Genomic DNA, 69,697 nt, shown 5'->3' on the forward strand with positions numbered 1-69,697 from the left:
GGAAAAGGCAACAAGTAAACAATATTTTCCTACCTCAAAAATGGGAGCTTAACTGAGGAAACGAACAGGCCATACCCCGATTTTTTTTTTTTAAAGTATGTATGTATATGTCTGCATGTATTTCTTTTCATAAAGCAGCAAACTAACATTTACATGACAATGGCTGGAAATGAAGAGTTTCTAACTAAACGCTTAGTAATGGAATTTATTAATATTGGTTCGCAGAATATGATTTTATAAAAAGCAGAAAACACACCTGTATTTAACGCTTCCTTGGGCACCAGGTATTACATAAAGGGAGGGAATCTCTTAGGGAAATAGGTTTTTCTCGGGAATGGTGCAGTCGATCCTTCCCCGGGGACTTGGAGTTTTCTCTGCGTTTGAGGCTCAGTTGCTGGGGAGACTGAACCACGCGCCAGGTCGTGTTAGGCGGTAAGGAGGGCGTTTACTCCGATTCCTTTTGACCTTCTCAAGATGGCGCCAAACCCTTCACTTCAATCATCACTCCCTGACTTCCTCTACGGCCTCCACTTCCTGTGCAAAGACCCAACATCTGCCCGAAGTTGCGACGGAACACATGCCGTGTTGGGGAGTTCTTATTCTGAGAGAACTTTTACACCTATGTAAGAGCAATACGAAAAGCTTCATACATTGCGAGATGTTCCCGTCATTCGAGGCTCGCAGGTTCTCTTTCGGTAGCAGGGAGAGCGGGGTTTGATCAGGCGCACGCCGCGGGCAGCTTCTACTTCAGCGGGTCTTCGGCGGCCGCGAGAAGACCCGGGAGTCACTGCAAGCGCAAGATGGCGACGGCGGCCGCGGCATCGACTTCAGAAGCGGAGGCCGAGCCCAAGGCCGGGCCCACCGCAGAGGGCGAGGAGGATGACGTTAAGACGGCTCGGACGAGGAGGAAGGTGTTATCGCGGGCCGTGGCCGCTGCGACGTACAAGGCCGTGGAGCCGGGGTGGGACCAGCCGGAGGAAGGTGCGAGTGAGAGCGATGGGGACGAGGAGTACGCCATGGCTTCCTCCGCGGAGAGCTCCCCCGGGGAGTACGAATGGGAGTATGACGAAGAGGAGGAGAAGAACCAGCTGGAAATCGAGCGGCTGGAGGAGCAGGTGCGTCCGGGGCTGGGCGGCGGGCTCTTTCTCTCGGGTTCCCAGGCGCCGGCCCTCCTCCCCGGTCTCCGGCGATAATCAAGCCGCCGAGGCCGCAAACCCGCTATTAATCGCCACGGCTCCCGTCTCTTGAGCGTTACCGCTTGCCGGGTGCTTTGCAGGCGTTATCCCATTGAACGCCCGCGGCGACCCGGTGAAGGAAGTGGAGTATTCCCCGTTTTACGGGAGGAAATTGAGGCTCCTCGTGGAGGGAATTCTGTAGCTTGCTGAAGATTACGCTTCTGCAAGTGGCGAACCAGGCCTTGAACTCAAACGACTCCAGAGCTCCCGTTCTTAACCACACCGTTAAACTGTGGTCAGCAACAGCAATAAAATTGTACTCGTGGGAGAGAGGGTTTTTTTTTTCTTTTTTCTTTTCGGTAGCGATGCCCACAATGATGAACTACGGTGTGATAGACAAAGCAATGACGATGATGATAGAAACGGGACGGTAGAAATTCAGCGTCTGGAGGCTGAGGCCCCGGTTGTAGCTAGTCCATGCTTGTGTGAGCTTAGGCAAATTTCTTATCTTCTCTGAGCCTCCGCTTTCTCACCTGTAAATTGGGAGCAACAATTTCTGCATCGTGTGGTTGTCGTAACAGTAATTAATAGCCCAGTGCCTGGCATGTCTTGGTACCGTGATTTCTAAATTGTAACTCCTGTGTAACCCAGGGTCTCAGCATTAGGATAATTTGAGAGAAGGTTAATAAAGGGACTACTGTGTTTATTGAAGTGTGGTCAGAGAGATCAGGAGGTGCAGTACCTCAGGGCTAGTGACCGCAGGACATTGTGTCCACCTTTAGGCCCAAAGAGATGAGGGGAGAAAGCCGACCAGTTTCTGAATAGTTGTGTGGAGAGGGCACCTGAGAGCAGGTGAGACCTTTAGTCAGGGGCTGCAGCCCTAGCTTCCCATCAGGGATTGGGGTGGGGGAGGAATACCCTGATTTCTCTTCTTCTCTTCAGACTTCTTCTGGTGCCCTTAGTGAGGCAAATCCTGTTGGAAGCAAGAGAGCCAGAGACCCCCACGGATGTGGCCCACACAGGAGGGCACAGAACAGGGAGAAGAGGGGGAAGTAGAATTGGGAGGGCAGGGTCCCTGGATGGTTCAGTCGGTTAAGCGTCTGCCTTTTGCTCAGGTCATGATCCCAGAGTCCTGGGATGGAGTCCTGCCTTGGGTTCCCTGCTCAGCAGGGAGCCTCCTCCCTCTATCCCTCCTCCATGCGCTCTCTCTCTCTCTCTCACTGTCTTGCAAAAATAAATAAAATCTTAAAAAAAAAAAAAAAGAATTGGAAGGGCAAAAAGAAATGGAGCACATTCTCGTTTTAGCGATGAGGAAACAGGCTCAGAACAGATGATGAAATAATTTGCTCAGAGTCACTCACAAGGGGAATTGAATTTATCAGGGTTGTCTGTGGACCAAAAGCCACACTGATATGAAATCACTTAGTGATGTGAAGTTGTTAATCTGCATTACTCACTTAACATTGCTGGATGTGAGATTCCTTATAATGTCATCTTTAGCAGTGATATTTTTGTTGTGAAATAGTGATGATATCTATCGGTATCGTTTGTTTCATTTGTCATCACATTTGAATGTCAAAGGAGCCCAGTTGGGGTAGGGAAGTGGTTACCTTTCCTGTTTTTTAGAAATAAGTACGCCAGTGTTCACTCAGTGTTTTATTCATTCAGAAAATGCAGTGTAATAATAGGGTGCCAGGCAGACTATGTCCCTGTCCGGATGGAAATCTGTGCTTCTGACTTCTAGCCTTGGGCTTCTCCACGAGCCATTAGCTCACTCTTCGGTGAGTCAGGGGAAATAAGGATTAGCTGTTTGAGCGGAAGGGGAAGCTTGGAAGCAGAAAGATTAAGGCCTTGTGAGGGTAACCAGCTAGTGAGAGAGCAGGATGGTGAGAGCAGAGGTCTCCTGGCTACTGGTGTTCTACAGTTGCCTGCCCTGCCTCAGGTCACAGAAGGTGGTTTGGAGCTCAGACAATGATGTGAATTGAAGAGCCTCTGGCTTTATCAAGCTCTTTGTCATGGGGTCTAGAGATTGATTTTTCCAATTTTTTCAAACCTCCCTCCTACCTCATCCTGATCCCATCGCCTAGTTCCTGCTGAAACTGCTCTTACGGTGGAGTGTAATGTTGGAAAACTTTTAGACAGGCCTGTGAAAAACTCAACCTTGTCATATTTGCAGATTGCAGTTCTCTGAGTGTATTTTATGGAAGCTTCAAGTTAGTCTGTCTGTCCATGTAACAAAAGCAAAGATTTCCCATTATTCGTGTTTGTGTCCTGAAACGAAAAGTGGCACCTCATGGTTATTCCAGCTCTCTGAGCCTGCCCTGTCCTAGGTGGTTGAAAGTAGGGTTGTAACAGTGCCTCCCTCACAGGGCTGTTGCGGAGCTTAAGCGACCTGCTGCTTACAAAGCTCCTGGCAGATTTGACACACAGTAGGTGCTATGCCATGGCCCGCTCTGTACTTTCCCCCAGCCTTCCCGTGATTGCAGGGGTGGTGTCTTTTGGACCAGGCCTCTTGTTGTTTCTTCACCACCGCTCCGGGCCTGGGTTGTGCTGTTAGGGGTCAGGAAATCAACACATCATTTTGTGCGTTGGCTGAGCCGCCTCTTTCTTTAAATCTTCCTTTGTTGTTATTGATGTTCTGAGACCAGAATAGACCAGTATATGTGCTCACTTGTTGGTGCTAAGCGAGCTCTGTTGAAATGTCTCTTAAATGCATCTCTGTGCATTTAATACACATGCCTTTGGAGCACCTCTTCTTATGTAGTGTCTTTATTATTTGGGCCTTCTTAGACATCAGAAATTTAGACCAAAAGCCGTCCTGGGAGGCAGTTTCTCTACTTCATTGACTTTTATACCTTTTTATTCTGACCTACAGATGGTATTCATGTAAGGGGCACTTGTATAGATATCAGTACACTAACAGGACTGTCCCACCCCACTTCATGCTCGAAAACCACATTCAGTCCCAGGTGAGTTGAGAGCAGTGGGTGACAGGGAGAGCCTCTGCCTCTTCTTCAAGAAAGTACATTTTGGGCAAACTTCACTTTTTTTTTTTTTTTTGAGAGAGAGAGAGAATGAGAGAGATCACATGAGAGGGGTTAGGGTTAGAGGGAGAAGCAGACTCCCTGCTGGGCAGGGAGCCCGACGCAGGACTCGATCCCGCGGATCATGACCTGAGCTGAAGGCAGTTGCTTAACCAACTGAGCCACCCAGGCGCCCTTTTTTAAAGATTTTATTTATTTATTTGACAGAGAGACACAGTGAGAGAGGGAACACAAGCAGGGGGAGTGGGTGAGGGAGAAGCAGGCTTCGCGCTGAGCAGGGAGCCCGATGCAGAACTCGATCCCAGGACCCTGATATCATGACCTGAGCCGAAGGCAGACGCCTAATGACAGCCATGCAGGCACCCCGTGAATTCATTTTAATAGACACAACCAGTGCCACTCTGTTACATGTCTTCTGTCTGCGGGCCTTTTTCTTTTGTTCTGTTAGTTTGTCAATCCTGTGTCAGTTCCACGGTCTAATTCATTGTTACTGAGACAAATCCTCCTCTGTGTATTTTAATGCAGTAGCTAGTGTCTAGATTATTGAGTACATTGTCAGAGTGTTAGTTGGATAAGGAGAGGGAAATACTTCGTGCTGAAATGTTGTGGCAGATGTTGGAAGAGTAGACACTAGTGTTCATGTATAGACTTAAGGGAACCTTATACCCCAACTCATATGAAAGCTTTTTGAAAAAATTAAATTTTCCAATTTGAGATAGTTGTAGATTTCCTTGGCAGTTGTAAGGAATTCTACAGCGATCCTGTGTATGCTTTACTGGTTTCTCCCAACAGTAATCTCTTGTAAAACTGTAGTGTAATATCACCACCCAGATGCTGACGTTGATATAGTCAACACACAGATCAGTTCTGTCACCACAAGGGTCCTTCTTGTCTTTTTATAGTTACAGTTCCTGACCTCTGGCAACCACTAATCTGTTCTCAATTTCTATAATTTTGTCATTTCAAGGATGTTATGTAAGTGGAATCATATAGTATGTAATCTTTTTTGGATTAGCTTTTCTTATTCAGTATAATTCCCTTAAGATTTATCTGACTTTCGGGGCCCCTGGGTGGCTCAGTTGGTTAAGCCTCTGCCATCAACTCAGGTCATAATCCCGGGGTCCTGGGATCCAGCCCCATGTCAGGCTCTCTGCTCAGCGGGGAGTCTGCTGCTCCCTCTGCCCCTGCTTATGCTCCCTCTCTCTCTCTCTCTCTCTCTCAAATAAATAAATAAAATCTTAAAAAAAAAAGATTAAGTGGGGTACTTGGTTTTCATTTCCTTTTTCTGGCTGAGTAGTATTCCACAGTGTGGGTGCCCCACGGTTACTTTAACCATTCACCATCGAAGGACGTCTGGGTTGTTTCCAGTTTGGGCTACTAGGAATAAAGCTGTTATGAACATTCGCGTACAGGTTTTGTGGGAACATAGGTTTTATTTCTCTGGAAAAATACCCAAGGGTGCACTTGCTGGGTGATGTAATTATGTGTTGAATTTTGTGAGAAACGGCCCAGCTGTTTTCCAGAACTACCATACACATTTTACATTCCCATCAGCAACATCAGCAATGTATGAGTGAGCCGGTTGGGGTTTTTTCCTCCATCTTCTCCAGCATTTGGTATTGTCACTATTTTTTATTTTAGTCATTCTGTTAGATGTGTAATGATACCTCATTGTGGTTTTTTTTTTTCCTCATTGTGGTTTTAACTTGCATTTCCCTGATAGTTAATGATGTTGACTACTATGTGCATTTATTTGCTGTCTGTGTGTCCTCTTTGCATATGCCTGTTGGTTCATGTCTTTTACCCATTTTCTAATTGGATTCTTTGACTGTTGAGTTTGGAGTTGTATCTTTTAGATACTAGTCCTTTGTTGGATATGTGGTTTGTACATATTTTTTTGAAGTCTGTAGCTTGTCTTTGCATCCTCAGTAGAGTCTTTCATAGAGCAAAACGTTTAAATTTTGATAAGGCCCTAACTGGTCTAGAGTTTTTATCATGAATGGTTGTTAGATTTTGTCAAATGCATTTTCTGTATCAATTGATATAATGATTTTTGTTTAGCCTATTGATCTACTGGATTACAGTGATTGATTTTCAAAGACTGAACTATGAACTAGTCTTATGTACCTAGAACAAATTCCATTTAGTCATGGTGTATGATTCTTTTTATACATTGAATTTAGCTCTGTAAGTTTTCCTCTCCATACTGCGTTAGCTGTATCCCTTATTTTGACTTGCTGTATTTTCATTTTCGTTCAGTTCTACATATTTTTAAGTTTTCCTCAAGACTTTTTCTTTGACCCATGGATTCTTTAGAAGTGTATCACTTAATTTCCAAATGTTTAAAGATTTCCCTTACCATTACTGATTTCTAATTCTGTTGTGATCAGAAAACATACTCTGTATGATTTCACTTTTTAAAAATTTGTCAGTTTGTCTTACAGCCCATGATTTGGTCTCAGTAAATCTTCCATGGGCTCTTGAGAAAAAAAAAAAAAAGATGTATTCTGTTACTATCAGATGGAATGTTCTATGTATGTTAATTAGATCCTTTTGGTTGATGATACTGAGTTTCTTCTGTATGCTTGCTGATTATTCGTCTAGTAGTTCTTTTAGTTGCTGAAGTGGAGGATGTTGAAGTCCCTATTGTAAGCGTGTATGTGTCTCTTTTAGCTCGAATAGTCTTGCTTAATCTATTTTGAGGGTCTGTTGTTTGTTGCATGCACATCTAGGATTGCTTTGTCTTCCTGGTGGGTTGACCCTTTCATCATTTTGTAATGCTCCTTTTATCCTTGGTAGTTATATTTTCTCTGAAATCTGCTTTATGTGATATTAATATAGCCACTTCTTTTTTTGGACTAATGTTTACATAGTATATCTTTTTTTATCCTTTTACTTTCAGCCTTCCTGTGTCCTTGAATTTGAAGTGCATTTCTTGTAATCAGCATATGGTTGGGTTGTGTTTTTATCCACTCTGCCATTCTCTGCCTTTTAATTAGTATATATATTTTTAAACATTTATTTATTTATTTTATAGAGAGAGTGTGCGAGGGGAGGGCCAGAGGGAGAGAAGCAGACTCCCCGCTGAACACAGAGCCCCATGTGGGGCTCAGTCCCATGACCCCGAGATCATGACCTGTGCCAAAATTAAGAGTCACATGCCTAACCGACTGAGCTACCCAGGCGCCCCTTAATTAGTATGTTGAGACCATAAACGTTTAAAAGATGTATTTATTTATTTGTCAGAAAGAGAGAGAGAGCTTACAAGCAGGGGGAGTGGCAGGCAGAGGGAGAAGCAGACTCCCCTCTGAGCAAGGAACCTGATGTGGGACTTGATCCCAGGACCCTGGGATCATGACCTGAGCCTAAGGCAGACGCTTAACCGACTGAGCCACCCAGGCGTCCCAAGAGCATAAACATTTAAGATAATTATTGCTATGTTAGGTCTAAAGACTGACATTTTATTATTTTCTATTTGTTTCTTTTGTTTCTTGTTCTTCTGTTTCTCTTTTCTTGCCTTCCTATGAGTTACTTGAACATTTTTTAGGATTCTATCTTGATTTATTTATAGTGACTTTTAGTGTATTGCTTTGTATAGTTTCTTAGTGGTTGCCTTGGGAATAGTTTATTTGACTTACATGATATCTGTGTTCTACCACGGAGTGAAGTGTGGATATCGTCCTTCCATTTAGGTCACTTTAGCATCCTCACTTTTAAATATCATTGTTTTGAGTATCAAGTGGTCTTAAACTTTTTGTGTCAGTATCACATACAACTTAGAAAACTCATGAGAAGGACCATCCAGGGTACTTGTCTGTATTTCATGCTCTTTCAGTTCTTCATTACTGATGCTACAAGATTTCTTTTATCATTTCCTTTCTCTTCCTTTAGCTATCTTTAAGAGAAAGTCTGCTAGTGACAGATTCTTTTAGTTTTCTGTTGTCTCAGATGTCTGATAGCTTTTTAAGCAGTTATTTTAATTTGTTTTAACTTTTAGTTTGAAAAGTTTCAAATATAAAAATAAATCTCTAGTACCTATCACTCAGCTTCAACAGGTGCTGCCATTCTTGTTCCTCCCAGTAGGGGTTTTTGTTTTTATTGTTTTTGTTTGTTTAGTAAAAGAAAAGAGCTCTTAACCTATATAGCTGGCAGGTGCTAAAGCATGTTATTAATCACGTTTTTAAATCCTCACAAGATGATGATGGGTATTAAAGAGGGCACGTACCGAATGGAGCACTGGGTGTTATACGCGAACAATGAATCATGGAACAGTACATCAAAAACTAATGATGTATGTATGGTGATTAACATAACATAATAAAAAAAAAAACTAGTAAAATAAAAAAATAAATAAAATCCTCACAAGAACCTTAAGGACTAGACCCTAGTGGTATCCCCATTTTAGAGATGAGGAAATGGAGGCTTAGCAAAGTTAATGACTTGCCTTAGGTCACACTTGGTGTTTGTTTCATCAGAATGTTTCTGTATTTCAGAGAACAACCCAACTGGGTTCTGATAGGGACTGGAACAGAGTGGAGGCGCTGTGCATTTATTAGAGAAAGCCCCGTTCATTGATTTTTCTTCCTCTTCCTGGGGGTATATTTTGCATTGCTGTTTCAGTGGCTCTCCCAGATAGCCCATCTATTTTGTTTGTAGCGGACACGTGCGTTGTCACCAGTGGTGAAAAATGCTAAGTTATTTTGATGGTGGCATTTTAAATTTCACCTTGTGTTTTTTTCCTCTTAGCTATCTATCAACGTCTATGACTACAACTGCCATGTGGACCTGATCCGACTGCTCCGGTTGGAGGGGGAGCTTACCAAAGTGAGGATGGCTCGCCAGAAGATGAGTGAGATCTTTCCTTTGACTGAAGGTAACGTGTCAGCAGTTGGGCTGCTTTTATAAATACAGAGAACTGAAGAGTATACATTCTGTTTTCAGTGCTGAAACGGGGACGTGTTCCTTAAAGAAGTGTGGAACATATAAATACAGTGGAAAGAAGAAAGCCCATCATCCAGTGTCAGTGTTTTCTAGTTTTTCATCTTTTAGTTTTTTGCAGAACATAGTTGTGATCGTGTAATACTGACTCATGTTTTGGATCCTGATTTTTTTTCTTTATCCTACGTCATGATTAAACTTTTCTTGTATTTTTCTGTTTCCCATTCCGGTGTTCCGTTTTCTCAGCATCAGATAACTGTATCATAATTAAACTTTTATAAACAAATTTTCATGTAAATGTTTAATACCTTGTTTGTTACACAGTAGTTGGGCATTTAGATTATTTATACTTACTTGAAACAGAATTACGCTGTGCCTCTTGTAGATCAGTCTTCATGAATGTTTGTAATTGATCTTTTAGGGAGGAATTGGAAAACACTGGTCTCAGATCCAGCTCTGTCCCCCTCTCCCTGCCCAAAAGCATAACTGCCGAGTATAGAAGCTGAAATCAGATTGCCTAGATTCATTTGACTGTACATCTTACTAGCTGTGAGACCTTAAGCGAATTATGTAAACATTGAGACTCAGTTTTCCCAGCAGTAAAATGGGGCTAACAGCAGTTTCTACCTTATAGTACATGGAGTGGATGAGGTATTCTGTGTACAACACATAATAAATGCCCTAGGATGTTGTAAATGCTTAGATAGATGCCATCATTGTTCATTATTATGACTATCAATTACAGGAGTTTTAAAAAGATTGAATAAGAAATCCATATATGTAAGTACTTAGCAAAAATATAAAATGCCCAACAAGTGTAGGATATTATGATTTTAATTATTTGATCTTATTTGGAAGCATAAACCTGTGTGCTCAGTACAAGTTTGAAGAACTGCTGTATGAGATGGGTGAAACGCTTGTGTGCTCATGACTCGCAGTAAAGTCCCTGCTTCCATCCTGCCCTTTGGTGAAGGAGATGGTGATGCAGGAGGTGCTGTTGTCTTGCAGAGCTCTGGCTGGAGTGGCTGCATGACGAGGTCAGCATGGCTCTGGACGGCCTGGACAGAGAGCACGTGTACGACCTCTTTGAGAAAGCTGTGAAGGACTATATTTGTAAGTTCCCTGTGTGCTTTTTCGAGGGGTCTGTGGATGCATCTGTCTCTGATGCCCTGGGTTGCGTTGTGAGGTGTTGCTCCTCAGAAAGGAGAGTGTTAGTCTGGCAATTAGAAAGATTTGAGTTTACTTATTATTCTCATTGTGGTTTTCTTTTCTTTTCTTTTTTTAAAGATTTTATTTATTTGAGAGAGAGAGATTGAGTGAGAGAGAGCATGAGAGCGGGGTAAGGGGCAGAGGGGGAAGCAGACTCCCTGCTGAGCAGGGAGCCCACTGCAAGACTTGATCCCAGGGCCCCGGGATCATGACCCGAGCTGAAGGGAGACGCTTAACCAACTGAGCCACCCAGGCGCCTCTGTCTGTGGTTTTCATTTGAGGATATCTGGTTCTAAAATACAATTAGAAGAAATGTTTGTAGTAAGGGAGTGAATATATTCACACCCAGCATTGTTTTGGCAGGGAGAATTTACATGGTATTTCCAGACGACTAAAGGTTGCCTTTTACACATTGAAGAATTGGTTTTTAGAAGTTTTGGACAGAACGCTTTTTTTCTTTTTTTTTTTAATATTAAAAAGCTTTTAAAAACTTTTTATTTTAAAATAATTATAGATTTACAGGACAATAGTACAGAGAGGTCCTATGCTTATTTCATCCTGCTTTCCCCAATATCTTGTAACTACTCTACAAAATCAAAACGAGGGAATTGATCTTAGTACAATGTGCGTGTCTCCTTCTGTGACATCTAATCCCATGTGTACATTCTGGTAACCACCACTGCAGATAAAGAACCCTCATCACCACAGAAGTCTGAGTTGTGTGTTGTCTGCTCGTTTTGACATTTTGCCAGTGCATGTGGAGTGTAGACCTCTCTCCCTTTAAATTTCTTTACCTTCCCCTGTTGGTAGTATGATTCTCTAAATATTCTCTTTACCTATGTATAGGACACGTCAGAGAATGTTGTGGACAAAGTATTTTTAAAAATATTTTTAAAAATTTCCTTTTTAAAAATTTTTTATTTTTTAAGATTTTATTTGAGAGAGAATGCACTTGCAAGTGGGGATTGGAGGGTGGGGAGGAGTGGAGGGAGAGGGACAAGCAGGTTCCATGCTCAGCCTGACCTTGAGATCATGACCTGAGCTGAAATCAAGAGTCAGATGCCCAACCACGTGCCCCCCCAAATTTCCTCCTTTTAAATTAAACATCCTTCCATATCTGGTTTTTCCCACTCCCCATTGTGAGCATTTCCCCTTGTGAGAAGCATGGAACTTGAAGATAGACTGCCCTGAGGAAGAGAAATTTTCATGTGCCTTTACCAGCCAATAGAATTGATCAATTTTTAGTTTTTATAATCCAAATACTGCACATTACAGGTGTTTTGTGAATATGAAATTACACTATATGTGCTTTTAGTATTCTTGTGTCTCTGCTCTGATCCACCATGTGGCTTCTTAGAACCTCTTGACGGTTCCAAGGGTGTGAGGCTCCCATGTTTTCTGATGATCCTGTTAACTCCTTTGTGAAGGTCTCAGAGTCATCATTAACAGCACCTCCCGAGACTGTAATGTTTTTCAGTCCTTGATGGTCTGCAGTCACCCTGCTATCGGGCCTCCACTGTCAGTGCTGAGGTCAGCGTGCCTTCCTATCCCCCAGCTGCTTCAGGGCTGCCGGGGGTCTGGAAGCCAGATAACCATGCTTCTTAGATTAGGTCTCTTAAAGTAGTTTTGAATGGGGACCCGTGGGGTTCTTGTGTTAGTTTCAGGAGCTATAGAGCATGGAAATTGTGTCCCTTGTTTTGTGAATGTTCGGAAGCCACTCTGGCCTGCTTCAAGAGTCGCATGCTCTAGCAGTTGAGCCAGCCGGGCGCCCCTCTCTTTTTTTGTTTTTTGGGTTTTTTTTTTAAATTTTTATTTATTTATTGAGAGAGAGAGAGAGAATGATGGAGAGAGCGCATGAGAGGGAGGAGGGTCAGAGGGAGAAGCAGACTCCCTGCCGAGCAGGGAGCCCGATGCGGGACTCGATCCAGGGACTCCAGGATCATGACCTGAGCCGAAGGCAGTCGCTTAACCAACTGAGCCACCCAGGCGCCCCTCTTCTTTTTTTGTTTTGCAGCCCATATGGCAGCTCTGTACTGGTGAGCTAAAACAGAGTAGCTAATAAACTTTGGCTAAGTTGTCTGAAATAAACCCGTTTCAAAGAAAAAACAAGCCCCAGGAAAACATACAGTAATTGTCAAATTGGCTTCTTTATCTCTTAAGTATTTTTATTTTACAAGGTTAATGGTTAGGCCTGTGAAATTATTTTCAGATCTTTGAAAAGTGACTTAATAGGCAAAACGTGTGCAGTGGGAACCACTGCATTCCTAAGGAGTTTAATTCATTAGTCTGCTTTTAAAGCCGCAGGGGTGAGTAAATAAAGTTTAAGAAGAAAGTGACAAAAAACGGGGCAACCAGATCTTTTCTGGTGTTGCTGTTTAAACATCATTACAAAGAGAAACTTAAAATATAGACTCTGGTTATAGGGTTGGTGGTTTCAATTTGTTCTTTGACTTTGACCAGAAAGCTTATTAAAAAGGTTCAAAAGTTAAAAAAAATCTAGGCTTTGAAATCTTTCCGAAAATTGACTCAGATTAGTAACTATTTTTATTGAATTTTCATTGAATTCCTTCCATTTTAATAAATAGGCTTTATAATAATGAGCATATTACATATTACCCGCTGGCCTATTCTGTTTATGCAGTAAAATCTCAATAATTATAACCTAGTAGGGACATTGTTTAAGATACACGTTTTTTTCCAGGTGCAGTATTAGTAATATACTACATACGTTAGGATGCTTGTCGATGTGCTCTTGCCTTTTTGCATGAATGAGTACTGTTTTGGTGGGCATGTTTCTTTTGTGATGCACTGGAACAAAAGTTTTGATTTTTGGGTATTTCATATCCTGAATTAATAGAACGCTTCTCCTTCTTAGGTCCTAACATTTGGCTAGAGTATGGCCAGTACTCAGTCGGTGGAATTGGTCAGAAAGGTGGCCTTGAGAAAGTCCGCTCTGTGTTTGAAAGGGCGCTCTCGTCAGTTGGCTTACATATGACCAAAGGACTCGCCATCTGGGAGGCTTACCGGGAGTTTGAAAGTGCCATTGTGGAAGCTGCCCGGGTGAGTGCCCCGGTCTCTGTGACTGGTGCTTGCCTTTGAGTAGTCGGGGCTATCTTTGTAAGTGGCCTTGGAAGAACACAGTTAACAAAATCATCCTCGCCAGTCCCTTAGTGGGTGGGCAGAAAGTAAAATCAGTAGTCTTTGTGGAACAGCAAAATTGATTTCTTTGACTCAAAGATAACCCTGTAATTTTTCTGATATTTAAAAATACTATTTCAATTACTGGTTCCAGGTGAATATACAAGAATAACTACGTCACTCAAAAAGAATACATACATATGTATATCAGTCATGTCCATTAATAACTGCAAGAGATAAGAGATTTGACCCCATCATGACTGGATTTTTTAAAACTCTGACTCAAGGATTTTACAGTCCCTTCCCAGTGCGCCACTCCCCTCCCCGCCCCGTGTTTGTGTGAGTTACCCTTGGTACCGAGTGGATGGAGCCCTGCAGTAGTAGTTAGATGATTATTAGTAAAGTAGCCCAGGGCCTTGTTGATTACATCCCTATTGAAAAGTCTGCAGTGGTGCCTTCAGCGTATGCCGACAGGCATCGGGGCGAACTCCTTCGGTTGACATTTTTGTGGCCCTCTAGCATCGGACATAACCCTGCCCCCCTCCACAGTCGTGCACTTGCTGGCTTCTGTACTGAATACTGTTCCTTCGACTGGGAGTCCGTTTCCTCCTCTCATGATGTTGGGAGAGCCTGCAGATGTATCCCAAATGCCAGCTCCTGTGGGCATCTTGCCTCATTTCCTCCCTTCGTAACAAAACGCAGCCTTAAAAACCGGCTGAAAGCACGGTCCTTGGCTACTTGTGATCCTTTCTTTCATGATGTTTATATTCTGCTTCATTGTAGTCATCTGTGCATTTATGGTCAATATACACATTTCTTAGGTTCCTATTTGCTTTTCACCCCATCATAAACAGTAGCAGAGGCAATGTTTATTTTTGTGCCTCGTGCAGCATTTGACACAATACCTTATGTATCAGAGGTCATATATATATATATATATTTTTTTTTTTTTTAGTTTGAACTAAAAAATTGGTTGAAATATTTTTTGAAGTAGGAAGGACCACAAAGTTTGTCATTTACTACACATTTGCTTCTTTAGCCCATAGCTGGCTTCCTTTCCCCTTTTGACCGGGAACAAACCTTTGATTCACAGCTGGAGAAAGTCCACAGTCTCTTCCGGCGACAGCTGGCGATCCCACTCTATGGTAAGAGAAACTGACCTGTCGACAGCCGGCCCTGCGTGGTTTTTAAAATGCTTTGGGGTATGTCCTGTCATTAGGTCTTTCCCAGCATCCTGTGAGGCAGATGTTGCTGGTGTTCTTACTCTCACTGGACAGTGTCACTGTGGACAAGGCCCTTGGTAAAAACATACCTTGAATTGTTAATGGTCAAGAGGATTGAGGGTCAGCCAGCAGGACTAGAAGCCAGACTTGCTGACTCTCAGTTTCCTCTTTTAAGACACTGTGTTGGAGAGGTAGAGTTACTAGAAGGAATAGGGAAACTGACTGCCTATATTTTCGGGGGAAACTTTATTGAGTAAGAGTTCCATTGTGAGCATTTTCTCTTTAGCAGTAGCCTCTTCCGTATCAGAATGGGATTTTCCACAGGCTTATATCATTCTGTGGGGGTGATTTGGTTGAGGAGCACTGTTGATTGGAAGTGTTCATATCTGAATTTCTTCTTTAGACGTAGTTATACATTGTACACCCTTAGCTCCTCTGGACAACTGCTTGAGCCCAGACGTAATTTCTCTTTTTACTTTATGGTTTATTTGGATTTGATTTAACAAATTATAAAGTGGCTTTCCAGTTGAATCCTTGGGTGACATGCAGAAAGGCTGGAACTGAGCGGCCTGCAGGTTTCATCTCATGTACCAATGTGACGTGGCATAGTACAGTGAATAGAGCATGTACTTGAGCCAGACTGCCTGGTTCAAGGCCTTGCTCTACTGTGAACTGCAAAAATTGATGTAACCCTCTACTTGTGTTTCCTCAACTGCAAAATGGGGATCAAGTTAGAACCTACTCTGTAGAGTTGGGAGAATCGAATGAGTTAGTGGATGGAAAGTGTTAGAACATAGGAAGCACTAGGTAAGTTTTGCTGTTATTAACTGATTGATTAATTGGTAGGGCTTCCAGGGGAATTGCTTTGAGACAGAATCTAAGGTCAGGCCTGGGCCCAGTGGAAGATTTGAACATAAGAGTTGCTGTGGTCACTGATGCAGGAGGGGCTAGAATCATCCGAGTCTCATGGTTTAATCTCTGGGTTGATAAAACTCAATGGCAAGACCTACGGGGCTGAATCCATCTTTCAATAGATATGGAGGCCACATTTGCAGAGTATGAAGAGTGGTCAGAAGACCCAATACCAGAGTCGGTGATTCAGAACTATAACAAAGCACTACAGCAGTTGGAGAGATACAAACCCTATGAAGAAGCACTGGTAAGTGTTGGCCTCTTTACAGTAAACTTCTTGCTGCAAATTTTTCCCTAATCAGTAGTTGCATCTTTAAAATTTGTTTTGTTGTGAAATCTATAGAGTGTATAAATGTGTGCGTACAGTTTACATACTAATAATAAAGTGAACATCCATGTACCCACCACCCAGGTTAAGAAATAGAACATTGCCAGTACCTTAGAAGTCTCCTATGTGCCCCTCTCCGATTGCCTCCTCTTCCCTCTCCCGAGAGGTAATCACTTTCCTGACTTTTGTGATAATCGTTCCCTTGCTTTTCTTTATAGTTTTACAATCTGTGACCATATCCTTGATTAATATATTGTTTAATTTTGCTTGTCTTTGAGCTTTTATATAATGGAATCATGCTGTGTATTTCACTGAACATGTTCTTGGGTTGTAGTCACGTTGATAAGTATAGTCTGTTTCCGTGGCTGTGAAATTGTATGTGTATGCCACAGTTTATATATCTGTGTTCCTGGCTGGGTCATTTTCCAGTTTGTTGCGAGGAGGAGCAGCATGTTTCTGGCCGTTCTTGTGCGTGTCTCTTGGTGCACATATGAAAAGGGTTTCTCCAGAGTGTATCCCTAGGAGGAATTGCTGGATCATAGGATCGTGCTGAACTGTTTTCTGTGTTACCAATTGACACTCCTGCCCAGGAGTTCTCACTGAACTGAGGGTTCTCCTTGGTCTCGCCAGCTTCGATACTGACATAAATTTTAGCCGCTTTGATGGATCTGAAATTGTAGTTTTAATCTGCATTTCCCTGATTACTAACAAAGTTGAGTGTTTTTTCACATGTGTTGGCCATTCAGATTTCCTTTTTTGTGAGGTGCCTGTTGAAGTCTTTGACTCATTTTTCCTTCATCTGTATTTTTTTCTAATTAATTCATAGGAATCCTGGATCTTAATCCTTATTTTGGTTGTATGTATTGCAGAAGCTTCCCCCAGGTTTGTGGTTTGTCTTTTTAGTTTTTTAGTGGCATCTTTTGATGAGCAGTTCTCAGTCTTATTCTATCATTATTTAACATTCTTTCTCTTATGGTTCCTGCTTTTGTTACACTTAAGAAATCTCTCCAGGTTCCAAACTCATGAATATTCTTAGCTCTGTTTTCTTCTGAAAGTTTATAGCTGTGTATTTCATGTTTAGATCTTCATATGGAATTGATTTTTGTGTATGGCGTGAGGTGGGGTCCAGTTTCATCTTTCCATACAAGAAGCAGTTGTTCCAGCACCGATTCTGATAATTCCATCCTCCCCTCATTGATGTGCCGGCCCACATCTGTCAGAGATTAGCTGTCCATTGGGGTGTGGATCTATTTCTGGGCTTTCTGTTCTGCTCCACTGGCTTATATTACACTGTTCTAATAATGATAGTTTCATAAGTTTTGCTCTTAGGTAACATGAATCCCATCCATGTTGTTCCTCTTCAAGAGTGTCTTCTCTTTCTTTAGCTCTTAATACTTGGATTTGGAGTCAGCTTTTCAGGTTGTATTTAAAAACCTGTTGAATTTTGTATCGGAATTGCATTGATCAGTTTGGGGAAGAATAGACATCTTAGAAATATTGAGTCTTCCAGTCTATGAACGTGGTATAGGCCTTTGCTATTTAGGCCTTATCTTTCTGTAAAGTTTTATAAATTTATAATTTCATCTGGTCCCTTGAACACATTCTTTAGATTTGTTTCTAAGTTATTTTTGATCCTATTGAAAATGCTACCTTTTTAAAAGATTTCCTTTTCTAATTGTCCTTGGCATATAAATTGTAATTTGTTTTTTATACTAATTTTTTTGTCTTTTGGACTTTCTAAATTCTTAATAACGACAAAGAGATTCTTTTGGATTTTCCGTGTTGACCATAATATTTGTTTTTTGACCATAATATTGTTTGTAAGTGGCATTTTTCTACCTCTCTTCGTCTTAGAATACTTTCAACTTCATTTGCCATGCCTCAGAGTTACACTCGTGTTTTCTTGTATTTCTTGCCTTTTTGTTTGACCTGAAAGGCATCGTTGTTATCTTGCATTGTACAGCTCCAATTTGCTTACATTCACTACATGCATTTCCCACTGCCTTTGCTCTTCTTTACTTGCATCCTGGAGCTTTCATCTGGAATCATTTTTATTTTGCTTCAGTTACACCCTTTAGAGTCTCCTGCACTGGGTATTTGCTGGTAACAGATTTTCTCAGTTTTATTTTGGAAAGCTCTTCACTTTGCTCTTCTTAAAAGTTCATTTCTCAGGATGTAGATTCTAGATTGACAGTTATGTCTCCTGTCTTTCTGGCTTCTGTTGTTGCTGTTGAGACGTCAGCTTCTTTGATGGCAATCCTTGTTTTCTCTCTGGCCCATTTTAAAATCTCACTGGTTTTGTTTGATGTCCCATAATTTCAGTACAGTAGGTCCAGGGGTGGATATCTTTGCATTTATCTTTTTCGTGGTTGGTTGGGCTTCTTGGCTCTCTTTTTGGTATCTTGTTTTATAGTAAGAACAGTGACTTTGAGAGCCAGACTGCTTCAAGTTTGGATGTTAGCTCTGCCAGTTTCATCCTTAGCCGCTGTGTGTATCAATCACCTCAGATGTAAGGTGAGGATAATAATGACACCTCACTGTGAAGATCAAATCCTTAATAGATCTTAACACCGGCAAAAGCTTAACCTTCACCTAGATTTTGTCCTTAGTATTTCTTGTGTCTTTGCCAGTTTTCTGATGATTTTCAAGACTTTTTTCGTACTGAATCCAGCAAGTTTTAGTTTTCAGTGGCAGTCTGTCTGGTTAACCAGTTTGTCAGTATAACTAGAAACTGAGACTAAGACGTCATTTTCTGCTCGGAGCATGCATGCTCTCCTGCTGGCCAGCTAGTGCTCCCTCTCCCTTTTCCATGTGAAAATGGTTGGTATGCAGTTGTATTTCTCAAAGCCTCATTAATGAAATCCTCAACTGGTTCATTTTGTTACGACCGTTGGTGAAGTGTGGCTGAAGAGGAAAGTTGAGTAGGGGTTTTTGTCTGAAAAGAATTTTGATTGTAGGTCTTTGGATCAGTAAACATTCAGCCTAGCCTTTTTCATGTTCTGCATGTACCTGTACGCTGGCAGGAGCTGATATTTGGAATGAGAAGCCTTAGAATGAAGGCAGCGAATCACTCCAGTGTGGTTGCATTCACTCCACTAAGTAGGCTGAGAAAGTGACTTCTGTTTTGGAGGGATGGCTGGCCATGGTCACTGGCAAAGGTGTTTCTCTTTCATTCAGTTTCTGATGGATGCTCCCATCAGAAACCCCCTGTGGCCTAAGGAAGGGTTTGGAAAAGGGTTTATGGAGCCTTTGTAACTGTTGCCATGAAGAGGCACTGTGGACTCTTACTCTGCCTGTCATGTTGTAGACCCTGGCATGCCAGAGGTTCTGAGAGTGGGGACTGGGGATTCTTACACATCAGTCTTGCCAGAATTTAATATGAAGATATGTTGTGCTTCCTAACAGTGTCAAGTAGCTCATTTCAACCTCATTATGCTTCCCCTCTGCCTTAGTTGCAAGCAGAGGCACCCAGGCTGGCTGAATATCAAGCGTACATCGATTTTGAGATGAAAATTGGTGACCCTGCTCGCGTGCAGTTGATCTTCGAGCGTGCCCTGGTCGAGAACTGCCTTGTCCCAGACTTGTGGATCCGCTACAGTCAGTACCTAGTAAGACCACTTGACTGTTCTAACTTCTCTCCTTCTTACCAATTGAGAACCTGTTCAAAGAAAATCAGCAGGAGTGCCAGGGGTTAGTTGTGTGCTCTCTCTGCTTCCTCATTTTCCCCTCATCCTCCTTTCCCCTCTGCCAACTCACTCAGGGAGTTCTTCTGGTGTTTCAGGTCATTTCCAACTGATCGCTAACTGTAAAAAAATTTGCCCGGTCTTCTTACTGAGGACTTCGTGACAGATTAATTTTTTTTCTTGTAACTTTTCATTATGGGAAAAAATGTAAGCACTAGCACTAGTAGGGTGAAACCTTGTGGGCCTATCACCCAGCTCCAAAAATTAACTCACGGCACTAGTCTAGTTTCGTCTATATCCTTAACCTTCTTCCTCTTCCATCTGATTTTGAAGCAGATCCAGAAATCACATTTCATTGGTAAATATTTCAGTACATATATGTAAAAGATTTGAATCTGGATCCAGACTAGGTCCATCCATTAGGATTGGCTGATGTTTCATAAGCTGTTTTCATCTGTAGGTTCCCTCTCTGCCTCTCCTCTTCTACCCCAACTCCCCCTTGCAATTTCTTTGTTGAAGAAACCAGTCACGAGAGGCATTTCTAAGGAAATTTCTTTTGTCAGCTGGTTGTGCTGGAAATGTCTCTCGTGGATGGTAAAATCTATAACGGTAGCATTTTATCTCCTAACTCTGGACTTCTTTATCATAGGATCGGCAGCTGAAAGTAAAGGATTTGGTTTTATCTGTACATAATCGTGCTGTTAGAAATTGCCCGTGGACAGTTGCCCTGTGGAGTCGTTACCTCTTGGCCATGGAAAGACATGGAGTTGACCATCGAGTGATTTCTGGTGCGAATGTTTTTGGGGGAAGACTCTTAAGCTTTCTGTCCCAGGCCAGAAACCTAGTGCTGTGACTGACAGTCATTAAATCAGCCTTTCCCTGGGTGTTAGCTTTGGGACATTGGGTGTTAGTGACAGAAAAGGCCCTAAGTGGGAGATAAACTGGTTTTAAGCTTTTAACATGCTAACATTCATTGTGATTTTCTGAGAAGTTGGGGTCTTTTCTCCAAACTTACTGATCTGGAATTCTTTTCGTGCAGGGCATCTTGTGGAACATGCCCTTTCTAGAACACAGTTTGTGCAAATCCTAGAGGAGCTTTTCTTTTGAACATTTCTCTCTAGCTCATTTACTTTGTTGCTTCCTGTCATTAAGTCATATAGTATTTGATAGTCAGTAGAGGTTTTTATAACCATCTTGATAATTTATATTAACTTTCTTTTCAATTGGTAACAAATCCTGGCTTGTTCTTCAATTCCAGTGACCTTTGAGAAAGCTTTGAGTGCTGGCTTCATTCAGGCCACTGATTATGTGGAGATTTGGCAGGCGTACCTTGATTACCTGAGGAGAAGGGTTGATTTCAAACAAGGTATTTAAATTCACATGTCAAATTCAGTTCTGAATTTTTTCCTAACATGTCTTTCAGTGAGATGTCCCACTTGCCCAAATAACATCATGATTAGGCAAATGATGTAGACCAGCCATTGGCAACTGTTTTCCCCCAGAAATTTTCGCTACTTAAATCCTTAAGTCCTGCTGTGAATTGTAAGGGAAGAGACTTAGGGTCCTTATGTTCTATACCGGCTCCTGCCAGCACTGTCCATAATGTGCTGTTTGTTCCAGTGTCTTTCTCTGCAACTGCGTGATGGGGCAGGACTGGCAGTTTTATTTCTGTGTCCCAGGCATGATGCCAGGTGCATAGCAGGCTCCCAGGAGTTTCACTGTAGGATTTAAAAAAAATAAAAAAGACATGGTATGCGGTTTCATGAAGCCGAATCTCTCTTGCAACTTCTAACAGACTCCAGTAAAGAGCTGGAAGAGCTGAGGTCTGCATTCAGTCGCGCCTTGGAGTATCTGAAACAGGAGGTCGAGGAGCGTAAGTGTGGCTTCACCCACTCCTTGATGCACTTGTCTTTCCTCTTCTTGGTGGATGTGCCTTCTCAGTCAGAGGCTCTTTGTCTCTAAATTCTTTTCTAATTTTGATTAATTCTGTTCTTACAGGTTTCAATGAGAGCGGAGATCCAAGCTGTATGATCATGCAGAACTGGGCTAGGATCGAGGTAAGTGTTTTTGACAGACCTGCCAGTGACATCCACCTTTGAAGGACCTGTGTGTAATGGATGTGGCTGATGTTGAGTCAGAATCCTAGGTGATGGTCTAGGGTCTGTAAGGATTTGTGCTCTATATCTAGCTTGATGCACATTCATCTGTATCTTAGAGAAAACACTAGCACGCAGTAAGAAGTTACGCAGCAAATGTCAGAATGCCAGGAGTTCACTCATGGACTTCTGCCCACCTCCCTTTGGTGCCTGGTTCGTGAGAGTAACCCGGGTGTGTACCATCTGCCAGGCATTTTACTGTGTGCCAGGGAAATTAGGTAGACCTGCTTTATGCTCCCAAGTCTTTGATCTCGTGTGGAGACAGAAATTTGACGGATAATTAGGGGATATAATGAGTTGAATGTTATTGTCGGACCAAGGACCTCAAGTGAGTAAGGTATGGAACTTGCCCTTGATCAGCTCACAAAATTGTGAAATTCTAATCCTGTTTTATTTTCTGAGGGGAGTCAGGTCAAAGCACCAATATCTGTCAGGTTCAGAGAGGTTCACTTGCCCAAGTCACTTAATAAATGGCAGAGCGGGGACCTACTTCTAGATCAGTCTTTTCTCCGCATTGTGCCTCAGATTAAACGCTTGTAGTTAAGCTTGATAAAAATAAAAAACAAGTGACTAGCCAGTTCTGTTGTAAGTACCTGTGGGCTCCTGCTGTTTGCACTCCAGTAGCGTAGGCAGACAGCTTGATGCTTGTCACCTCCGAAAGCCTGAAGTGGTTGAGCTGGGCCTGTTGCTGTGGACGGTGGCTGGGAAATGTCCAGGGAGTTAGGGAACATGGATCGTCAGTGGGGGGGTTTTAAGGCATGTCTGTTCGAAGTATGCTTTGTAATGGGTGCCAGTGTCCTAAGGTTTGAGTCTTTCCTAACGGAGCCTGTTAATGCATTTTAGGCTCGACTGTGCAATAATATGCAGAAAGCTCGGGAACTCTGGGACAGCATCATGACCAAAGGGAATGCCAAGTATGCCAACATGTGGCTCGAGTATTACAACCTGGAAAGGTAACCGGCCTGGGGGCGGGGTTGGCAGTGCCTGTTGGGGGTAAGCCATCTTCAGTCGCGCTGACCCCTGCCGGCCTGGGCTTGCTCCTCACCACAGGCCGCCGGCCTCCCGTCCTTCGCTAGTGGCTTTGTGTGTACTAGGAGAGGCTAGGGACTAAGCCTAGTAATTTGTGCCCGGCCTTGTCGCACAGCCATACGTTTCTTTCCATTTGTTATTTTGGTTTGTTTTGATTTTTGGATCTGAGGGTTTTATTTGACTTTTTGGGGAACTATTTATTTTTTGTATTTGTTTTGTATGTAAAAGTGGAAAGTATTAAAAAGTGAAGAGAAAAACCCCAAATTATCTGCAGCGACAGACCTGGAGACATAACCCCTATTAGCTAATGGTTTGGGTATATTCTTTGAGATTTTTCTATGCTTAATTTTTTTTTTTTTTAAAGAAAATGCAATGATATAGTGTACATGTTACAAATCTCTAAAACTGTTTTAAGTAAATATGACCAATAATATTTATAACATGGGGAAGATGCAAAGAATATGACCAGCTTTTCTATTCATTGTATCTTGAACACTGCATCTCAATAAATACATTTTTATATACTTTTTTCTTTTTTGAATGTTTCGGTTTTTTCCCCAATTTAAAAAATAACACTGTGCTCAAATTAAGATAGAACATTTGCCAAACTATGTGGTAGAGAGTGAAAGTTTATTACCATCTCACCCATAGAGATGACCACTATGAAAGCTTCTTGAGGGGGCACCTGGGTGGCTCAGTCAGTTAAGCGTCTACCTTCAACTCAGGTCATGATCCCAGGGTCCTGGGCTCCCTGCTTGGCGGGGAGCCTGCTTCTCCCTCTGCCTGCCGCCCCCCTGCTTATGCTCTCTCTCTCTCTCTCTGTCAAATCAATAAATAAAATCTTTAAAAAAAAATAAAAGCTTCTTGAATATTCCTCTGAGGTCAGCAGTTCTCAAACTTTTTGGTCTCAGGCCCCCTTATACTCTTTAAAGTATGAGAACCCTGAAAAGCTTTTGTTTATGTGAGTTGTATGTATTTAATATTACCATATTAGCAACGTTGACAAATATTAATATCAATGTCACCATATTAGAAAACTGAAAAATTAAAAAATTATTTAATTGTCAAAATAATAAATTCATTACATTTAACATAAAGAATATATTTTTTATGAAAAATGACTTTTCCAAACCCCAAAATAATTTAGTGAGAAAAGTGGCATGGTTTTGTATTTTTGCAAGTGTCTTTGAAGTCTGGCTTAGAAGACAGCTGGATTCTGGTGTCTGTTTCCGCATTCACTGTGTTGTGAATTCTCATTGAAGAATATGAAGAAAATTTGGCTTCACACAGGAGGTTAGAAGGAAGGGGAATTTAACCTTTTCAGATAATTGTGGATATTCTTTCATACTAGAGCAAAATTCAACAAGTGGTAGTTTCTTAAATAGTTGCAGTGTGGAATCTGAAACCATTTATCATTGAATTTCTCGGACTCTTACATTAATATCCATTGGTCTGTTTTGTACTTTGGATAGACCTTTTACCCACATGTGAATCTGTGACATGCATTGTTCATTTGGAGAATACTCATTCACTAAGTCATGCAGCTCTTCTCAGTATTGACACATTTCATCATACGATATTTTAAAAATCACATTTGGGGGCGCCTGGGTGGCTTAATTGTTAAGTGTCTGCCTTTGGCTTGGGTTGTGATCCCAGGGTCCTAGGATCGAGCCCTGCATCGGGCTCCCTGCTCCGTGGGAAGCCTGCTTCTCCCTCTCCCACTCCCCCTGCTTGTGTTCCCTCTCTCACTGTGTCTCTCTCTGTCAAATAAATAAAATCTTAAAAAAAAAAAAAAATCACATTTGTTCATATCTTAGTGATCTTGGTAGGAAAATTTTTTTTTTTTTTTAGATTTATTTATTAGAGTGTGTGTGTACGCAAGTGGGAGGTGCAGAGGGAGAGGAAGAGAGCATCTCAGGCAGACTCCCCACTGAGCATGGAGCCTGACCCAGGTTGGGGTGGGGCTCGATCCCACAACTCTAAGATCCTGACCTGGGCTGAAACCAAGAGTTGGACATTTCAACCGACTGAGCCACCCAGGCACCCCAATAGAAAAAGTCTTTTAAGTAGGAAGCTGTCAAACTCAAAGTGGCAGATACAGATTTTCCAAAATTCTGATTTTCACTTAAAAGCTGCCATTTTATCCTGGCACCAAATACAGCCAGGGGGTTTCCTTGAAGTGACGGACTTCCTTCGTTAGTTTTCAAAAATGTCTCCAGATACTCAGGTCTCTGTAACCACAGTTTTTGTCACTCAGCTATTTTCTCAAGTAAAAATGGTGTTCGAGGAAAAAACAAACTAGTTCAGCTTGCACCCCAAGCAAAAAGATAGGCTTTTCTTTGTGGCAGCCATTGCTTTATGTGTATGTCTACTTATGTCGCACAGAATTTGAGAAGTATGTGGGTAGCCCTGATCAGTGCTAAGGGCCACCGCAGCTTTTACGCCATCAGTGCAAGATGTCAACACAGTGAAAAAGTCAGTTCGTGTTCAATAATAAAGTAGTTTTGACTTTGCAGATCCCCTGAAAGGTCTTAAGAGACCTTCAGGGGTGCATGGATCATACTCTGAGAACTGCTGCTATAAGTTTTTTTCCAGTGTTCTAATATGTATTTGTAATATTTATGTATATTTGTAAGTTATTTTTAAATAGAAATGGAACATAGCATTTCATAACTTATTAGTAAGACAACGTTGTTTATAATTACTATGATTAGCGGCGTATCTTTCCATGTGAGTATCAGAATGTATGACACGTGAGTGGAAATCTGACCGTCCTCTGGATTGGGTGATTCTCCCGTTGGATAGGACAGCATCCCAGAATTTCTCTAAGGATTTGATCAAGTTAGTGTAGCATTCTTAGATTCCCCACCTGTGTGGCAGATGCCAGCGCTATAAGGCGGGACACCTGGTTGCAGACTACTGTCCCAGATAGTAGCATTTTCTAGTAGCATCTCCTTGCTAATGGAAAGAGTGACTTAGAAGAAAGCCTTAGTGTTGACTGGAGGAAAAAGGAGAAAACATTGTAAGTAGCAGTAGTACAAATAGCTGTGGATAGTTCTGGAAGCCAGAGTCGCCACAGAGCTTCTGATCTTGTGCCCCTGCCTTTGCGTGCCTTCTGCTTTGTGTCCTGGTGGCAGCAATGGTTTGTTTTCTGTCCTAGGGCACACGGTGACACCCAGCACTGCAGAAAGGCCCTGCACCGGGCTGTCCAGTGCACCAGCGACTACCCGGAGCACGTCTGTGAAGTGTTGCTCACCATGGAGAGGACAGAAGGTGGGGACCCTCAGCTCTCTGCTGCTGGATTGGAGTCTGTCCCCTCCACCCTTTGGTCTCAGGACTATAGTCTGTGAGGACAGACGGTGGCACTCTGTGATTAGAACTGTCACGTGAACCCACATCCCCTTGCCCCTCTCCTCAGAGTCTCCAAATACAAGGAGGGCTCTCTGTGACGTGGCTCTGACACAGGGTTCTCTTCATCCTTTGTGGTGGATGCTATTCTGTCACTCCTCCCTTGCCCCCAGTCATGACAGAAACATCTTCAGACTTGTTGCCTGGGGATCCAGATCGCTCTAGTTGAGAATCTGTGCTCTGGCTCAGTGTCATGAACACCAAAGGCACTCTGAGAGGCAAAGGGCTCAGTGTGGGCATTGGTCGTGTGTGCCTCCCTTGTAAATTTTAGAGCCTCAGTATCAAGTCATCAGGAGGGAAATAGTGAATTTATCCATGGGCATTGATCTGGATTTTGGGTGTAGACTCCTCAGAACTGGAAATAAAACACCCAAGCAACAACAGCAAATAAAAAACACCCCAACGTTTATCATTTGAGCAGCTCTTAAAATCCTCAGTCTTCACATAGATGTCTTGTACCTTTTACATTAGAATGTCTTCATAATCTTCCCTAATGAGAGTAATAGGTCATATTCTGGTTTTCAGGTCTTTTTTAAAAAGGATTTTTTAAAAACTTGTTTTAAGACTTAATAATTATTTACTTACTTTAGAGAGAGCGAGCGAGCACGTGTGGAGCACGCTTGAGCAGGGGGAAGGGGCAGAGGGAGCGATGCCGGAGCTCGATCCCAGGACGCTGAGATCATGACCTGAGCCGAAATCGGGAGTTGGACGCTCAACTGACTGAGCCACCCAGATGCCCCAGGAGAAGGGATGTTTTAAATACACCTAGAAGGGGGCGCCTGGGTGGCTCAGTCGGTTAGGCGTCTGCCTGCTGCCTTCAGCTCAGGGCATGATCCTGGGTTCCTGGGATCGAGCCCCGTGTTCTCCCTGCTCAGCAGGGAGTTTCCTCTCCCACGCCCTCTGCCCCTCCCCCTCTGCTCATGCTTTGTCTCTCACTTTTTCTCTGAAATAAATAAATAAAATCTTAAAATAAACACACCTGGAAGAACTGTTCAAATTCTAAAAAATTCAAGCCTACAGTAAGGAAATCTGAAAATGGAGAGCCAACTCTCCAGTTCTTATTTCTCATGGGAGAGATCTCTTGTGGAGGTGTGGGGGAAATTAAGAAAATTTCATATTATTCAATCCTTTAAAATTCTAAAAAGTGATAGTTTGCTTCTGTTTCTATCAAGGTACCCTAGAAGATTGGGATATAGCTGTTCAGAAAACCGAAACTCGATTAGCTCGTGTTAATGAGCAGAGAATTAAGGTAATGATGCTATTAAAGTCTTCAGAAGCTCTGCTAGCTATTTTGATTGTGTTTGGTATGAATATTTCTTGTCAAAACCTCTGAGGTCTTCCTAAGTAGTATCTTTCACTCAGAAAATATTAGTGACATACTTGAATCAGTATATTTAAGCCTGTCTTTTATCATTTTCTTGGATTGGCTTAGAACTTTAGCCCTGACAATAAAAACTTTATGTAGTTGGGGACTTTGGGATCTAAAGTTTACTGGGATATAGATGGGAAAGCTAAGAATGGAGCCTCACTTAGCCCCGTGAGTAGAAGGTAAACACATCCAAATTAATTAGAGCCCCAGTTTTATACTTTGTTTTCTTTCTTTTGGTGAGTGATTACTGGGGTTGTTGCAGAACATTCTGTAGATGTGAGATTCAGAAGCCCTGGCAGGGAAAGTTGTGAACACGCCCTCCTCCTCCTCCTCGTGACCTCTCCTTTCCCCGGGGTAGCGAATTTCCACTCCCTGCATCCCCTTTCCTCTCCACTTGTCCTGGGCCCATAGAGTTCGCGCAGTTGCTGCGTCCTAGTGATGTGTCCATGTTCCCATCCCAGGCTGCGGAGAAGGAAGCAGCCCTCGCTCAGCAAGAAGAAGAAAAGGCCGAACAGCGGAAGAGAGCGCGGGCCGAGAAAAAAGCATTGAAAAAGAAGAAAAAGACCCGAGGCGCAGACAAGCGCAAAGCAGAAGAGGACGATGAGAAGGAGTGGGGCGATGATGAAGAAGGTAGCGCTTTCTGGAAATGTTATTTGGGAACATCTATAACTTCCAGAGAAGTTACAGACACCGTACAGAGAACTTGTGTCTTGAACCAGCTGAGAATAAGTTGCTCGCATGGTGCCCCGTCACCCTTCCTGTCCCTGTCCATCGTCCACATGGGCGTACTCCTCCCCGTGCTTGGGCTCCCTGCCATGAGCCCGGCACTGCCCTGCAGCCACTCCCGCCTGTCCATCCGGGCTCTACTCCCTCCACTGTGCCATTGTCCCCTCTGCCTGCCCCCTGTGTGGTTCCCCTTCACCCTGCTCGGGCTCCCACAGCCCGGCTGACCCTGTCCCTGCCCTTCATCCCCTCAGGCTGCAGCATCCCACCCTGCAGCCTGCACGGACACCTGCCTCGCTCGGCCCGCCAGGTGGTTTTGACTCGGTGGAGTTTCCAACTAGGGCTTCTCTCGCCCCTGCCATTTCAGGGGTGGGCAGGTGTGGGTCAGATTTATTTCAGCAGGGTCCGGCAAGGGAAAGAATTGTTTGTAGACATTCAAAGACTCCATGCGTTTTCCTAGTACAAAGGTGTCAAACAGAGGGACCTTTCTTGTGCACTTTTTTGAGGCCGTCAGAAATGACCATGGCTGGGTAGCTCGCTGGCCTTCGGGGCTCCAGGTTTAGCAGGGAAGGCAGATGTGACATGTGACCACAGTGGCATATGATTGGGACTGTGGGAGAGGACAGTCTGGATTAATAGTGGAGGCCAGAGGAGGCCATGGGGGGTCAGCTCCCTGCAGGAAAGACTTCATGTACCTCAGCATCTGGAGGCAGGAGTGGTGACTGTCAAGTGCAAAGGAAGGCAAGGGTAAACCAGACAGAGCGCCACTGTCTGCAAGGCATGAGGCATAGAACACCCTGGAATTTTCTCTGAGCAGCAAATGACTGTTTGAGCCCTGATGCATGCTGAGGGCTGTGTGCTGGGGTAGGTGAGGCTGGAGTAGCTAGGTAGCCGGCCCACTCAGGGCCACTCTGGAATGCGGTGTGCATTGGTTAGACTTCATTAGGAAAGCAGTGAGGAATTGATGGAAAGGTCTGGAAGTAGGGCCAATGCCAACTGGCTTTCAGTACTGACCCTCTGGAGGCAGTGGGGCAGATGGGTTGGAGTAGAATGTTGTTAAACTCTGCTGAAGGACGCAAGACAATAGTGAACATAGAGGAATTATAGTGCTTTGCAGAGTGTGGCCTGTGAAGCGGAGCGCATATGTTAGAGTCACCTAGGGTGCTTGTTTAAATGCAAGTCCCCAGGGGCGCCTGGGGGTTCAGTCGGTTAAGTGTCCCAACCGTTGGTTTCAGCGCAGGTCATGATCTCAGGGTCACAGGATCGAGCCCCATGTCGGGGTCCATGCTCAGTGCAGAGTCTGCTTGAGATTCTCCCCCAACTTGCATGCCTGCACGCACTCTCGCTTTCTCTCTCTCTCTCTCAAATAAATAAAATCTTTAAAAAAGACAAAAAAACCCCCCACAAGTCCCCAAGCCCCATCCCTCCCTTGCTGCCCCAGGCTTTTTAGGAGAGGGGTACTAGAATTTGCCATCTGAACTTTGAGACCCCCTGACCTTTTATGCAATTGACTCTTGAACCTTGGGGCTTAAGGGTGCTGACCCCCTACACAGTCAAAAATCCATGTTTACCCATGTTTACCTTTTGATTCTCCAAAAACTTAGCTACCTACTGTAGTTAAGGAGGTACTTAACAGCCTACTGTTCACTGGGAGCCTTAACAGGATAACGTAAACAGTTGACTAACACCTATTTTATATGTTACATGTATTCTATATCGTCTGCCTACAGTAGAGTAAAGAAAACGTTACTGCAAAAATCAGAAGGAAGAGAAAATACAGATTATGTTTATCATCTCAAACCCGGTCAACTGTATAATTAAGAGTGGATAGCGGGGACTTACGTTACCTCCTCACTTAGTTTAGTCCACTTACCAGAATGAACTTGGGGCCCAGAAAGTAGGGGGACAAGGTGAGTGGGTCAGGCAAGACTTGACAGAGGGCGCGGTGTGTGCCCGGCTCCAGAGACAGGAACGGGTGTGTCATGTGCAGCCACCGCAGGCCCAACATCGAGCAGCTCACTGAAGAGAAGAAGCAGTTCATTAACTGTTGCTGCTTTTCTTCTTTCACCCTGTAGAGCAGCCTTCCAAACGCAGAAAGGTGGAGAACAGCACTCCTCCAGCCGGGGAAGCACAGGACCTAGAGGCAGAAACAGGACTCTTTGGGAAGAGTGCGCCTCTAGACGTTGACGCCCCTTCCAAGCAGAAGGAGAGGGCGGCCGCCCTCAAGAGGGATGTGCCCAAGGTGCCCCACGACAGCAGCAAGGACAGCATCACCGTGTTCGTCAGCAACCTGCCCTACAGCATGGGCGAGCCGGATGTGAAGCTCCGGCCGCTCTTTGAGGCCTGTGGGGAGGTGGCAGATATCCGCCCCATCTTCAGCAACCGGGGCGATTTCCGAGGCTACTGCTATGTGGAGTTTAAAGAGGAGAAGTCGGCCCTGCAGGCGCTGCAGTTGGACCGGAAGACTGTAGAAGGGAGGCCGATGTTTGTTTCCCCCTGTGTGGATAAGAGCAAAAATCCCGATTTCAAGGTGGGTCTGTGCAGAAAACGCCTTTCATGTCGGGTTTCTGAATGCTTTTTGCGTGCAGCAACTAACATTTAGCATCTACATGGAATATCTGTAGTCTGTTAAGAACTAGACTCACATGTTAACCAGGGCCTATTCTGAGCTGGGTAGGTGAGGTCCTGACTCAGGGCGTGGTCACTTTGAGCTTGCCCTCGTTGACAAGTGATGAGAAAATTAGAAATTACCATGATGGCTACTTGCCACTGAATGTTGAGGGAGTGGCAAGGGGTCATGCAGAGTATTTACTATATTACCTTGTCAGATCCTCACCCTAACTCTGAGAATAGCGGCTTTCATCCCTGCCATGTTCCGGGGGAGGAAGGGGGCGCTTTGAGAGGTTAAGTGACTTGCCCAGGGTGACCCCGTTAACAGTTGCAGCACCCAGAGTTGGCTCTGGTCTCTGGCTGGGGTGAGGCCTGTGGCCGAGCCTGGTACCGGCTGTAGTATGGTGCGCTGGGTTGGGCACGGGAGTTTGACTGTTTCCCTCCCTTCTTCCTGTAGGTGTTTAGGTACAGCACTGCCCTGGAGAAACACAAGCTGTTTGTATCAGGCCTGCCTTTTTCCTGCACTAAAGAAGAACTGGAAGAGATCTGTAAGGCTCATGGCACCGTGAAGGACATCAGGCTGGTTACCAACCGGGCAGGCAAACCGAAGGTCAGCGTCTGCGCAGACGGTGTCAGCCTCCTGAGGCTCGGGCAAACCTAGTTCTCCATCTGTTCAGATTATTAGGTTCTGAGTGGGTTCCTCGTTTGCTGAGAAACAAACAAGTTAACAGAACAATAGCGACACTTGGCTCTACGTGCATTTTGAGTCCGATTAACCTGTTTCTAATTATACTAAAAATAACAGGGCATTGGGGGAAAGAAAACTTCCCACGAATTAGCAGGGGCCACAGTGCAGACCGCTAGCTGTGTGCACCCTCCTGCCCAGCACCTCCTCACTAGGCCTCCAGGCACCTCCTCCAATCCGAGACCCCGTCACGTCCTCCCGCTAGCTCCCCTCAGTGTCCTGCGAGATCCTTTTCGTACCACATTCTGAGTAGTTGTTTAGGCACGAGTTTGGGTTACCTGTCTTTCCCCCAGCCCTCCGGGTTGATGGAGAGTTGAAGAGCATGAAGTAAGGAGGGGCCAGGGCCCAGACATGAGGGCTCACCCTGTGTCCAGCCGCCTCATTCATTTGCTCTTGCTGGATTTATACTGGTCTGTCTGTCCCCCTTCCCCTCCCTCCGTATCTTTTCTTCCTTTTCCTTTTTTTTTTGAGCAAGCACAAGGTACGCTGACCTCACAAAGGTTATGTGAAGTTACAGTCAGTTGCAGAAACAGGGAGGAAGAGTAGGGCCAGTGCATAAACCTATAGCCAAAGGATGGTGGTGATGGGGAAGGGAACCTGATGTTGGGGTGCCTGCCCAGTACTGGCTTCTGGACTGAGGCAGGAAGTTGGGTCCTGGCTGGGCCGCACCTGATCCGGCTCTGGATCTTGCCTCTTACAGGGCCTGGCCTATGTGGAGTATGAAAATGAGTCCCAGGCATCACAGGCTGTACTGAAGATGGATGGCATGACTATCAAAGACAATGTCATCAAAGTGGCCATCAGCAATCCCCCTCAGAGGAAGGTTCCAGAGAAGCCAGAGGCAAGGAAAGCTCCAGGTGGCGCCATGGTGCCTCGGCAGATTTACGGAGCGTAAGTGTGTGCGTGCTGCCCTGCCCAAACTCGGCCCCGGCCAGCACCGTGGTGGATTCGTGTCCTGCTAGTGCAGCGAGCTGGGGCGGGAAGCCAGGGCCTGCTGTTCCTGGGGATGCTCACTGTCATTCCCCAGAGCAGCTCCATGCAGAGTGCAAGCCCGGAAGTGCAGCTCTTCCTGGTGTTTGCCAGTTTACACGTGATTTATCTGAGGTCAGTTGGTTTCTAGGCAATGAGTATATTAAAGTCTTTGGCAGTAGAGTCCTTATGTGTGGATTCGGAACCTGACAACCGTATGCTTGCTGGGGTAGTCTACACTCCGGCTATAATCAGAAGAGCTAGCTTTTCACCTGGTAGGAAGGAGACTGCAAAATCGTGAGGTGGTTTGGTGAGGTCTGAAAGAGGATAGCATTTTTTTTTTTTTTTTACTTCTTTTTTTTTTTTTTTTTTAAAGATTTTATTTATTTATTTGAGACAGAGAGAATGAGAGAGAGAGCACATGATGAGAGGGGGGAGGGTCAGAGGGAGAAGCAGGCTCCCTGCCGAGCAGAGAGCCCGATGCGGGACTCGATCCCGGGACTCCAGGATCATGACCTGAGCCGAAGGCAGTCACTTAACGAACTGAGCCACCCAGGCGCCCAAGAGGATAGCATTTTTATCCACCCTACATGTAACTGTTGCACAGGTTGGTCTTTGCCAAGATTGTGAAAACGGCAGTTTGTTGAACTGGTTTTTGCATATTAGAGTCACAGAGAACAGGGATCATCTCCCTTTTCTGGTTTTTACTCTTCACCTATTAACTTGGTACTCTACACATTTCGAGAAACTTCTCTACTAACAAACTACAGAAATGAGCCCGGAAAGTATGGTCTTCACTTTGTAACTTTGGGTGATTGAAGACCATCCTGGCTTATTTTCTCAAATAAAGCAGGGGCCGCGAATGGTTGCTTTGCAAGCGTACATCCAGTGTTTGCTCTTCCAGGCGGGGGAAGGGGAGAACCCAGCTCTCGCTGCTGCCTCGTGCCCTGCAGCGCCCGAGTGAGACAGCCGTCCAGGCCGAGAACGGCCCTGCCCCACCGCCGGCGGTCACCGCCTCAGCAGCCACCGAGGCACCCAAGATGTCCAATGCTGATTTTGCCAAGTTGCTTCTGAGAAAGTAAACGTGACTCCTTAGAGGGGAAATGCCTTACTGCACACTGGCCAGGAAGAGCACCCGGCCCCCAGCTATACTCTGGGTATGGAAGGGCCCGGGGCAGCACCCCTCCTACGCGTTTTCCTCGGGGTTAGAAAGGGATGAGGGTGTCCAAGGAAGGAGGCGTGAAGCACTCCCTCATATTGAGGGCAATAGGAGGAAAATGATCACTCCACGGGTTGGGCCCAGTGTGTAGTTTCTTAAGCTCTTTTTGTGTCTTACAGAGTGAGAAACGGAAGTGAAACTCACACACCCCGTTTTGAGACCCACTTGTCCCAATGTTTTCGGCCATCTGACTCCCTTTTATAAGACACTTCTCTTACAGCCTGCACAGCTCATGTGCCCGTCACTCTTTTAATTTTAAAAGACAAAATGGCAGATGCTAGTAATTCACCAGAATGGCCTATTTTAGTAAAGGGGTGGTGGGGATAGGGGAAATCACATAAAAAACATTTGATGGATTTTTGTTCACGGGGGGGGGGGGGGGGGGCTGTGCGTTTTTATATTATGTATTTGTAAATGACACATCAATCCATTGTTTTATGTTTCCTAAAAGCAAAATATTTGTGACCTTTGTTTTATATGGGAGTTCTGTGTGCCACCTGCTGTGGACCATTTTCTTTGCCTAGTGATTAGTGAACCGTGTTCTTTGTCTAAATATTGAGTTTCAGCCCTTTGGTTTTGTTTAAATACCATGTCAAGTACAAACTTAAATTCTCCCCACTTAGCTTTGTTTATTAAACTGAAGTTCTCTTCAAAACTTCTTGCTGAATGGTAGTCAGATGTGCATTCAAACATGGATGTATTTTGAAAATGGGTGCACTTGTCTTACCTAACAGATGTGTAAATAGAACTTTTGTAAGTCAAATCCTATTGTCCCTTTGATTTAAATCATTTCAGTTGTGATGGGTCTTCTTCAGTTTTAAACTTCACTTTGCTGCATTTTGACCCTTCAGCTTCTAGGCTTTTTTTTTTTTTTTTTACATCTCATCTCTTATCAAATATTTAAAAAGCCATGTTGCCAGTTCAGTAGGGAAAAGGACTTTTTTATAAAGACACTCTGGGGGAAGAAATTAGGAAATGCTTTCATGCGTGCTAGAAATCAACCCACTTCAATTGGTTTTTAAGTTTTTGTGCATCAGGCTTTACTACATTTTTAATGGGAAATTGGAAGTGTCATCCAAAAGTGTTGACAAAAGAGCAAAAGGACCTCATGTGCCTGTCCTTGAGCTTCAGCATCCCTCTCTAGCACAGGGGCCTTCATCTCTGCCGCCCCTGCCCTCCCTGTTACATCGTGGCCTGTGTCAGACATGGCGGCAGCACCCCCCCCCCCCACCAGGGGACTGCAGCGAGTGCCTCCAAGAGATAAGGCCCCCCAGGCCACAGTTTTATCATTACTCCTAGAAATAAGCCCAATAATGCCTTCAAGTCCTCAACTATCCAAATTCCTAGTTTCCTGTTGTTTTGTAAGTGCATCCCCCCTCCCCCAGGAGGTTAGGATCGGTTGATAAACCTCTGAAGTCTTTTAATCTGATGGTTCCCGTCTACCTTGTCTCTTTTTCACAAAACATTTTTTGTTAGGTGTTAGTTGTGAATTAAATTCACGTAGTGGCCAGAAGAAGTGTGCTGTATGTAACCCTGGTCCCTCCTGTGTTCTTTGGAATGGGCACTTCCCCCCGCCCCTGGAAGCCTGTTGGTTGGGCGAGCAGACTAGGGACAAGCAGGGACTGCCACCGAGGAACCCCGAGTAGCTCCTCACCCATCCAGGCTGACGTGGCTTGCTTCCTGCTGCTGCACGTTTCACCGTCCCTCTCTCAGTGTTGGCCAGTCTTCTGCCCTCACTTCATGCTTTCTCGCGTCAACACAGGCTCATTACAGAACCGAACCCGCTCGGACTTGAGCTCAGGGTGTGGACGGTCCTAGAGACGGACTGTCAGGAACATGTGAGTGGGTTTATGTGTTTTCCCCAGGAAATCAAGAACTGCTGGTAAAGAGAAGCACGAATCACCATTTGCGTTACTGGCGTGTTAGTGGAAGACAGTGCTTCAGGCCCACCAGCGCAGGTAGGTAGCTTACCCCCCCAGTTCCGTCTCACCTCCCTCTCGAAATGAGCGCCTCATTCCATAGTACAAACGGGGCTTAACGTCCCGAAAGGATTCCTCCTTCATCCTTGTGACAGATGGGAACATCGTTTGAATAAGACCGCGAAGTCTCAGGCCTTTGTGTAATAAAATACTTTATTAGAGTCAGCAATCTATTAAAATAACGTCCTTCACAACAGAGCTTAAAGTGCACGTTTCTCTCTCGTACAAAGCACGCACTTCTGTCAGGCTTCCTCAGTGTGCTTATAAAACCAAGACGAAAGAAGAGTTCAGGGGCAGAGAGCCCTCATGGCAGCATATGAATATGCAAATATTTTTCATAAAGGTTTGAATAACTATCCCTCGGGGCCACTTCACAAAGATTTCTTAATCTTTCAGAAAGCTACTCTGTGCCTGTTACACAGTTAAATAACTATAGAAACATCTACCTCAGAAGAGTGACCTCCTTCCTGTCAGGGTATGACTTCCCAGGTCAGAGACTACACTTTGTATGTGTTCACCACCATTCTGACCCTGACAAAGTGCACGACAGCGCTGGACGTCCTGGGCCCCGTCACTGGGAGAGGAACCCGTGGCCCTTTGGACTCTGAGCAGCACAGCGGCGGTCATGGCGGCACCTGGGCTGACGTGCTCTTGATAGAGAAGAGTCTTCTTCCATAGAATGAAGACTTGGAAACTTGGCCGGATCACACAGGACATTTTATCATTTTACAAGATGCCAGAAAAATAAGGCCAGTCCAAGGCAATCTCTTCTGCTTCCCCGAGGGGACGCGGGACAGTACAAGGGCTGGGGGAGGCGGGGGTCAAGTCAGTAAGTGGAGAAGACTGCGTGACAAACGGGGCACATCCTGCCTGGCTGAAAGGTTTGCCTTGGTTTGGTAGAAACTCCCTCTAATTCATTATCAAAAATGCTAATTTGGTGTTGACGTGGCAACTTTTTTCTCAGATGTGTTCTTGAATATCTGCCTACGCGAGATGTTCAACTCCAGAGTCAGAGATGAGGGCAGACTCGGCTACTTGCACAATACCTGATTTGCAGTAGGATTCAGTTGCGTGACAAACCCAGAGAACTTGTAAACTAAAACATCTGGTCTGAGTTGCTGCACACGAAGTGCGAGAAACATTTCATACACAGAAAACCAAGCTGGCCACTCCCCTATTCTCTTAGTTAGAAAAACAGTCTTGATAAGGGGACATAACAGCCTTTGGCACTAGAGTTTGCGAGCTAACTATGACTTAAGGACTTCCTTGAAATGAGGAAGGTATCTACCTAGAAATGTCAACATTAATTTTATTTCATCTCTCAGAAGTTTGCTCTACCAGTGAGAATTAGTCACACCGCCAGCCTCTTTGTAGAAGCAAGCTTTCAGTCCTTTCTCAAAACCGGGACCAGGTTCTGCCCAAGAGTACTGACCTCTCAGGTCAAGTCACAGGACACTTGGAGGAGTTCCTCCTATGGCTTTTGGACCTCCTTCCACACTTCTGGCCTCTTCCCACCTGAGTGCAAATTCTGCTCCAGAACCTGTGTTCTGGTCACAACACACAGCACTGATGCTCCCAAAGCCTCCCTCCTTAGGGACACCACTGCAGACAGCAGACGCCACACAACATTTACTAGCCCCAAAGAAGAAAATAAATAAATAACTTGGGCTGAATTATAAGTTACCTTAGAGATAAGGCTTAATAATTTAGGTGTTTGTTTTTTTTTAACTAAAACATTTGGAGGTAAAGAACGTTTAAGTTCCTTTTCTGTCTCCTTTTGCTTTAGGAGACAACTAGGTTTCTAGAAATGCTAAGGGTTTCCCCTCCTTGGGACATCCCTTGTCACCAAGGGAGGATTTCCAGGGTTAGGGCTTCACAGGCAGTGTCTCCTTAAACCCGGAGTGGTTGGGTTTGGCCTCGGGCAGTGCCACCGGGTACTCTGTTGTGGCAAAGAGCAGGGTGTCCAGAGTGGTCTCCGTACACTTGGCGATGAAGCGAATGAACGGCCTCACGTCGCCTTCATTGGCGACCTCCAGTACATGGTAGTACTCGGACCTCTGCTCCTTGCGGATGGTGATGGGTGGGTAGCCCGCCTGCATCAGGATGAGGTTCATCAGCAGGCGCGAGGTCCTTCCGTTGCCATCGATGAAAGGGTGGATGTAAACCAATTTATAATGGGCCAAGGCCGCAAACTCCACTGGGTGCAGATTCATGGCATCCTCGGAGTTGAGCCACTGGATGAACTCCTGCATCTGCTTTTCCACATCTTGAGGATGGGGAGGGATGTGGTGTCCCACGAGGACCTGTGTCGTCCGAAACCTGCCAGCTTCCACTGGATCCACGTAACCCAGCACCCGCCTATGGATCTCCAACACGTCGCTGATGGTGACAGACCCGATGCGGGAGACTAGCGTTGTGTTGATGTACGTCATTGCTGCGTGCATGCCGATAACCTCGTTCTGCTCCTCCAGGCTTTTCCCTGGCACGGCGTAGCGGGTCTCCAGGATGTGCCTGATTTCCGAGAGGGTGAGGGTGTTGCCCTCGATCGCGACTGTGTGGTAGATGTGATGGTAGTAGGTTTCCTCCATGACTCTGCGCAGCGCAGAGTTGCCCTTGGGGATGGACATGACCTTCTTCACTTTGCTGTCGATGATGCTAAAATACCTCTGGTCGATCTCCTCGACCAGCGGCAGCGTCCGGTCCCGGTTGACCAGCGCTTTCTCATGGTAGGGCGAGATGGTCAACGCTCTGGTGTATAAGTAATCCGCCTGGATGATGTCCTTGTCCTCTTCTGAAAAGATGCCAAACTCGTTGAGTGCATCCACAAAGTCTGGGTCCATTTTGAGGGCGTGCAGGAAGAGCTTGTGGGCTTTCTCCCGCTTGCCTTGGCGTTTCATCTCCAGGGCTTGGTTCAGAGCTGCTTTGGCTTCCAACTTACCAGCTAGAAAAGAGCCAGAGAAGCGTTGGCGGGAGAGTGGGAAGGGCAAAGGATGTTCAGGAGAGCTGTCCCCTGTGCTGGCCCTTCAGGGGGGCTCGTTCTAGTCCCTCTGCTCACTCTACACTATGGATGCATTTGTGCCCCGCAGCTGGTTTTTGTCTGTGTGTCCCCAGAGCCATTCTCTGTACCCTGGAAGTACCACTTGGACTCCCTGGACCCCTGCCTTCTGAGTGCCCGAGTGAGTGGCTGCGGCCACAGCTCCTGTTAGGTGGCTCTCCCATATTCTCAGTTCTCTGCTGTCCTGGCTCAGTCCTGGTGATGCTGGCCCTGGCCCCTGTCCCTTCAGGCCTAGGCTGGTAACAGTTCCCCCCCTGGTGCTAGGCTCCGGAGGATTCCCCATCCCTGGGCTGTTCTTTAAATCTTTTAACCCAGTGGTTCTCAACCAGGGGTGATTTTGTCCCCCCCCCCCCCCAGGCGACAGTTGGCAGTGTCTGAAGACGTGTTGCTTGTCGCGGGGGGTGGGGGTGGGTGGAGGGGTGGGGTGCTACTGGCATCCAGTGGGTACAGCCCAAGGATGCTGCTCAGTATCCTACAGTGCACCCCAGAGGACAGTGCGGAGGGAGAGAAACTGCTCTAGATCTAGCCCTCCCTCATCAGCCCCTCCACCCACACACGGGGCTGCTTTTCGTCACATGCGCAGGCTCTCTCACCCTCTTGTTTCTGCCTGGTGCACTTGCCTCTCATGCCTTTTCCTTTGGGTCATTTTCCTATTTACACTGGGGTCTCAGCTCAGGCATTCCCTCCAGGGAGCCCGCCAGGTGTGCCCGGTTTCCCACCACCGTGCTGGTGATGCTGTTATCTTAGCCAGTGGTCAGCTTGTCTAGGCTGGGAGCTCGGGGCGGACTTACCCAATTAAGGAGTGGTGAGGAGAGCTGGCCGATCTGCCTTACCTGGAGAGGCCTTGGTCTTGACCGCCAGCGGTGGTGCGTCCCCGGAGGTGACACTGAGCTCTGTGGACGGGCTGCTACACTTGGTGACGGCATGCTGCACCCTGTCCAACTTGCTCCTGAGCAGGTAGAAACCTTTGAGCACGGTCAGACACTGCTCTTCTAAGGCCCCCAGCGGCAGCAGCAGCGCCAGCAGGGACCCCAACACCATGCTCAGCAGCATCACCCACAGGAAGCGGCCCCAGACGGAGACCCATTTTGGTTCAGTCACTGCCATCACTGAAGCCATCAGCACGAGTGTCATCTGGACTCAGGGGTGGGTACCCTGCACATATTCAGTTGCCTGAGAGCAGGATCTGCGGGGAACCAAGAGCTGTGGATGGGGCAGGGGAAGGGGACACGTTCAAGATAGGTTTCTGAATTCAGCGGGGGGTTGGAGGCCCCCACACCTCCTATCACTATGACCCGGAGGTTGGGGCAAGGCAGGAAGTGGATTTAAATGGGGAGGGGCCAGCCTGGAGGACGGTTGCCACTTCCAGGGCGCCGTGACTCTGAAAAGTAATGACACTGCACTCAACATTTATTGAGCGCTTACTGTGTGCCAGGCCCTGGTAAGCACTAAGGACCTCACACATACTATCTCTTGCAGTCTTCAACAGGAGCTGATGTTACCGTCATCCCACTTCTCTAGATGAGGAAACAGGCTCAGAGAGATGAAGCCCCTTGCCCAAAGTCACCCAGTGAGTAAGTGACAGCCTTAGGACTTGAATTCAGGAACCCATGGCTCTAAAGTCCCCTCCCTTGACCACAGATCTGTGCCCACACACATATCCAGATTGGCCAAGGCAGTTCCGAGGTCTAGTCTTTGATATGCACAACTGTTTGGTGGCCGCCTCTTCATGCCCACATCCTGGTATTAGCCACAGTGCTGCTCCCCTCTCTGGCCTTCCTTCCCTGACCTGTCCAGTAAGGATTTTACCTAGAGCCTGGACAGTCCAAGCATCTCAAAAGGAACTTAAGCTGTGGGCCAGAGTGGGTGAGCACTCACCCTCCACATGACAGTGGGCATGTGCTTTGGGCTGGCAGTGGGAGTGGAGGGGTCAGGTATGCAAGCACCATTATGCTAACAATAAGCATTTATTGGGCAACTGTGGTGTACTGAGCACTAAGCTGAGTGCTAGCCACGCGTTATCTCAATCATTAACACCTTATGAAGGAGCTACCCCCAACTCCATTTTACGGACAAGAGAAACTAAAGCAGGGTAAGTCAGTTTCTAGAAGGCCAAGCTAGTAAACAGAAGCATCAAGAATGAATTCCCAGTGCTTCTGGGAAGACTACCCAGGTCTTAACCTCTACCTTATTCCCAACCAGGGCCCATGCATCCCTGCTCCAGCCTGCTCCTGGTGCTGGGCCTCCAAGACCCAGAAATGACTGATTAGGTTTCTGATCGCCCAGGGCTCAGTCTAATGGGGGAGCCTGGCTCGCTGCTAACACCTGAAATGGCTTGGTCTGCGCTCTAACCGGGGTACGCTGGGCGTGCTGTGGGGGGTTTAGAAGAGGGTATGGGTCACTGCTTCGTCCAGGTGCTCTGGGAGGCTCCCGGAGGGACGGGATCCGCGGCGGGGCTGGAGTTCGCCAAGGACCCGGGTCTGCGCCGGGGGAGGCACGAGATGCGAACGTCTCACTCCTCACTACCCTAGGAAGGGGGAAACTGAGGCCCAGAGGGGCGATGTGGCTCGACTTAGGTCCCTCTGAATCCCGCTCAGGGCTCACTTCCCCGCTGCCCCCTGCCCAGCTCGCTCCTTCCGAACCCCTAGGGCTCGCCCCCTCCTACCGCGCGCTGCTGCCCGACCCTGCCGCCGCCTTCCAGGGGCTCGGAGGTTCCGCTGCCACCCGCTCCCACCCGCTCCCAGGCCCTGCTCCGCCGCCGGCCTTGTGGCCCCGCCCCCGGCGACTCGCCATTGGTCGGCCCGCCATCCTCGTCGCGGCGGATTGGTTTCCCCGACTTGTCCTCCCCTCGCACTTCCGGGTTCTAGCTTCTGTGTCGGCTTCCCCGGGAAAGACGCGCCGTGGGTCACCCCCATTGGCTGGCTCCTGTGTTGGTCTCGTGCCCGCAGCAGCCAATAGGCAACCGGAGGGGCGGGGCCCGGGCGACAAGCGGGAGTAGCGGGCGGAAAACCCGCGCGCGGTGATTTGGGGGCGCGATAGGTTCCGCGACGGAAACTCGCAGTTCCGCCTGCCGTGAAGTGCTGTCCTTCTGCTCCTCGTCTGGGGGCCACTCTCCTGGCCCTCCGTTTCCTTAGGTGGAAAATGAGGATGCTCCGCACCCTGTTAGTCTGACTTCAGAGCTCCTGTTCTTAGACCCGACTCTGTGATATCAGGGTTGACACTTCTCCGTCTTTCTCACCTCTCTTTCCCTTTTCCTCCCAAACCTTTTAATTTGCATCCACTCGAGAAGGAACTGGCCGGTTTGTTATCTTCCCAGAGAGACTGGGATTTTTCCCTGAAGCAGAGAGCTGAAACCTCCATCCTCGTTCACAAATATTGAAATGCAACATCCAGGAATGCTAAGCGTTAAGATGTTAGCCCTATTGATTCTGGAGGCGGAGAGACCCCGGCTTCAATCCGGGCTTCGTCACCTAAGCTCTGTGTGACCTTGGGTGTTATTCCAAGCCTCAGTTTTTCCATTTGTAAAATGGGGACAAACAGCCGACTTTGCCTTTGGCCTCAAGTTCAGGATCTGCGGAAGGCCCGACTCTTCAGGATCTGACCTCCTCCATGACACACATCCCCCTTGGGAGCCACTGTCAGGCAGTGGTTGTGGGTGCCGCCACCGGAGCCACACAGCCCTGGGGTCTAGTACCAGCTCTGCCACTTGGAAACGGAGTTACGTTTAGCAAGTGACTCGATGCCACTGGTGCCGTCTGCCTTTCTGTAAAACGGGGACAGTGCGGTGACACTACCTCCTCAGAGGGTTTTGTGTGAGGGGGAGTGAGATCCTACATGCCTGGCACAAAGCAGACATTTGATAGGTATCTGCTGTTGCAGTTATTCCTAGACAAGACACAAAGTCATCGCTGTTTTGTTATTCGCAGAAGAAACTGTCAGAGCTCCAGGTGGCTCCAGTCACTGGGGAATGACTCCATGTCCTTTCATAGGTCTCAGTCTGCTTCCAGTTGAGGGAAGCCACTGACCTACAGCCAGGAGTGCGCTGTCGTAAAAGACACCATGGGGGCGGGGGCGGGGGCGGGGGCATTGCAAGGTGAAGGACCAAACCGCGCGGGCTGTGCTTCCTGTTTGTATCTAGTAACCGTTGCCCAAGCTTTGTGTCCTGGAGCAGGTCACTTACCCCGCTGAACTGGCTGTCCTGGGGCTTGTGGACTTCTGCCCCTCCCAGGCATAAGGTGACGTCATCATCTGCTTATAAAGGCACCATCCGGGGGCCCCTGGGTGGCTCAGTCGGTTAAGCATCTGCCTTCAGCTCAGGTCATGATCCCAGGGTGCTGGGATCGAGCCCCACGTCAGGCTCCCTGCTCTCCCTCTCCCTCTGCCCCTCACCCCTGCACACTCGCTGTTTCAAATAAATAAAATCTTTAAAAAATAATAAAAAGAAAAAAGTTAAAAGAAATAAAGGCAGCATCCACTTTCCACATTCCGAGGTGCCAGTGTCACCTCTTCAATGCGCTTAGAATTATAGGTAGCAAACCCAGAAGCTACACAAGAACCATCTACGAGTTAAACTACCTGGGCATGGGACAACAGGGGGAGGTAGGGAGTGTGGAGAAGGTGAGAGTACCTGCCTTATCCAAAGTGGGCAGCAGCTTCTAAGCTCTAGCCCACATTTATTGTGTAAAAAAAATATATATTACGTCCGAAAGTTGGCAGATTTTCTAATTTTTCAAAAGAAATGTCAGGCCTAGATTTTTAAGCAAACTCTCCAGATTTTTAAACAGTTGGCACATCTGCCCACTGGCTTCGGAGGGTTGCCAGACCGTAATCCCTGTTTTAGGCTTTTAAAAGGGGCGGGAGATGGTGGCTGGGAACACAGGAAGGAGCATCACAAATGCCTCTCTCGGCAGATGATCGCACCACTGCCTATGGCCACCAGGGGGCAGTAATTCACCGGGCATCACGTCCCCCCCCTACGATCTCTTTGTCAGATCTCAATTTTCTCGTCTGCGTTCAGCTGCCTTGAATGCACAAAATACTTTGGTCCTTGAAGCGATAGTCAAAAGTTGGCTTGCCCCACCTTAAGCATTCCGTATTGGGTGGAAATGGCCTCCTCGCGGCCCACGGAGGAGTTCTCTAAAAGCTTATCTTGACACTTGACAACCTGGAAAGTGGCTGCTTGGGAAATGTGTCCATTATGCAAAACCAAACCAAACCAAACAAACCCTTGTACATCTTCAGGAAACAGCAGTCAAGCGCTGCTTGCTGGCAGAGTCGGATTCTATTGCTTTAGAAACACAAAACTCCCCAACTGGAGGTTCTATTGCTTTGAAATGGCTCCAGAAAGACGCAACTTCACGTAAAAGAAAATGCACCATACTGGTCCCCTCCCCCCACTCCCAGGTGCCTCTCATTTCCCAGCTGGCTTGAATTGTTTTTTTCTCCTTTTAACTTAGAGCTGCTGTTGAAGAGGCCCGCCCCCCCCCCCCCCCCCCCGCAGTCCTTCTCCCTGACTACTGACATCTTCGGTTTGCATACCCAGTGGGGTCATGCCCCAGTGCCTGGGGCATCCCCAAAAGGCAGGGTTTGGGGGAACACCGCCCTGGAGGTGTCCTTGGGCCCAGGGCTCCTGCTCTGGATTCAGGATGATCTCAGACATGCAAATAAGTGTTGTTTCCAGAGCAAATCACTTGGGGAAGTGATTTTTCTTACTTTCAAAAAAATTAAACATAACTGCTTCTTTTCTTGTTAAATAGTCAAAATAACCAACTACTTTCTTTCTTTCTTTTTTAAATTGAAGTATGGTTGGCATACAATATTATGTAAGTTTTGGGTGCACGACAGAGTGATTTGACAATTCTGGACATCACTCAGTGGTCACCACGGAGAGTGCAGTTACTGTCGGTCACCTTACAGTGTTATTACAACCATTTTATTTCCTAAAAGCAAAATGGGATCACAGATATAATAAGAAGGCACAAGTAAACAATAAGAAAAAAATTCCCATGCACAATTATACTAGATATTTTTTATGCATGTCTATTTTTAAATTATGAAGTATTTCAGACATCCAGAAGGTATAGATAATAAAATGGGTACCTGTGTGCCTGTCCCCCAGTTTAAGAAATATCATATTGGAGCGCCTGGGTGACTCAGTCGGTTAAGCATCTGCCTTCGGCTCAGGGCATGATCTCCAAGTTCTGGGATTGAGTCCCACGTCTGGCTCCCGGCTCAGTGGGGAGTCTCCTTCTCCCTCTGCCTCTCCCCCTGCTTGTGCTCTCTCTCTCTCTCTCTTTCTCTCAAATGAACAAATAAAATCTTTAAAAAAGGGAAAAAAAAGAAAAGGACTAGAAATGATCCAAATACCTATCAACAGGTAAATGGGAAATAAACTGTAAGTGCAGTAAGACAGCAGTGTATGATTACTGAGCCAGAATTAACTGTATCAACATGAATATAATCCTCTAAAATATAATGCCAAACCAAAAAAAAAAAAAAAAGCAGGAGAATACACAATGTATATATGACATGTAAAAGCATGCAGAACATCACTATATATTATTTAGGAGTATATACGTATGGTTAAAAACAAGAGGCCATGGTATGGATGTAATAAGCAACAAATTCAAGATGGTGATTATCTCTGGGAGGGAAGGAAGGGAAAGTGACAGGGGAGAGAATGACTAGGGCTTCAGGGCATTGGTAATATAATCTATTTTTTTAACTTACTTACTTACTTACTTATTTATTTATTTATTTATTTATTTATTTATTTATTTTAGAGACAGAGAACACAAGCGGAGGGGCAGAGGGAGAGGGAGAGAGAATCTCAAGCAGACTCCATGCTAAATGGGGAGCTCGATCCCACGACCCTGAGATCATGACCTGAGCCAAAACCAAGTCCTTTTCAATTACAAACACATGGCAGTGAAATTCTTGTATGATTTTTTGGCATGTGTGTGGACGTTTCTCTAGGGCAGAGTTTCTCAATCAATCACCTGGGGGGCTTTTAAAAAAACATCCATACCTGGGCCTGCTCTAGACCAATAAAGTCCTCCAACCTTTCTGATCCTCCTGTATCTTGACTATAAGGGGAAATAATTGTACCTGTCCCACTATCTCATTACTGGTAGTGGTGATGACCACTTTTTAAGCACTTACTGTGTACTAAGTAATTTATGTGTATTGTTTTATTGGATTTTGGTAACAATGCCATGAAGTAGAGATCATTAAACCCACTTTACAGAAGGTGAAACTGAGGCTCAGTGAAGTTAAGTAATTAGCTTGAGTCACACAGCAAGCAGGTGGCAGAGCCAGGGTTCACAACCAGTCTTCCTGAATCGAAACTTACAGTTTTAACCACCCTCAGACCCTATGATTTCAGGGCTGACAGGTTGTGCTTTAGCTCTTCAGTTTTACAGGTGGAGAAACTGAGGTGCATAGAGGGCAAGGGCAGAGCCTGGACACAAATCCAAGTCTGTAGACTCTGTTCACCAACACATCACTTTCTTTTGTAAAAGTACTTTGGGGAGGGGCGTGAGGAGCAAGGAGGGAAAATCTTTTTTTTTTTTTTTTTAAGATTGTATTTATTTGTCAGAGAGAGAGAGAGAGAATAAGCAGGGGGAGCAGCAGGCAGAGGGAGAAGCAGGCTCCCCACTGAGCAAGGAGCCCGATGTGGGACTCGATCCCAGGACCCTGGGATCATGACCTGAGCTGAAGGCACACGCTTAAACGACTGAGCCACCCAGGCATCCCAAGGAAGGAAAATCTTAATAAAACCATCTTTTCTTCTCTAGACAATTTCTGGCTATCCTAGGGGCAGCTGGATCTACTCTGTATCAGTTATCCACTGCTGTGTAACAAATAGTGCCCAAATTTAGCAGCTTAACACAATAATACAAATGTATTATTTTACATAGTTTGTGTGTGTCAAGAATCCAGGAACAGCTTAGTGGGATAGTTTTGACTGAGGATCTCTCTCAAGATTGCCATGTTGGCTGGGGCTACAGTCACTTGAAGGCTTGACTGGGCTGAGGAGCCATTTCCAAGGTGGCTTGCTTAGGCGGCTGGCAGGTTGGTGCTGGCTGGTGGGCAGGGGCTTCAGTTTTTCTCCATGTGGATCACTCCTTAGGGCTGTCTGGGTGCCCTGCCAACATGGCGGCTTCCCCCAGTATGTGTGATCCGAGAACATGACGTCCTTTACGACATAGCTTTGGAAGTCACATACTGTCTGAACTGTATGGATCACAACACAGAGCAACCTAGGTACAGTGTGGAAGGGGACTGCCTAAACTTCAGCCAGAGGTGAAAATCATTAGGGGCCATCTTGGAGGCTGCTTATCCAGCATCCACTGCACCTGCCCCTCCTCAATCCCAGTGGTTCCATCCGACAGCCCAACAGCATGGACTTCAGGGCCCTTTGGCCAAGTCTTGCGGGGGTAGGAAGCTTCTGCAGGTGTGAGACTGACCTGCCACAACGCTGGGCTCCCAGTTGCCCACTGCCTTTCCCCCAGATGTTTCATGAAAGCCCTCCAGCCGTGTTACTCTCATTGGCCGGAGAAGCTGCCTCCTCCTACCTAAAAATATGGTCATGCCGACAATGGAGACCAGCTCAGGTGCTCAAGATGCCATTTTAGATCATAGCCTCTAAAAGATGTGCCTAACACCCTCTCCTCTTCCTGCATGGTGATGGTGACTCAGGATGGCCACTAGGCCAGCCTGGTGTGCGGACCTACAGGACCCCCTGTCTGCCTCCTTCCCCTTCTCCGATTTCCCTGCTTCATGGGATCACGGGCTGTCCCAGCCATCATGGGGGCAGCCAGCGCCCGGGAGCTACTGGGCAGTGGGGCTGCAACCACCCTGGGTCCAGATTGCAGTCCCTTTGGACACGCCCCAGAAGCTCTCGGTGGAAGCTTTCTGTTGCCATGGTAATGTGGAGACAAGGAAATTAGCAAGGGTGCCCGGCTAGGCAAGAAAGCGGAGCCTTTACTATGCATTCCCCTCCTCTAACCAGATAAGAATTCTGAGGAGTGCTAGGGATGGACATCAAAGGGTCTTTTCCTGGCATCGAGGAAATGCTCTTTAATGAATTGTTGTGAAGCGAGCACAGCCCTTAGAGTGATGGTGTTGGCTCTGGCGTTCTTAGAGGAACCCGAGGAGGAAGTTTAGAGCCAGTGCAGCTTTCTGTTGTTGTTTGCTGTTGTTTTTAAGAAGACTGTCAGGTGTGTGTGTGTTTTAAAGTTTATTTATTTATTTTAGAAATCTCTACGCCCAATGTGGGGCTCAAACTCACGACCCCGAGATCAACAGTCTCGTGCTCTACCTACTGAGCCAGCCAGGCGCTCCTGTTGTTAATATCAGCTTTACTGAGCTGTGCTTCTCATACCATACAATTCACTCATAATCACAGTCGATTTTAGAACTGTTCATCTCCCCCCACCCCAAAAAAACCTCCCACCCTTTAGGTTTCTCTGCCACCACCCGCCCTCCGCCCCGGCAACCTACTTTCTTTCTATATAGATTCCTCTCCCTATAAATGGAAGCATAGAATATGTAGTCTTTGGTGACTGGCTTCTTTCAGCATTTTTATTCTTTGCCTCTTTAAGGTCCTCCACAGTCTCTTTGACAAAGGTGTCTCCATTCTCTTTGAGAACAGTTCTGTTGTCTGGGGGTGCAGCTGCCAAATTAGCCCATGGGCTCCAGAGGGATGGAGGGGAGCAGATTCCTCCAAGGCCACTAGCGCTGGCCCTTCCAGAATGTCCCATCTGGAGCCTTCCCGGCTGCTTCGAGACTGTAGTGGGGCAAGCGGCCTCTTCGGAGCACAGCTGGCCAGGTGTCCTGCCTGCGCGAGTGGTCATGCTTCCCCACGACTCCCTCTTACTGAGGCTGGGGTTATCATCATCACTGGCAAGTGCTTACTGGGTGCCAGGCACCGTCCTGCAAGCATCATGTGTGTTAAGATTAGTTCATTGTTCCAGACCTTTCTTTCCCCTCCTTTTCTTCTTGTGGGATTCACTTAAAAGCTACCTCTTCGTGCACCTGCTTTGCTGAAGCTATAATCTGCTTTCTCTCTTCCAGCCATAAACAATGCAGGTAGAAATCATCTCACTTTTTGCCTTGCGCTGGTCTAGATATTTGACTAGCATTATTATTGTGTTAAAATGCACATACCGTAAGATTTACCATCTTAACTGTTTTGAAGTGTAGAGTTCAGTGGCATTAAACACATTTGCATTGTTTGTACAACCAACACCCCCATCCATCTCCAGGACTCTTTTCATCGGCCCAAACTGAAACTCTAGCTCCCCAGTCCCCTTCCCCCCCGGCTGGGAGACCCCCTTCTACTTTCTGTCTCTCTGATTCTGACTACTCTAGGTGGAGTGTTTGTCTCACCTTAGCATAGTGTCCTCAGGGGTCATCCTCATGGATGGGTCATGGGTCAGAGTTTCCTACCTTTTTAAGGCCAAATAACATTCCTAGTGTTCACTTTGGACATGTCCTCGGTTACAGCTGAGGTGCTAGTCTGCTATCATTTCTTTTTTAGTTTTAAAGATTTTATTTATTTATTTACTTAGAGCAGCGTTAAGTTCACAGCAAAATTGAGAGGAAGCTACAGAGATTTCCCATATATGCCCTGCCCACTGCCCGGGCACAGCCTCCCCCTTTACCAGCATCCCCCGACCAGAGTGGAATGCTTGTTGTAATCGATGTACCTACAGGGACACATCATCATCACCCAGAGTCCATAGTTTACATCCGGGTTCACTCTTGGTGTTGTGTGTTCTGTGGGTCTGGACAGATGCATCAGGACAGGTTTCCACCATCACAGTATCATGCTGAGTATTTTCACTGCCCTAAATGTCCTCTATGCTCTGCCTGTTCATCCTTCCCATCCCCTCCCAACCCAGGGCAACCTGATCTTTTTACTGTCTCGGTAGTTTTGTCTTTTCCAGAATGTCATATGTGGGAATCCTACGGTATGTCGCCTTTTCATCTCAGCTTCTTTCACTTCGTCATATGCATTGAAGTTTCCTTCATGTCTTTCGTGGCTTGATAGCTCATTTCTTTTTAGCCCTGACTATTCCCTTGTGTGGATGGACCACAGTTTATTTATCTTGATTGCTTCCAGATTTGGGCAACAGTGAATAAAGCTGCTTTAAACATCTGTGTGCAGGTGTTTGTGTGGACAGAAGTGTTCCACTCCGGTGGGTAAATACCAAGGACAGCAACTGCTAGGGATAGTGTGGTGAGAGGATGTTTCGTGTTCTAAGAAACTGCCGAAATGTCTCCCACTGGGGCTGTCCCATTTTGCATCCCCACCAGCCCTGAGTGAGAGCTCCTGTTGTTTCACATCCTTGGCAGTATCTGGTGTTGTCTGTGTTCCCGATTTTGGCCATTCTCCTAGGTGCGTGGTGGTGTCTTGTTTTAATTCGCGTTTCCCTGATGACCTATGATATGGAGCATGATATGATTTTCCCATTGACTAGTGTCTGGGGAGATTAATTGGAAAAGTTGGTGAAAGCAGAAAAACAGAAGATTTTATATCCTAGAATATTTTCTCTTTTATATTAATGTACCTGTACCGGTGTTCTGTATGTTAATTTGTATTCTGTACACTAATTTTCCAATATTAATATTGGGCTAATTAATAGTAGGTCAATTGAGTAAACTATGTAATTAATTAATATTGGGTTAGTTAATCGATGAGGCGTTAATTAATTCAGGTCTCCTCTCATCTTTCCTATACAAATCAGATGATTGTCTCTTTTGGCTTACTTCAATGTAATGAGAACTTAAAGACACTTGCAGAGCAGAATATAGGACCGTTCCCGATTTTAATGGCTGCCCGCTGCCCGATGTTTTACAGCGTCTTCCTCTATAACTAATTTCTTATCAGTTTCCATTTAGAGATTTTATTTATTTGACAGAGAGAGAGAGAGAATGAGCACAAGCAAGGGGAGCTGCAGAGGCAGAGCGAGAAGCAGTCTCCCTGCTGAGCAGGGAGCCCGACATGGGACTCTATCCCAGGATCCTGAGATCATGACCTGAGGCCAAGGCAGATGCTCAACCGACTGAGCCACCTCGGCGCCCAATCTGTTCCTATTTAGTAAGTTGATTTTCTTAGGGCTTTCCCAAACACTTCACTTTTCATTGATACAACTTCCTTTTCCCCTCCTATTTTATCCTGTCCACTTTTTATCTAAAATATGTAATTATAATGGCAAGTACAAAAGGACACAAACAGGTTTGGGGGCAAACAGCTACTTTTGGTAAGCGCAAAGCTCACCTGGTGGCAGCTTACTGGTCTGTGGTGGTGGGTGTGCCGTGGACAATCTAACTGAATGCCCTAACCGGACAGATCCAAACCGAGCAAAATTCTACAAACTATTCGGCCAGTACTTGTCAAAAATGTCCTGATCTTAAGAGCCAAAGAAAGACCGAGGAACTATTCAGACTGGAAGACACTGAGGAAATATTGGCACCTAAATACGTCCTGATTCTGAATTGTGTCCTTTTATTATAAAGGATTTTCTTGGAATAAGTGGTGAAACTTAATTGGGGTCCGAGGATTAATTGATGATGATACATCGATGTTCATTGCTTGATTTTTTAAAAAGATTTTATTTATTTATTTGAGAGAGAGAGCACGAGCAGGGTGAAGGGCAGAGGGAGAAGCAGACTCTCCGCCGAGCAGGGAGCCCGATGCGGGACTCGATCCCGGGACTCCAGGATCATGACCTGAGCTGAAGGCAGTCGCTCAACCGACTGAGCCACCCAGGCGCCCATGAATGGAAGTTCTTGTAAGCATCAAGAGCTCACCTTGTCTCAGGGCTGATGAGATTTTACTGAACCTTGCTGCTTCCATTTATAAACGTCTTCCCTGTGGCTCCCCCTCACCGGGCTAAGTGTCTCTCTTGGGGTGTTGACCTCCGCTCACCCCATCCTGGAGTCCTGCAAATGGGGAGCCAACAGGGGACAAATGAGTGGTTTCAGGGCTCCGGGAGAGAACAAAAGAGTGGTTTATGGACAGGGTTGCTGGTGTTATTGCCACATCACCTCCGGGAGCTGCACAGAAGTTAATTGTTCAACATTTCACTTTATATGGCTGGATCTAGTGCCTCGGGGAATGGAGTGTTAAATCTCACACGTTGGCCCTTATGTCTTTCAACAGGGAGGGGGTTAAGAGGCTCAGTCACAACGGAAATGGAGGACGAATGAGTTTCCAGTGTGATGGGAAGGCGTAGAGGGGCCCTCAGAAGCGGTAGAGAGAGCCTCTTGACAACGATGCCCAATATTTTCTGTGCCTCCTGGAGGAGTAGCTGGAGGCCCCCGTTATAGAATAACAATAATTGCATTTGGACAGAGGTGATCTTATAAACCGTTGGCATGCACCTCCTCCCTGGATTGTCCTAATAAGCCTGCAGAGTGTGTGTATGTGTGTGTGTGCATGTGTGCGTTTTCTGTGTGTGCTATGCGGGTATTCTTTTCATTTTACGGTAGAGGAAACAGGACCAGGAGGTTACATGGTCTCCTCAGGGTCCCAACAGGATTCGCCTTCTGATTTCGAGACCAACTTATCGTTCATTTGCTTTTTCTATGATACAGATCCCCAGTGGGTGGCTTAGGGTATGTGCTTTAGAGATGACAAAAGGCAGCTGTACAGTGGTTTAAAGTACGGTTGGCAGACTATGGCTTGTGGGCCCATCTGGCCCACTGCCTGTTTTTGTAAATAAAGTTTTATTGGAACCCAGCTGTGCCCACTCATTTATGTGTCATCCATGGCTGGGTTTGAGTCTACACTGGCAGACTTGGGTGGTTGCAGCAGAGGCTGTATGGCCCACAAAGTCTAAAATATTTACTCCTGGGCCCTTCATAACACAAGTTTTCTGGGCCCTGGGTTAGAGTGCAGGGTCTGCAGCCAGACTGTCTGGGGGCTGAAAACCCAGCCCTGCCACTGAGCAGATGGGTGACCTTGGGCAAGTTACTTAGTTCTCTCTGGCTCTGTCTTCTCATCTGTGAAATGGGAATGATCACGGTGGTTGTCACATAGGTTGTTGCAGGAGTGACTGAGCTCTTGGCATGCGACACCTGGGAGATGTTCTTGCTCCTCTGCATAGATGGTCTTGCTCCTCTGGCTTGGGGTTGGAGATGAAGATGTTCTGAGTTGCTCTCCTACTGGGGGTGCTGGGAGCTTTGCATGTTGGTCCCAGACACGATCACACTTGAGATCAGCCCTTGAGGGCTGGGGAAGTAGCTTCGGGTCATCAGAGGGTCTTCCCTCCCTGTAGTGGGTCCCTGGTTGTTTCCACAGGCCCCTGAGCTAGGCTGTTGTGTGAATGGGGGGCTGTCCTGGCTCCCAAATTAAGGAAGGATGTGAAATGGGCTGCCCTGAATCCTCCTTAACCCTAAACCATGAGTAAGGGGCAATGGCATAACCCCTCGGTGGGATTTCTGTAGAGGGGATACGAGCCATGTACAAAGTGATTTGGGGAGCTGGTGGAAGGGAGCCAAGTGGTGGGATGAAATGGGCCACCTGATGTATCTCCTTGGCTCTGAGTAGTGGTTAAACCATGGGCTCTGGAGATGGACCTGGGTTCAAATCTGGACTCCACATTGTCCCATGTGACCTCAGGCAAATGACTCCATCTCCCTGAGCCTCAGTTTCCCTAGCTATAAAATGAGACTAACAGTAATAACTATATCAGGATCGTGTAGGAGAAGAAACCCCATCATGATTTTAAGCCACCTGTGAAACACCTGTTTTATTATTTATTTAATGCTTTTCTTAGAAAAATCTTTTTTGTTTTTTAAAGTTTTTTTTTTGAAGATTTTATTTATTTATTTGAGAGAGAGAGAATGAGAAAGAGAGCACATGAGAGGGGGGAGGGTCTGAGGGAGAAGCAGACTCCCTGATGAGCAGGGAGCCCGATGCGGGACTCGATCCTGGGACTCCAGGATCATGACCTGAGCCGAAGGCAGTCGCTTAACCAACTGAGCCACCCAAGCGCCCTGTTTTTTTTAAAGATTTTATTTATTTGAGAGAGAGAGAAGAGAGAGAGCATGCACATGAGCAAGGGGAGGGGCAGGGGGAGAGGGAGAAGCAGGCTCCCCGCTGAGCAGGGAGCCCGATGCGGGGCTCGATGCGGGGCTCGATGCGGGGCTCGATGCGGGGCTTGATCCCAGGACTCCGGGATCATGACCTGAGCTGAAGGCAGACACTTAACCGACGGAGCCACCCAGGCGCCCCGTTTAATGCTTTTCTTTAAATCAACTTTTAAACCTAGAACTTCATCCTAAGGCAATAACGAGGGCAACGTGTCTTTTTCCTAACCCACATCCCAGCTGTATTTTAAAGATGTGTCCCACCAGAAACTAAACCTCACACGGCCAGGGATTTGTATGTATTTTGTTTGCTGATCTATTTCCAGCACAGTGCCTGACACATAATAGGTGCTTAATAAATGTTTGTTGAATGAATGACTGGATGAACTTAAATCATCCTCCACACTTTGGGAAATACTGAGATAATGCACAGAAGGCGGCTCATTTGGCTCCTGGCCCATGGCACCACCCCTCCTCAGCCGCCGGTGGCAGGCATCTTCCCACCTCTTTGGTTCCACATCGGGCGACGGTGGGGGGACCCAAACCCAGTGAACCAGGGATGTCTTTTGGCTGCTTCTGAGCTCTCAGTCCAGATTGCAGCCAGGCTGAGCTGAACCCTGACAAGTGCAGAGAGGCTGTAGGGTCTAGAGAGACGTTCATGGTACATGGGGAATCAGGGTGTGCAATGCCCGGATCAAGCCTTAGCCATTATTTATTATCGTTGCCAGCATTTTTTTTTAAAGATTTTTTATTTATTTATCTGAGACAGAGAATGGGAGACAGAGAGCACGAGAGGGGAGAGGGTCAGAGGGAGAAGCAGACCCCCCGCTGAGCAGGGAGCCCGGTGCGGGACTCGATCCCGGGACTCCAGGATCATGACCTGAGCTGAAGGCAGTCGCTTAACCAACTGAGCCACCCAGGCGCCCGCCAGCATTTTTGTTAAGGAGATGGCAGACGTTTGGGCACATAACTGCTTCCAGATGTCCGCCATAAATGCTCTGCACTTGCTGAGTTCCCAGGAACATAAAACCCGCTGTCAATGGACTTGCCCAGAGCCTGTATTTGCTGTGTTTTTGTTCTTGTTTAGTTATTACATTAAGTCTCCTGTGATTACAGAGCTGACAGCTGGTAAGGATTTGCATATGGCATGAAATTAAGTTAGTTCATTTTAATGTTTAAACTGAGTGGGGCACGAATTTGGTGAAAACCCTGCCTTCCTTATCTTTGTTTGCACATCTGCTTTTGGCACTCAGACTGTCTTGAAGTTTGATTTCTCCCCACTCCACCCAGAGAAGACTGGGGGATTGGCTCCCCCTTCTAGAACTCTGGGAGGGATTTTGCACTTGGGGCTTAGAATGTTCTCCTTTAGGTTTGGGGACGAATTAGGATTCAAGGGCAGCTGAGAAGAGACCAGTGTTCCACCCCCCAGCTTTGTGGGGTTTTTTGCTGTTTCACATTGGGCAAGTCGCTTTCCCTCTCTGGGCCTCAACTTCCCCATCTGTCAAATGAGGGACTAGAGAACTGTTCATCTCTGGGGATGCTTTTGATGTTCGGAGTGGGACGATTTTTCATTATGTGGGACCGGGCAAGGCATGGTACATTGTTTAGCCTTCCTGGTCCTTTGGTATCAGATGCCAATATTCAGAGCCAATAGATCCCTCCACACACGTCCTAACCCCTCTGTAGCGAACACAATCAGTGCCCTGCCTGTAGGCCCGGACCCCTTTACAGTGTTCACATGCACTGTCTCCCCCATGACCAGCACCTGCATCTCTCTGTGTTGGAGCTTTGCCCTCAGACAGCCAGAACCCACTTTGCTGGGACTCAACAATGACTGAGAGGTGAGGAGGGGGCATACACGCTCTGACCCGCTCAACTCTAAGACGGCGCCTTCCCACACTGAAACTGAACAGATTCCCCAGACCATTATTCGGATTAAACAAAACACATCTGCAGGCTGGATCTTGCCCGAAGCTGCGGGTTTGCGACCTCCAATTGTAATGCTGCTGATGGAGAGAACAGCCAATGTTCTCCCAGGACTTTGTGTATGTGAGGGACGGTTCTAAGTGCTTTGTGTGCATTAACTCAGTGAATCCTCAAGACCACCCTCTAAGGGTTACACTAGCCTCCCCACTTTGCAGCTGGGGAAACTGAAGCCCAGAGAGGTGACTTATTTGCTTCAGGTTCTGCAGCTAGTGAGCGTTCAGTCAAGATCCACCTCCTGGCAGACTGGCTCCAGAGCCCACACTCCAGTGCCTCCTCTACACTGTACTTATTCTATATATGGGATGGCCCTATTTTTGTTTAAACACGTGCACACAGTCTGGCTGGAGATACCCCAATATGCTGACTGCTTATTTTATCTTTGGGTGATCTTTAAAAAAAAAATCTGCCTTGAAGTGTTTTTTGTACACTGAATATGTAGAAGTTGTGTAACAATAAAATAGTAAAGCTCAAGGAAATCCAGAGGGCCTCATTCTCTTCTCTCTCCCACTGTCATTCCCACCCCCACCGACAGCTGCCCCCAGAGCTGCCCAGCTGCTCCCTTCTGGGTCTCCCTGGAGGTGTAAGTCTCCATTCAGGCTCTGGGCTCTGCCTGGCTCCCACCGCATCAGGACCCCGGGCAAAACCAGCCTTGTTGTAGGGCATGCATCTTCCCGGGAACCTGGTATTGAAAGAAGACCTTCTGAGAGAAGGACTTGTATGTCCCAGGGGAGATGAATAAGGGGAAGGGAGAAGGAGGGCAGGGAAAAGGAAGAAACCAAACGAGGTATGATTTTGGCAAAGTCCTGTGGAGGGTATTCTCAGCCTGATCCCGCAGAGGGGTGCCCTGGAAGAGTGAGTCACATCTCAGAATTAGCCCATGCCTGGGGAGGGAGTGGGTCTTTTGGACACAGGCACCTGATGGGCATCAGGTAAAGGGCTACCTGCGAGGAAAGCTCAGGGGCTTGTGGTTGACCCCCTGCAAGTGCCAGCAGAGAGCTCCCAGCAGCCAAGGGCGGTATCTAAGAAGGGTCCCCGGGACTGGCTGGTGGAGGTGAATGTACCCAGAGGCTGGGGTGGATGATGGGGCTCACAGAAGAGGAGCAAAAGGACCTGAGTGAATTTGGCCTGAGCACCGTTATTGTCCAGGCCAGACCCGATGCTAGGATGTATCGGAAAGAGTGATTGACTTGGTCTTCTCATCTGAAAAATGGAGGCAATCATCTGCGCCGCACCGCCCCCCCCCCCCCCCCCCCCCGGCCCAGGGCCACAGGGCTTTGTAAATAAAATACTGCACAAAGGTAAGGTGTTCACCTTTCTCTGGGTTGAGGATTTATTTATGTCATATCTTTGTTCTGCATTTTAAGTGGAATGGGATTGTGTATTGTATGAGTCAGCTGGGCTGCCATAACAAAATACCAGAGACTGAGTGACTTAAACAACAGAAATGTATTTGTCACAGTTCCAGAGAGTCTGCAAGTCCAAGATCAAGGTGTCAACAGGGTTGGTTTCTGGTAGGGCCTCCTTGGTTTGCACAAGGCTCTTTCCTGTGCTTGTGTGTGTGTGTGTGTGTTGAGGGTGGTGTGGAGAGGGAGAGAGGGAGAGAGGGGGAGAGAGGGAGAGAGGGAGGGGAGAGAGAGGGAGGGAGGGGAGAGAGAGGGAGGGAGGGAGAGAGAGAGGGAGGAAAGTAGGGAGGGAGAGGGAAAGAGGAAGGGGGGAGAGAGGGAGGAAGTAGGGAGGGAGAGGGAAAGAGGAAGAGGGAGGGAGGGAGAGAAGTAGAGAGAGGGAGGGAGAGAGAGAAGGAAGTAGGGAGGGAGAGGGAATGAGGGAGAGGGAGGGAGGGAGAGAGGGAGGGAGGGAGAGAGGTTAAGGGAGGGAGGGAGGGGGAGGAAAGGGGGAGGGAGAGGAACAGCAAGAGATCTCTGGTGTTTCTTCTTCCTCTTACAAGGACACCAGCCCTATTGGATCAGGGCCCCCATGCTCTGACCTCATTTAACCTTAATTACTTCCTTAAAGGCCCCATTTCCAAATGCAGTCACTTTGGGGGTTAAGGCTTCAATATATGAATTTGCAGGGGGCGTGGGACCACACATTCAGTCCATACCATGCATGTAGAAATCTCGCATGCTGGGTAAGCAGATGCTGTAAATGTGCATTTCTCTCCCGCCCCTCAGCCCCCTCCCCTTGCGGGTCCTTCCTTCTAACCATTGCTGCATTCCAGGTGGTATCCTGGGCTGGGGAACAGAGTACATTTGGGGAGATGCCCAGAATGTGTTTAAAATTAAAAAAAAAAATAGTAATTAACTTTGAAAATATGATTTTGCTTAAAAAATGGCTATTTCCAGCTTCTCTTGAAATAATCAGTGGCTGGCAGCCCTGGGCCAGGCATTCTTACGAGGCCTTTGTTGGCTTGAGCTGCATACCTGCCGCCCTTGGGGAAGGGCTTCCAGTTCACTCCATTCCCTGCCTGGTGTGGCTCAGTAAAGATCCTACCTGTCCCTGTGGGTATTAAGATTTGCAACAGCTGGTTTAAATAAATATGACTAATTGAAGGGCCTGACACTGGGGCCTTACTTTTCCCATATGGAGAATGGGGTCAGTAGAATCATGTTTTCTCTTCTTTCTTCCATGGGCTCAAGATCATAGAATGTGGGGTGCGGTTTGGGGCGAGGGTGGTTGGGAATTGGGTATCATTACTGGGCTAGGCTGGTTGCCCCTTCCCTCCTCTTCCCCCTTCTCTCCCTCTTCAGTTTGAATTTATTGAGCATCTGCTATGTGCTAGGGTACATTGGTGACCCAAACTAGATACGGTCTTTGTCCTTGGGATGTTTATAATCTTGCTCCTATTTCTGTCACCTACCTTGCAAGCCTGAACTTCAATATGGAGGTGACTTATTTCATGGTTAGGACAACCCGCACCGCTCTAGGCTGATGTGGGATGGGTTTCTTCCCTGCCGAATGCTTTGTCACAACCTCCATCGCTCCCATTTTAATTGTTCGCTCGGCCACGGCAAAGATCGCCATTGGGAGGGAGAATCAGCTCTTGCCAGTAATGGAAATCCTTTCAAAATGATGTGTACAGCTGGGATGTTCTTAAGTAATTTATGTAAAGAGTGAGCAAACACTTGTATGTTTTTATAAGGTAGGGAGAGTTTTATGTCCTGTAAAGTTTGATGTATTGTGATAAATCATGCTTTGGTCTGAAGTCTATGCAGAAAAGCACAGCATTTCTCTGAATTCTGGGAAATATACTGTAAATAAAGTTGTGGTTTATTTCTTGGCTGAGCATTTTCTCTAATAATGTAAAGAGATGTCAACATCCATTTCTTAAGGGCCAAATATGAGATTCTCTCTTCTCACTACAGAGAAAGAGTGACTAGAGCTTGCTGTGTTGTTTTTTTTTTTTTAAGATTTTATTTATTTGACACAGAGAGAGAGGGAGAGAGAGAGAGAGAGCACAGCAGAGGGATTGGCAGGCAGAGGGAGAGGGAGAAGCAGACTCCCTGCTGAGCAGAGAGCCTGATGCGGGGACTCGATTCCAGGACCCCTGGATCATGACCTGAGCCGAAGGCAGATGCTTAACCGATCGAGCCACCCAGGCACCCACTTGCTGTGTTCTTTAGACTCTTAAAGGGAGGGGGGCTTGATCTAGAGCCTGTGTCCCGCTCTGATGGCAGTCCTCATGTTTCTAGCTGGCCTGTGTCAGTTCAAGCGAATTGGGGGGGTCAGCACCATCTTCCCCTTGGGTGTCATTCCCAAAGATGTGTGTGCTCTGCCTTCAGCCTGCTGTAGGCAGATCTTTCTGTGAAAATAGGAAGGCCAGTCACAGTCCTGTTCCTAGCCTCAGTTTCCCCATCTGTAGTAACCCAGTGATAATCCACAACCTCTCGTGCTGTATCACTCCGCCAGTCAGCTTGGCTGGAATTCATTTATGCATTTGTTGGATGCATCTTGGAGACAGAAAACAAGGAGGGAATGGGTCCCTAATCGTGGCTCCGGGAGTAGGAAGTCATTTTGATCTGGTGATTTGATCGATTTGATCATTTGTGTTTCGGAGATGCTGTTTCGTGCTCCTTGAGCGATGCCTTCATTGCCTGCTTGTAAAGGAAGAAACTCTGAACTGGATATGAGTCCTGCTTTGGTCCCTGTATTGTGTGGCTTTGGGAAAGTTAAGTCCACTCTCTTGGCCTCCGTTTCTTCCTCTGTACAGTGAAGTGACTTTTCGAGCTCTGACATTCTGGAATTTATTGATGCCAGTAACATCCCTTGCCAACATGTCTGAATGTGAGAGGGGGTTTTCCTCCAATTCCCTGCCTTCTTCTTGGGGATAGAATCCTGAGTGTCTGAATCAGTATTCTTTTGATTGCCTTAGAAACTCAGTTCACATTGGCTGAAGCAAGGTAATATGCTGGCTCAACAGACTGAAAAATCCAGAGCTCTGGCTTCAGGCTTGGCTGGATCCAGGTGTCCTTCAGACAGCCTTTGCAGATGGCTATGTGCTGTAGAATGCTCTTGGTCAGGAAAGTCCTCCTCAAACCTGACCTCCCTCCTTCTAGCTGCTATTTAGGAGCATACTGTCCTTCCTGGCATCACCACTGGTGGTCTATGAGGGGACCAGGGGTTCTGAGACCCGGGTTCAGTTCCTGGGGCTTTTATGAGCTACATGACCCGGAAGTTTCCTTTCTGGGCTTCACTTTTCTCTTCCATTAAAGAGAGTTAGCAGTTCTTGCTTTGCTCTTCTCATAGATCCAATGCAAGGATCAAGTGAGATCAAGGACACGGCTGTGTGATGAAAAGCCCAAAGCCCTCTATAAATCCACGGCCACGTTCCTTTACCCTGTAACTGTGTGAAGTTGCTTCTGAGATTCTCCTTTCTCTTTTCCTCTCTGGACGGGACTCATCAGCAGACTGGCTGGATGACTGTCATTATTACTGATATGGCCACAAAGAGCCCAGGCCATTAAGAAGAGCTCTACCAAACATTAATTACAATGCCCACATGGCATCTAGCTCAGGCCAAATGTGGCTTCTTCCCTGGTCCCAGGGACCATTTCTGGGAAGCAGAAGCCACATGGTGTTTTATCAAACATTTATGGCTTTTGGTTTAGGGGGGTGAGTTTACAAGGCTGAGCACTGGGAAATTAAATTTCTTGCATTTTGACTCAGTCCCTAATCATGCCACCAGCCAGGGGATTTATGAGGCTGTAAAGGCTTAAGTACATTGTAGGCCGGAGGCCTTGCTTATGGCTTCCGGCCTGTGTCCTTGACAAGAAGCTCAGGGTTCAGCCGTCCGTTTGGTCAACACACACATACCAGGTGCCCACTGTCCGCCAGGTGCTGGGAGTGAGCATTACAGATGTGGGATCTGCCTTCCTGTTGCCTGCAGCTTCCTGAGAAGATAGGCATTGCCAAAGGATGTCACAAGTAATTACAGAATTTCCAACCATGGTTAAGGGCCAGAGGGGAGGTTTAAGACGACAAGCAGAGGTCAAGCGGGTTGAATGGTGGTCTCCAAAAAGATAGGTCTGTGCCCTAACCTCTGGAACCTGGGAACGTAACCTCATTTGGAAAAAAAGCGTCTTTGCAGATGTAATTGAATGACAGCTCTCGAGATGAGATGATCCTGGATTATCCAGCTAGACCCTAAATCCAACGACAGGCGTCCTTATACGAGAGAAGAGGAGAAGGCCATGTGAGGCTAGACAGAGAGTGCAGTGATGCAGCCACAAGCCAAAGGACACATGGGGCCACCAGAAGCTGGGAGATGCAAGGGAGGATTCCTTTCTAGAGCATCTGGAGGGATCAGGTTTCTTTTTTTTTTTTTTTTTTTAAGATTTTATTTATTTATTTGAGAGAGAGAATGAGACAGAGAGAGAGAGCATGAGAGGGAGGAGGGTCAGAGGGAGAAGCAGACTCCCCACTGAGCAGGGAGCCCGATGCGGGACTCGATCCCGGGACTCCAGGATCATGACCTGAGCCGAAGGCAGTCGCCTAACCAACTGAGCCACCCAGGCGCCCCATTTTTTTTTTTAAGATTTTATTTATTTATTTGAGAGAGAGAGAGACTGAGAGAGAGAGCACATGAGAGGGGGGAGGGTCGGAGGGTCAGAGGGAGAAGCAGACTCCCTGCCGAGCAGGGAGCCCAGTGCGGGACTCGATCCCGGGACTCCAGGATCATGACCTGAGCCGAAGGCAGTCGCTCAACCAACTGAGCCACCCAGGCGCCCCGGGATCAGGTTTCTACTGACACCTTGGTTTGGGACTTCTGGCCTCTGGAATGGTGAGAAAGTGAATTTCGGTTGTTTGAAGCCACCCCATTGGTGGAAACTTGGCATAGCAACCCCAGGAGATGAGCACAGGGGTAATAACAGATCTTAACCTCATCTGGGAAATCACAAGGATCTGTGAGGAAGTGACTTTTGAACTGGCAGACAGACGTAGGGTAAGTGACAGTTCATTCCGGCAAAAGGGGCTGGGCTGGAGGTGAGGGTGGGGACAGGGAGGGGAGGAGTGTTTCGTGAAGAAAGAGCATATGCAAAGGCCCTGAGGTGGGAGGAACTGACCTTGCTCCATCCACAGCCCGTTTCCATGTTTCAGAAGCATCAAGCTCTGTCCTACCCCAGGATCTTTGCACTTGTTCCCTCAGTCTGAGATGCCCACTCCTCCAGCTCTTCCACATGCCTGGCTCCTTCTCATCTTTCACATCACTGCCAAAATGAGAGTTTTGGCACAGCTCTTTATGACCAGCCTAACTAAATATATTCCCGCTCTCTTTCTTTATCCCGTCACCCATTTGTTCCCTTCAAAACATTGAGAATAGTAACGATAGTAACCAAGACTGAGGCCTCAGTATGTCCTAGGCACTGTGCTGACATGTATCCGTCTTATTTAATCCTCAAAACAATCCCATGGGACAAAGGCTTTGTTCTTGTTGTTGTTAAATCCCCATCTTACAGATGGGAAAACTGAGGCACAGAGCAGTTAGGTCACATGGTAGCAAGGGACGGAGCTGGGATTTGAACCCAAGCAGTTCGGCACACATTCAGCAAATACTTGGTGGCTGCCTCCTGCCTTCTGGACCCTGAGAGAGCTCTGAGCCCTCCTGAGAGCAGTATCACCCAAACAGCCCACAGTGCTGGGTCCTGGGCCCCTAGGAGGAGAGCATGGGTCCTTCATTCTAGTTCCTGCCTGACCGAGAGCCCTCAAGAGAAGGGGACCTGAGAGGCCCTCTCAGCCTCCATCCACTCCTTCCCTGCAGGTGGCGGGGAGGAGCCCCCCACTGCACTGTTGCTGAGATGCACAGGGGGTCATTGCTGCCCGAGAAACCTCCTCTCCCCACAGCCAGTGGGCCGAGGCTCTAAGGGGCTGCAGGATTGGAGCCCAGGGACAGCACCTGCCACTCTGTCTCCTGGGAGCTGAGGCCAGTTTGGATGTCCAGACTGAAGGCCCTTGTCTTTCAGGAAGCCAGGGTGTGCCACCCCAGGGGCCTAGAAGCACTAGTCAGTAATACCCACAACAGTGCATGAGCAATCGTCCCGAAGGACAGTGGCTTACCACCAGAACGTACATCTCACTCATGCAGCTCATCTGTGGTTCAGTTGGAGCGGGGCTCAGCTGGGCTGGGCTCCAGCCTGCAGAGTAGGCTCCTGACTCCTCCACCCCCTACACCTTTGGCTTCTTGGGACCAGTGGGCTACCCAGGCCATTCTCTTCCCAGGCCCCTGGCTGGAGCACAAGACCCCAGCCGACTGCAAAAACGTATTTAGGACTTGGCACTTGCTATGTCCTCTAGCACAGCGTTGGCTCAAGTCCACATCCCGTGACCAAGCTCCGCCTCAGTGGAGCAGACACACTGCCTCTAGTGGGAGGAACGTGGCTGAGGGTGTGGGCGCAGGAGGAGGAGGAGGAGGATGGGGGCCAATCTGCCATCTTCCTCTTGTGCTTTCTGTCTACAGTTGGGGACTCTTGGGCTGGGATTTTCTCAGCCAATCCTGCTTCTGGATGGGGGCTTGGAGAAGGCTGGGAGAGTATCTGGGGAAAGGTGCCAGAGTTTCATTCTGTCCCTTGCTCAAAGCTGTGTGGCTGTGACTGGCTGCTCTGTGAGTGATAATATGGTGGGTTAAAGCCGAGGATGGTGTAGTTCACAAGGGGGTGAAAGCGTTAACAGTATGGAGCTGTTGGGCAAGTAGGAAGAGGAGATTGCCTTAACCACTCTGGTCCTTTCCTTTCTATTTTATTTTATTTTTTTATTTAAAGGAGTACGCTTCAGGTTTATTTATAAAGAAAATCCTCTGCTATTATTGCAGAGGAAGGAACATGTTCACCAAAGCATAAGAATCTCAACATACCAATCACCATCAACTGCAGACAAAGAGCTGGTGTGACTTAAAAAAAAAAAAAATCATCTATGCATCTATTTATCTATCATCTTTTTTATTGAGCTATAATCCACATGTCATAAAATTTGCCCTTTTTAAGGTGTAAAATTGAGTGGTTTTAGTATACTCACTAGGTTGTACAACCATCGCCACTATTTAATTCCAGAACATGTTAACCAGCCCAAAAAGAAGCCCATTTCCCATTAGCAACCCGCCTCCCCTCCCCAGGCCATTCCCCCAGCCCCTGGAAACTGCCAATCTGCTAATCTGTTTTCCGTTTTACAGATTTGCTTATTTTTGGCAGCTCATATGTATGAAATTGTACACTCTGTGGCCTTTCGTGTCTGGCTTCTTTAACTCAGCAGAGTGTTTCTGAGGCCCATCCACTTTGTAGCATGGGTTCGTGCCTGATTTCTTCTCCATCACCTCCATTTCTGGGGTGAGTGTCCGTAAGGGTGTCTCCTGGTCTGCCCTACCTCTTCCTGCCAGCCACGCTCGATTTGTAATACCCATTCTGTAAATACCACAGAGGCAGGAGAAGCCCACTTATTCACTCACTCATTCCCTCTAGTAATTGAGTGCCTATTGTTGTGCCCGGGCACCGTCCTAGGCCCCTGGGGCATGGCAGGGAGGGAGGCAGGCAAGGCCCCTGCCCTCAAGGAGGTGAGGACTCAGAAGAGGAGAATAGGGCAGCCGTGGACCAAGGGACAGAGGGGAGGAAAGCAGAGAGCAGCTTGTAGGATGGAGTCTGGAAAATTCACAAGGGTAGAGAGCTCAGCCTGGCTGGAGGTGCGGGTCAGAGGGTGGGGAGGGCAGGAGTGGGGTGGCAGAGGTGGGGGGCATGGCCACAAGTGCTAATGACTTATTCATTATCTCCTGGAATGCAGGGGTCCCTGAAAAGTTTTAACCAGGACAGGGGCAGGGCCTAATTTGCACTGAAAATCTCCCTCAAAGGGTGGTCTGAAGACTGATCAAGGGAGGGAGGGAGCGCTGGGAATGGTACTGAGCTGTACATCCAACCCCTGCTGGATTCAGCAAGAAACACGAAGAAATCAGGGCTTTGTTTCTAGCTTATGGCCTAGGTGGGGAGTTGAGAATTATCCAGACCTCACAGTTGAGGCCTAAATAGCATGCAGATTCTGAGGTGACCAAGACCTTCATTGGCCAAGGAAATCCAATCAAGGAAGGCTTCCCAGCAGAGGTGGCCCTGAAGGAAGCGCAGTGGTCAGCTTGTAGAGACATGGGGCAGACACATCAAGAGTCAAAGCAACCCCCAAATGTAAAAACTCTTCCTAATATCGAGCGCCTCCTGTATGCAAGGCATTTTGCTTTCACTCTACCATTTAATCCTCAAACAACCTTATTTGTATCCCCATTTTACAGATGGGGAGACCGAGGCCAAATCACACACAGATGTTAATTGGCAGAACTGGGATTACTGCCCACGCCCTGGCCCCCTGGCTTGCCCCCACTGCCTTCCTCTTCCCTCATTAGAGAGAAGCTCAGGAACTCAGGCCCCTGCTTTGGTTCAGGCTTCTTTAAGGGAAGGAAAAAAAAAAAGAGCCGCCTTTTTAATCTCTTCCTGGCCAGGAAAATTGCCCATGAGGGGGCGAAAGAAGCACTGGGGGCGAAAGAAAGTTTCCTCCTCCCTGTTTATCAGGTGATTCTGCTCCTGCTGTGAAATCTTCATTTCAACAGTAAAAGATCAGGGCGGCCTATCCACAAACACCTCCTGTCCACAATCCTAGCAACTATAAAGCAAAACCTCAGTCAGGGCTCGGGACTCCCTGTCGCGCCATTCTTGGCCTCAGGGGAGAAGGAATAGACCACATGCTAAATCCGGGAGGGAGTGTCCCTGTGTGTGCGTGAGCGGTTTTCTTCCTGACATAAACTGTTTAAATGCAATCCACAGAAGTGGTGATCTGTCCCCTTAGAGATTCTGCAGCCTCCTGACCTCTGTCCCAGCCTGGCCTGGGGGTGGTGGTGGTGGTGGCATCCTGCACATGGGGACGTGGAGCCAATGTCCTAGCTGAATGGAACCTGAGCAAGACCTGAACCCTGATTGTTCTGAGTAGCTAACTTTCGGGGATTGGTTGTTACTGCCCCCGACAGGACCTGTCCTACCCGCCGGTCGTTACTCTGTGTACGGCGCGATTGGGAGTTGGGGGGGGGGGGGGCGGCGACGCGCAGAAGGTGATTTCATTCCTCCAGCTGAGAGGTGAAACTGCTGGCTGGGCTGGAGTCTATGCTGTGGAGGCAGCGAGAAAGGGATGGAGTCCGTGACCTGTGGGGGCTAAAGAGATCAGGGCTGGAGGATGAAGGGAGAAGGAAAAGCATCCCCTCTGCTCCGCTCGCCTGAAGAGCTTTCAGACCACCAATGTGCCTCTCACAATCTCCCAGAGAGAATAAATTCCGCCCAACTTCTCTCAAGAAATGGGTCTCTGGGGCACCTGGGTGGCTCAGTCGTTAAGCGTCTGCCTTCGGCCCAGGTCATGATCCCAGGGTCCTGGGATCGAGCCCCGCATCGGGGCTCCCTGCTCCGCGGGAAGCCTGCTTCTCCCTCTCCCACTCCCCCTGCTTGTGTTCCCTCTCTCGCTGTGTCTCTCTCTGTCAAATAAATAAATAAAAACCTTAAAAAAAAAAAAAAAAAAGAAATGGGTCTCTGTTTTCACTCCTCCTAAAGGGCAACAGAAAGTTCACTCTAGAGAAGCGAGGGCCCCAGGCCTGCCTGTCCCACGGCCGAAGCGCGGTCCGTTGGCAACATTGTCGATTACAAGCAGCCCCAGGAAGGTGCCGGTCAGCTGGCCTCACAGCGGGAGTTAGGGAAATGGTCTTTGGATTGTATCACCTGGCTGTCCCCAAAGGTGTGAAAACAGACCTGAATCCCTCTGGCTTTCTGCCTCAGGCTTCCCCGCCCTTCCCTTACATAAGTCACGGCTCAATCAGAAGATGGCTTTTTATCACAGTTGCTGCAAAAATGGGCCAGCAGGGGAAAATTTTATTAGAGGGAGAATTGTGTCAGGAGGCGAGAGAGAGATGCAGTTTAGTACTGTATGTTCTCATGAAAATCCGTGTGCATCTCTATACAAAACCAGCACTATGTAGACACGACAAAGGAGGTGATCCTGGGGACCCAAGGACGGGGGTCACGTGTCTTTGGATGTGTGGTTTGCTGCTCCCACCCTCTGTCTTTCTCCCGAGAGCTCGGAAGCTGGGTGCGGATGCCCATTCCAGCGGGACGTGCCCTAGCATCTGTCCCAGCATGTAGAGAGCGCCGCCCAATATGGAAGCTACTAGCCACGTGTGGCTATTTGCATTCAAATTAATTAAAATGAAGTAAAATGAAAACCTCCGTTTCTCAAAACAGAACAAAAACTTCAGTCCCTCTGCTGTATTAATCAGATTTTAAGTACTCAATAGCCACATGTGACTAGTAGCCACTATACTGGATAATACAGATAAAGAATGCTCCCTGTGTGGCAGAAAATTCTGTCGGCCATTGCTGGTTGGTGCCCCCTGTCGGGAAGACCTAAAACCGAAGATGTTCCGGCAACATAAAGGAGGGGGATCGTCACTGGCTCTAGCTTATAGGAGCTATACACCTCTCACTTCCATCTCCCACTAAGTGGCACAACGGGGGTTAGCACCCAGATCTCATTTCATTCCAGAGGGCCCCCCCATCTTTAATCTCTGCAACATGGACTGCCCCAGGGTGCTATGAAGTGGCTCATTTTGCTAAATTCTTCCTGAGCCAGGGAGCTGTGGTATTTATTCGCTAACTCTAACAAATCATCAGTCGAGGGATGTTCTCCCGAGTGGCGTAGACAGCATTGATTCCAGGCACTGCTGACCTGCCCTGGGCAGCTGGAGAAAGCTGGAGAAAGCCCAAGGCAAGGAGCTGGATCTGGCATGGCAGTTGGAAGTTGGGCCAGGGTGTCCAGATATGGTAAGTGTGGAAGAATATGGAAGGGCACCCAGAGTGCCTGCTCTAAGTGGCAAGAGAGTGAGGTCAGACAGATGTTGGTGGGGGCAGGGGGACATCAGCTTTGCCACTTACCAGCTCTCTAGCCCCTAGATTTCCTCTTCTTGCTCCATCTAATATCTCTCCACAATTGGGGAGTTCCTTTAAAATATGAATCAGATCCTGTCACTCCCCTGCATAAATCATGTCCATGATTTCCCATGATTTCGAATCCGATCTGAATTCTATAAAGGCCCACATGACCTGGCTCATCATCCTTTACTCCCCAACATTACCTTCCTTCACACCTCTTGTTGGTACCTTCATGGCCCTCGTCACCCCCGGAACTGTTCCCTTGTTTGCTTTCCTGGTTATTGCCTATAGCCTTCCTAGACCGGAGGCTTCATGAAGGTAGGGCAGGCTTATTTTATTCCTTGCTATATGTACCAGTGCCTGGCACAGCCCCCAGAGATGCAGCGGATGCTTGTAGGATGAAAGAAGTAACAGTCTTGTGCATGATGCTTAACCTCCGTGAGCTTCCGCTTCCTTACCTGTAAAATGGGAAAGAAACTAGAAATATCTTGTAAGAGTATTTGTAAAGTAGAAGCGGTGTGATGAAAAGTGCATGGCGGGGGTGCCTGGGTGACTCAGTCGGTTGGGCATCCAACTCTTGATTTTGGCTCAGGCTGTGATCTCAGTGTCTTTGGATAGAGCCCCACGTAGTCTCCTTGTCCTTCTCCCTCTGCTCCGCCCCCCACTTACTCTCTCTCTCTCTCAAATAAATAAATAAATAAATAAAATCTTTAAAAGAAAGGAAAAAAGTGCACAGCATACAGTAGGCACTCAAATTGGTAGTTATTATAATTATAGAAAAACTGCAAGTTCAATACAAGTAACTTTTTTCCCCCAGAGCCACTTGAAAGAACACTGCCAACCTGATGACCGATCATCCCTCAATACAGTAGAATTTATTTCCCTAAAACAGGAAGGCTCCGGGATAATCACAATAAAACTATTAGGATCAGGATGTTAACCCTGATACATTACTAACCTCTAATCCTCAGACCCCGTTCCAGCAAAACTGGAAAACTCAATAATGTCAATAATGTCCTTTGTAGTAGAAGGGTGCCTGTAGGTGTCCCGTCTCTTGAGTTTCCTTCAGTCCAAGCATTCTTCAATCTTCTGAAGGGGACAGGTCCATCATTTTGTAGAATGTTCCTCAGTTTGGGTTTGTCTGACGTTCCCTCAAGATTAGCTTTGGGTCGTGGGGCCCCTGGGTGGCTCAGTCCATCGAGCGTCTGTCCGGCTCTTGGTTTCAGCTCAGGTCATGATCTCATGGGTCGTGAGATCGAACCCCACATC

At 46.9% G+C, this 69,697-nt stretch overlaps 2 protein-coding genes, 1 non-coding gene and 1 pseudogene across 8 annotated transcripts; 1 reads left to right on the forward strand and 3 right to left on the reverse strand.

Annotated features, from left to right (window-relative positions):
* The first annotated feature begins 574 nt into the window (after positions 1 to 574).
* SART3 (spliceosome associated factor 3, U4/U6 recycling protein) lies at positions 575 to 36,300 on the forward strand. Of its 4 annotated transcripts, XM_064578550.1 has the most exons (20): positions 575 to 1,115; positions 8,966 to 9,092; positions 10,166 to 10,270; positions 13,242 to 13,426; positions 14,544 to 14,649; positions 15,762 to 15,886; positions 19,420 to 19,575; positions 20,300 to 20,438; positions 20,909 to 21,016; positions 21,446 to 21,523; positions 21,649 to 21,707; positions 22,650 to 22,759; positions 25,996 to 26,108; positions 27,416 to 27,492; positions 28,074 to 28,242; positions 30,411 to 30,865; positions 31,403 to 31,555; positions 32,391 to 32,581; positions 35,744 to 35,836; positions 36,254 to 36,300. In XM_064578550.1, the coding sequence occupies exons 1-19, from the start codon at positions 801 to 803 to the stop codon at positions 35,802 to 35,804; spliced, it is 2,832 nt and encodes a 943-aa protein (XP_064434620.1). In that variant the 5' UTR covers positions 575 to 800; the 3' UTR covers positions 35,805 to 35,836; positions 36,254 to 36,300. The 4 variants fall into 4 exon arrangements, with proteins under 4 accessions (XP_064434620.1, XP_064434619.1, XP_064434618.1 ...); XM_064578549.1 differs by lacking the exon at positions 36,254 to 36,300 and having other exon boundaries at positions 35,744 to 35,976; XM_064578548.1 differs by lacking the exons at positions 35,744 to 35,836; positions 36,254 to 36,300 and adding an exon at positions 33,564 to 34,641 and having other exon boundaries at positions 577 to 1,115.
* On the reverse strand, positions 33,356 to 33,454 carry LOC123853360 (small nucleolar RNA U3; annotated as a pseudogene).
* Positions 36,301 to 37,722: 1,422 nt separating the features above from the next.
* FICD (FIC domain protein adenylyltransferase) lies at positions 37,723 to 41,697 on the reverse strand. Of its 3 annotated transcripts, none has more exons than XM_045887447.3 (3): positions 41,578 to 41,697; positions 39,746 to 40,115; positions 37,723 to 38,798 (listed from the first exon to the last, which is right to left on the reverse strand). In XM_045887447.3, exons 2-3 carry the CDS (start codon positions 40,044 to 40,046, stop codon positions 37,723 to 37,725), a joined length of 1,377 nt encoding a protein of 458 aa, XP_045743403.1. In that variant the 5' UTR covers positions 40,047 to 40,115; positions 41,578 to 41,697. The 3 variants fall into 3 exon arrangements, with proteins under 3 accessions (XP_045743403.1, XP_064434621.1, XP_045743402.1); XM_064578551.1 differs by having other exon boundaries at positions 39,746 to 40,098; positions 41,578 to 41,666; XM_045887446.3 differs by lacking the exon at positions 41,578 to 41,697 and having other exon boundaries at positions 39,746 to 41,533.
* Positions 41,698 to 48,179: 6,482 nt separating this feature from the next.
* On the reverse strand, positions 48,180 to 48,252 carry TRNAN-GUU (transfer RNA asparagine (anticodon GUU)). The gene has a single exon. It is a non-coding gene; the product is annotated as a tRNA-Asn (tRNA).
* Positions 48,253 to 69,697: the final 21,445 nt, after the last annotated feature.

This window comes from Mirounga angustirostris, unplaced genomic scaffold (assembly GCF_029215605.1).
Source record: "Mirounga angustirostris isolate CCGP_5_RB_7025 unplaced genomic scaffold, mMirAng1.0.hap1 SCAF_14, whole genome shotgun sequence".
NCBI classification, from domain to species: Eukaryota; Metazoa; Chordata; class Mammalia; order Carnivora; family Phocidae; genus Mirounga; species Mirounga angustirostris.

What these genes read in the sequence shown, in the direction of transcription:
- SART3 (XM_064578548.1), top strand. Translation starts at nt 801, where the DNA reads ATGGCGACGGCGGCCGCGGCATCGACTTCAGAAGCGGAGGCCGAGCCC. An exon ending in TCGAGCGGCTGGAGGAGCAG is followed by an intron (nt 1,116 to 8,965) that starts GTGCGTCCGGGG and finishes TTTTCCTCTTAG; the next exon opens with CTATCTATCAACGTCTATGA. An exon ending in GATCTTTCCTTTGACTGAAG is followed by an intron (nt 9,093 to 10,165) that starts GTAACGTGTCAG and finishes GTTGTCTTGCAG; the next exon opens with AGCTCTGGCTGGAGTGGCTG.
- FICD (XM_045887447.3), bottom strand. Translation starts at nt 40,046, where the DNA reads ATGACACTCGTGCTGATGGCTTCAGTGATGGCAGTGACTGAACCAAAA. An exon ending in CAAGACCAAGGCCTCTCCAG is followed by an intron (nt 38,799 to 39,745) that starts GTAAGGCAGATC and finishes GCTCTTTTCTAG; the next exon opens with CTGGTAAGTTGGAAGCCAAA.